Source organism: Acomys minous (genome assembly GCF_964271855.1).
Source record: "Acomys minous genome assembly, chromosome: 5".
Classification (NCBI taxonomy): Eukaryota; Metazoa; Chordata; class Mammalia; order Rodentia; family Muridae; genus Acomys; species Acomys minous.
Window position 1 is genome coordinate 128,999,495 of NC_140494.1, and position 72,089 is coordinate 129,071,583.

Genomic DNA, 72,089 nt, shown 5'->3' on the forward strand with positions numbered 1-72,089 from the left:
ACACACACACACACACACACACACACATCGAGACATGCTGTTAGAAAAGGCGGGTGAGAAGGAGAAAGAACAGACCCTTGCAGTGGTCAGTGCCTCAGAGGCACAGGGTGTCCCACTTCGAGACTCCCAGCATGCACCAGGAATGAAAACTCAGGCCTGCCACCAGAGAAAAGTGCTTCATTCAAAGCCAGTGCTGTGACAGAAGTGTGTGTGTCCTCTACCTATGTCTGAGCTGAAACATGACGACGGCGTTAGGAGGTGGGCCTCCAGGAAGTTGTTAGGTCACGGGGACTTGCCTTTATAAATGAGATTAGTGACCTCATAGAAGAGACCTCAAGAGACCCAGCTCCTTCCCTCCAGGGAGACAAGTTTGGGTGGTTTAGGCTGCAGGTGGGATGGGAGCAGGAAGGCTGGCCTGAGGAAGCAGGCTCTGTCCAGACACAGAGTCTACCAACTTCTGCATCCTGAGCCTTCAGCCTCCACAAGGAGGCTGCGTCAACTTTCAGGCTTATATGTCACCCAGCCTGTGGTGCTTTGTTATAGGAGCCCAAACCAACTCAAACATCTAGGATTTTCAACTTATACCTCATCTCCTTTCCAACTTGTTTATTGTTTGTTAGCTTTTATTGGGGTTTTGAGATAGAATCTTGCTGTGTAGCTCAGGCCAGCCTCAAACTTTCAGTTGTCCTGTCTCAGCCTCCTAAATACTGGGATTACAGGTCTGTGCAGCTACATCTACCTCTTATTAAAGAAACAAAACAAAACAAAACTGACATTTATTTTTCTGTTTGGTATCTGGTTTAAGTTCTGTAAAATTGCATAGAAAAGAAAAACTTGGCCTTTTATAAAAGAAAAAAAATTAACCATAAGATATAACCAAAATATCAGGGGGAAAAAATATAACCTTGATGCCAAGAGGTCAGTATTTCCACCTGTGTCAGCTTGAAATTAATTCTGCTCTGTACTGACTCTTATAGAGAAGTTAGTCAAGCAGAGAGATTTGACAGTTCTAGGGCACACAGAGTGCTAAGCAGGCATCCGAACGGCTCCACATCTCACAGATGTGAGCACACAGAGACACCGAGACTGGAAAACCTGGAGAGGTCGGCAGGACACCAACATGGACCTCTCTAAGCCTAGGGACCCTGGCTCAGACCTCCTGAACTGCACACTGGCTCCCCCTCTTTGCCAAAGCTCCGTGTGCTAGCTGGAGTTTTCTAGAAGTGAGCCTCATGTCTGCGCACCACACAGTGCCCACCTCAATAATTAGAGACACTTCCCCCTCCCCCCCACCCCTGAAGAGCAGAAGAAAAGAAGCCCCACTGTTTCCAAAAAGACTTGCACCGTGGCAGATTATGGCAACATCTTCAAACCTGCTCTGGTCCAGCTAGCATCGCTGGCAGAGCCTGAGAGCCTGACGATTGCTTGGCTCTTGAGGTCGGGTGCTCAGGAGTCCAAACCTGTCACAGAAAACGCATGGAGTTCCTGGGGGAGCCGCTGGTCCTCAGCCAGTGACGGGAGCTGGGAAACACAGGCTCTCATTATCAGTGAAGAAATCAGCAGTGGTGACGGCAACAAGATGAATTAACTCAGAGACAGGAGCCAAGGCCAATCAAGGGCAAGCAAACTTCCTTCCTCCGTGGCCCCTTTGACCATGGATGCCACCAGAAGGTGCCACCCACATTGGAGTGGATCTTCCCACGTCAATCATGGCCAGGAAGACAAACCCTCAAGTGGGGCTCCCTACTCAGGTGGCTCTAATTTGCGGCAAGTTGGCATTAAAACCGACGGCCGTGCTCAGGTCTGGGGACTACGACGATTTCTAAGGACATCCAAAGGTTTCCAATGTCAGGCGACGTAGTCGCATTATTTACTTTCTCTTTCTATTTGTGGGTGCTATCGGCCACACCGGGAGCATTTCTAGAATAAACCCCATTCAGTCTGAGCATAGTTGTGCCACACTACAGGACTGGCTTTGCTGAAAATGTACTTTACATTTTTACATTTAAAACTCCCGGCTGAGAGAGGGCTGTGGGTTGCTATTTTAGGATACTTTTCATTTGATTGAGACATTTAAATTGCGTTATAACCTAAATGAATCCAGGTGCCTGTTGAATTACGGAACAATTAGCTGATCCTCAGGGAGGACGCAGAACTCAGGTGCGATACCCTTTAGATCTTCAGTCATTACTGCTACATTTTCTGTGCTAACCGGTAGGTCGTCAGCCCGGCAGTGGCAGTTCACTCCTTCAGTCCCAGCACTCCGGAAACAGAGGCAGGTGGATCGTCCTGAGTTCAAGGCCAGCCTGGTCTACAGAGAGACCCCCGTCTCAAAAAAAAAAAAAAAAAAAACCAAAAAAAAAAAAAACCAAAAAAAAAAAAAACCAAAAAAAAAAAAACCAACAACAAAAAAAACCAACTGTAGCCCAGCTTGGTCTGGAACTTGCTTTATAGTCAAGGCTGACTCTGAGTTTCTAATTCTCTTGCCTTCAGTTCCTGAGTGATGAGATTACAGGCTTGTGTCACCACAGCCACTCATGCAGAGCTGGGCATAGTATAACACCATGTAACTTTTTGCGTCTAGCACCTTTCCACTAGAGGGGTTTCTCAGATTCACCCATGCTGTGACATAGTTCAGTGTATTCCTCCTTAATGACGAAGCACTGTTCTATTGCATACATGTGCCACAATTTACTGATCCACCCACCCTTTGAAAGGGACTTCCCGCTAAGGATAATTGTATATGCTGTTGCTAATCTGATGCCTTCAGATTTGTGGATATATGTTTGCGTTTCTTTTAAGTACCTTGGAGTAGAATTTCTTGGTTGAGTAGTAAATGTGTTTGGCTAAATAAGAAATTGCAGGTTTGGAGAAATGGCCCAGTGGTTAAGAGCACTTGTCGCTCTTGCAGAAGACCCAGGTTCGAGTCCCAGTACCCACATTAGTGGTTAGTGGCTCACGGCAACTCTGTAACTCTAGTCGCAGGGAACATGATGCCCTCTTTTGGCCTCCTTGAGTACTGCATGTGTCGTGTATACATGGATGCAGGCAAACATAAGATATGTAAATCTTAAAAAACATGTAGTACAGATTACTGTCTTTAAAAAAGAAGGAAGTTACCACATAGAGAAGGACTCATTCAGTGTTTATTGCGGGGCTGGTCTAGAGCTGACAGATTCGCTCGGTTCTTATTTGTCTGGAAACACTACATCACCTTCATTTTTGAGAATTTTTTTTTTGAGTCTAATATTCTTGGTTGACTTTTCCCCCCCTGGTACTTTGAATATAGCATTTCACCCTCCTCTGGTATGCAAGCTTTCTGCTGAGTGGTCTGCTGTAAGCCTAATGGGAAATCCTATGTATGAATTGATAGTCTTTGTTGTTTTTGAGAATTTTTGCCTTCATCTTTTACTTTTTGACATTTTGGCTATTGTCTGTCCTGGTAATGATCTATTTCAGTAGAATCTAGTTGGGAGGCCCTGAGTTTTCCCCCTACACACATCATTTCTTTACTTTCCAGAATTTGCATTATTCAACCCACAAGATAGTGTCGGAGAGCTTGCCCCACTCCTTCGCACCTCCTTTCCGCGGTTTTGTGTTTTCAGATTTTTCAACAACCATTCTGGTAAGTATACTGTGGTGCTTCATGTTTTCCATTTGGATGGATGAGTGGATAGATGGGTGGATGGATGGATGGATGGACGGATAGATGAGTGGATGGATGGATGGACGGATAGATGGATGTATATATGGATGGATGGATGGATGGATGGATGGATGGATGAGTGGATGGATGGATGGATAGATGGATGGATGGATAGATGGATAGATGTATGGATGGATGTATATATGGATGGATGGATGGATGGATGAGTGGATGGATGGATGGATGGATGGATGGATAGATGGATAGATGTATGGATGGATGTATATATGGATGGATGGAGGGATGGATGAGTAGATGGGTGGATGGATGGATGGGTGGATGGATGGATGAAGGGAGCAACAGAGGGAGGAAGGATGGATGATGTGCGTGAATGAGTGTATGCAGGTGAACTCCCACATATGGAAGCCAGAAGTTGATGCTGAAATGTCTCTCCTTAATCATTCTCCACCTTGTGGCTTGTTTCTTTGGTTTGGTTTTTATTTTTTTAAGACATTGTTTCTCATTGACTCCACATCTTACAATTTGGCCTAGACTGGCAGCAATCCCCAGGCTTCGCCTGTCTCACCTCCCAGTGCTGAAGTCACAGTCACTCATCACTGAGCCCGGCTTGTAGGTGGGTTTTGGGGGTGCAACCTCATGCTGGTGCAGCAAGCACCATCCTCACCAAGCCCTGGCCCCTTCTCACTTAGTCATCTTCATTTGCTGTGACATCTTCTTTTTTCATGAAGTCAGTTCAAAATGTTATGAATTTAAAAAGAAACAACACCAGTTTTACTATTGAGTTATGAAAACAGGCCCAGAATATTTGTTTTGTAAATATTTTCCCAATTTTTTTTTATTACTGGGCTTTCGTAAGAACACACATTTTCAACATTATTAAGGCATATTGAGTTTTTTTTTCTTCTTAGTGCGTTTGATGTTAAAACTAAGACATCTTTGCCTTGCCAAGGTCATATGTTTCTTCTAGAAATTTTATAGTTGTGGTTTTTGCATTTATGCCTATGACTCATTGAAAGTTAAGTTTTATATCTAAATCAAGGTTAATTTTTTTTGGCATTCAATCAAATCTAATTGTTTGAGCAAACAGTTCTTTCTCTTTGAATTATCTTGGCACTTCTAGTGGTTACCAATTGACTGTGTCTGTCTATGTGGGCTTTTTCTAGACCGTTCCATTCCACTATTCAGCAGTCTACTCTCTTTGTATTTTTCTTTCCCTGTTGCTGTAATAAAATGTCCTGACAAAAGCAACTTAAGGGAGAAGGGATTTATTTCAGATCACAGTTCAAGGGTCAAGTTTGTTGATGGCTAAGTCAAAACAGGTGCACAAGTGTGTGTGTGCGTGCATGCGTGTGTGTGCATGTGTGCGTGTGTGAGGGTGTATGGAGTGTATGTATGTATGGTGTGTGTGAGTGTGAGTATGTGTGTGTGTGTGTGTGTGTGTGTGTGTGTATGTATGTGTATTTTGAAATTTTGAAGTTGACTGAAAAAGACCTAAAGCAAAGGAGGGAAGAAGCTCCTCACAGTAACAGTAGTTATAATCAGAGCCTGGGCAGCACTCAGAGACCCTCCAGAAAGACTCGAGTTCCCTTGATATATGCTGGTTGTCAGTGTGGGACATCATGCCAGACACTGATGTGTCCTAGAGTCAGCCACCTTTTTCTTCCCACTAAAAGTTCCACAAGGGGGTGGAGGGGAGCAGACTAGAAGACAGCTCAGTGGTGAAAATACCTGCCCTGCAAGAGTGAGAACCAAAGTTCTTATCCCAGAACCCATGTAAATGCCAAGTGGATGCAGTGGTCTGCCTGTGACGTCACCCTGGAACGATGGAGGGAGACAGGGATGTGCAGAGACAGCTGGCTGCCGGGTGACATACCTGCATGCTCTGGGTTTGACTGAGAGACCTTGTGTCATTGACTGTGGTGGGAGAGCAATCTAGGATGACTCCTAACATTAACCTCAGATCTCTACAGACACCCAACACACACACACACACACACACACACACACACACACACACACACACGCACACACGCACACACAAATATACACACACGGCACACATACACGCACACACATGCACACACGCACACACACATGCACACACGCACACACACACACATACCACACACCACACACAAATATACACACACGGCACACATACACACACATTCACACACATACCACATGTACACAGATACCACACACACATACACACATACAAGCACACATCACACACACACATGCATGCATGAACACACACACACAATACACACCACACTCATACATACCACACACACACACACTCAGGCACCACACACATACTGCACAATAAAATCAGCACAGGAAGTACTTGACATCATGTCCCGCCCCCTCCCCATGGTGGCTCTCCATGAGCACACACCTACAGCACCATGGAACCCTCTTTAACACAAAACCTCCTGCTATCCAAGCATTATCCTTTGCTGTGAATCGAGATGGTGGTGGTAAAGCGCCTGTGAAAATATTGCCGCAGATAGTTTTATGATCTCTCTCTTCTTTCAATATCAGAACAATGTTAGGATGAAATAATTACATCAGAGCTGGCTTGTTGCCACGTGGTGGAGAGAACAATGCCTCATACTTAGTCTTTGACAGGGAGAAGCTGCGGTTTTAATGCCTTGATTTCCTTGTGTTCTGCCTCAGAAATGATGAACAAAACATCCAAGTATTAAACTAAGCAGAGCGGGTGTTGTTTCCTCATGATCTCTCCCCATTTTCCTTGCTGGCACTGCAAACAAACTGGTCCTGAAATTATGTATATGTACATGTATGTGTATGTGTATGTGTGTACGCATACGTATACTTAAACCTACATATAGCATAGAGACATTAGCTCCATGCCCATGTGTTCCATGTGGGATTGGTGTGATGGGATAAATACCAAATAAGCATTACTTATCTTTCAGAGTGAAGAAACTTTCTAATGACAGACAGCACACAGTTAAATAAGCAACATCCCAAAAGACATAGCAGTTTGCAGCAGGAGGCAGCTGATGTCCTTGGCTGGGGTTTTTATTTTGTTTTGTTGGGTTTTTTGTTTTGTTTTTTGTTTTTGAGACAGCAGCATTGCTGTTGGACCTGGAGGCAAAGGTGTAGCTTTCCGGGCATGTGTGGCCAGCAAGCAGCTCCACAGCCTGCCTCTGTAATTAAAAGTATAAATGGTTCAAGTCGAATACATCCTATTAGTAAGATTTTTAGGAAACAAAAATTTAATTTATTCACATTCGATATGGTCTGTAAATGCCACCATTATGGGCCTTCCGCTGGCCTTTGATTAGCTATGGATTAATAAAACTTTTATACCTCCTTTGTCAGCCTCGTTGCGAACACTGTTTTTGCATACTGTTACTATTAAATAAATGAATTAGTGTCCAGAAATGTGTCATGCATATTACCTACCAGCAGGAAGCATGATACAGTGGTCAGCTCCCCAGGAGCCTCATAAATCCAGTGTGCTCCGTAACCTGCTCACGTGGACCTATTAAAAGCATGGTGATTTACTGGAGCCGTATTTGTGCTTAACAATGGAATTTTAGTTAATTCAAAACAATGTAAATCACCTCCAATTACAGTATTTGAATATTCACCGTTACTTCAGAGGACAGGGGCTTTACTAAGGCAAGGTTGGGTAACTTGTGTGCAGTGTAACCCAGTCCTGGAGAATCCTGTTTATCTGAGGCAGTTGGTTAACTCTCTGCCAAAGCAATTTAGGGGAAACTCTGGGGGGTGGGGGGTGGGAAGCAGGAAGAAGGCCTCGGGATGCCTTTCCTGTCTGGGGCACCCAGGTGAGTGTGGTAATGGCCCCAGTGCAGCTGTTCACTGAGAAGGGGTGACAGCACTTGCTGTGGTGAAGACCCATGATGGCAGCGTCCAGATAACCATCCCTGAGGAGACAGGGCTGACCAGGGAGCAGCCTTGGGGTTTGAAACGGGCTCTTAATCCCAAAGTCTCAGGGGGCCTTTCTGGGGAAGAAAGATGAGGAGCCATCAGCTGGCTGCAGAGGTTGTGTTTATCCGTGCTGTGCTGGGCCTTCAGAGTGCAGGGTGGGGAGAGGTGGGGGAGAGTGGGGGATGGTGGAGGGGTGGGAGGTAGGGGAGGGGTAGGGGGTAGGGGAGGGTGGGGGGGCAGGTGGGGGGTTGTCTTTGGGTCTTTATCCTCCCCAGGCATAACAGGACTGGAATTAACCTGGGTTAGGGTTCCGTGGCGTTCCTTCTGTCTGTCTGTTGTGGATGCTCAGCTTACTGGACCTTTATCTTCGTCTGAAATGGGCGGATTTGTATTTAGGGAAATGCAAAACCTGGAGGAAATGCACATTTTGGACAAAGCCAACGTGTGTGTGTGTGTGTGTGTGTGTGTGTGTGTGTGTGTGTGTGTGTGTGTGTACACGCATACGTGCACCCACACCAGATTCTATTTAGATCAGATAACAGCCAGAGGCGGGTCCTCACCTCCTACCTTGTTTGAGACATGGTCTCTCATCACCACTGTGTAAACCAGGACAGACAAGTTGTCCCGTTTCCCCCTCCCATCTTCCCACAGTGGTGCTGGAGTCACTAATGCCTGAACTGCTGTACCTGGCTTCTACCGGGTTCTGGGGCTCTGAACTCAGGATGTTGGGCTTGCAGGTAAGTTGTTTGTTGTTGTTGCTGCTGTTGTTGTTTTGTTTTGTTTTTTTATTTTTTAAAGCAGGCATGTATTATTTTTTTCAGTATCACCGCTGGCTCTAGTCAGTGGTCAGAGTGATCAGTGGCTTTGCGTTTGTCTGCCACTGATGCTGCACCTTGCAAATTATGTGCCCCATGGTGAGTGACAATCCCCTAACGGAACCCAAATGTATGCACCTTGTAAGGGAGCAACAGGTTTCTGTCCAGTTTGTGGACCTGTGGTGAAAATGAAAGCAGGCACTTCAAACACAGGGCGGTCACGGCTGTGGCTTCTCTTCTCTCCTGGGACACACAGATGGTATGAGGGATGCCTCTCCTACTAGTGATGGTCAGGAGAGGCTGAGCCAGTTGCCTCTAGCTCCTGGCTCATGTAACATCATGGCCCTCTGTTGGCTTCCTTTGACCTCTATCAGTCATCCATCTGTCAGCCTTTCCTCCAAGGAACGACACACGGGCATAGTTTAAAATATTGAGTTACAAGCAGTTTCTTCCCATCCCGTCCCAGCCCCTTTCTCTGGATGGATTGCACTCACATGCAAGCATGCACTGTGCACTCTGCACTCACATGTAAGCATGTGCCTTGCACTCCGCACTCACATGCAAGCATGTGCCTTGCACTCCGCATTCACATGCAAGCATGCACCATGCACTCCGCACTCACATGTAAGCATGCGCCTTGCATTCCGCGTTCACGTGCAAGCATGCACCGTGCACTCCACACTCACATGTAAGCATGTGCCTTGCACTCCGCACTCACATGTAAGCATGTGCCTTGCACTCCGCATTCACATGCAAGCATGCACCATGCACTCCGCACTCACGTGCAAGCATGCACCGTGCACTCAACAAGCAACAGGATACCAACCATCCAACCTCCATGACCCTAGTTCGAAGGCATTTGTCACCCTCTTCTGACTTCTGTGGGCTCCTGCACACCAGTGGTACACACACACACACACACACACACACACACACACACACACACACACACATGCACACTAAAGCTACCCCAGCCTACACAGTAAGACTCTACTTTTGTTTTAAGCTAAGAATATATCCATATTGTTCCACAACATTACACATAGACATTTCCTGCCTGCTTCTCTCTCTCCTCTCTTCCAACCTTTTTCTCTCTGTGGTGCTGGGTACTGAGCCCCAGGGCTTTTTACACACCTAAGCAAGCACTCCAGCACATTTCTTAGCTCTTCATTTGTTTTTAATACCTGCAGGGAGCATCACGCAGGGTGGGTATGCCTCCCGTCTTTAACCAGTGTCTCCAGTCTCCTGCTGCTGTGAGCCCTCCGCAATCCTATCCAGTGTTGCAGAGAACATCCCTCTATAGTCTTCTTGGTGGACGCACACCAGTGTAGCTGCAGGGTATGACAGCTATGAGCTACATTCGTAGAAATAGATTTCCTGGGTCAAATTGTTATAGGAATTGCAAAACTGTTCTTTGGAAAAAAAAAAAAAGAAGAAGAAGATTGCGCTAATTTACCTGCCTTCTAATAATACGAAAATGCTGTTTACCCTGTACTCTCAGTGTTTTGTCGTGATGTTTTTTTTTTACACGAACGTGTGTTAATTATACAAAGCAAGGGGCTTCGTTATGAGAGTTCCACACACATACTCAGTGCTCTCTGGTCATTAGTGTGCTCTCACCTCCCTCTTCTTGTTGCTTCCTCCCGTGTTGACTTTTAATTTAGGGTCATAACGATGTTTTAAAGCTTCATGTAATAGCCTAAACAAATGAAGTCACTTCTCGCCAAGTTACTGACCTCTTGTGCAGGCTGCTTCAGAACCACAGAGCCGCACAATAACGCACAGAGCTAAGGTGCTGGATTTATTTACTGATTGATGTTTGAGACAGGGTCTCACTGTGTGGCACTGACTGGCCTGGAACTCACTATGTAGACCAGGCTAGCCTCAGTCTCAGCTCTCACACCTGCCTCTGCCTCCTGAGAGCTGGGATTACAGCTGTGCACCACCACGCCCAACTTGATGTTAAAATCTAAATCCAAACACAGCCATAAACCTTTGGGAATGAAGGAGCTTTCCAGATGGCTCAGTTGAGCAGAAGAGAAGCACGCCTCCAGGTGAATCCTCGGAATAGCGTAGCCTCTAAAGAAGGCAGCCTGGTTTCCTCGAATCAGTTCTACAATGCTTGGCTTTAATATCAAAGGGTCACCTAGAAAGATACTTTCAATGAGGGACTGCCTACATTGCATTGTCCTGTGAGCATTGTCTTGATTAATACGGAAAGATTCAGCCCCACTGTGGGCAGCACCATTCCCTAAGCTCCTAACGATCCTAAACAAGTGGGAAAACCGAGCTGAATACAAGAGAGTGAACAATCATGTACAATGTCCATTTCTCTCTGCTCTGGGCCGTGACCGGCTCCTTGACGTTCCTGCCTTGTCTTCCTGGCCACGACCGACTGTAACCTCAAATTCTGAGCTAAAATAAAACCCTTTCTCCCCTAAGTTGCTTTTCGTCAAGAGCTTTTTTTTTTTTTTTTTTTTATCGCAGTAACCAAAACCAAACTAGGGCAGGATCCAGCCTCTGTTTTCCTCACACCTCATGTGTGGACATCTTTACGCAGCCCGAGTCACACGGGAGCAACTCTAACCCACATTGCACTCAAAAGGAAGCTTTGATGAAATGGGATGAGCATCAAACTGAAGCTCACCTCCTAGCCCCATGATGCACTCTCTTTTGGCAATTTAGCTGACCACTTAAAGCCGCAGAATTCTCACCTATGAAACAGTGCCGGGCCACACGCGTTCCGCGGCACTTACATGGGTTTCCTCACGGAGCGTTTGTCACGTGGACCTGGAGAGATGGCTGGGGGTAAAGAGCACTTGTTGCTCTTGCAAAGGCTCGAGTTTGGTGCCCAGCACTCACAGCTGGTGAGTGTTGCAGCTCCAGCCCCAGGAGGTCCAGCATCCTCCTCTGTGGGCACCCGACCACACATATGCCTAAATAAATAATAAAGCATATATATTTTTAAAGTAAGAAATTATGGTGGTAATTTACCAGTATAAGATGAAAAAAATTTAATGAATCTGCATTTTAATTTATAGAAATAGCTCATTCGCTGAACAAAGGTATTCCTAAATGTAATAAACCTGAATTCTAGTTGGTGATTATAACCCTGTCTTTTCTAATCAGAGTATAAATTAGAAAGATGCTTTAAGGTAACATTGTAAAATTAATATGTGTCTTCCCCCAAACACCTGGAAATTTAAAAAATGAATATTAAAGCCACCAATGAGCTCCCTAACCATCTGATGAGAGCTATTGCTAAAGCTATGTGCATATTTATTTATGTAGCCCAAGCTGGCATAGAACCCGCTATGTAACCCAGCTGGCCTCAAACTTGTGACAATCCTCCTGCCTCAGCCTAGTACCGGAATCTTCCACCCTCAGCTATGTTATTTTTCCTACTTTTTTTACTTCTCCATGTATTCATAAGCATCAATCTCAACACTAGAAGCTCAGTTCTTACCTATCAAACACCCCCTCTGGGATTAAAAAAAAAAAGTGTTTCATTCTGTTTCACAACTTAAATTGTAATTGAAAGCACCATGCCTGTGACACTGTGAAGCCTACCCCACTTATAACAGCCGAGCGCCATCATTTTCTGTGAGAAGTCTTTGTTTCTAGGGACCGAGAGCACCACTCCATTCCTGCACCACCGATAAATAATAAATGGAAACATAAAACAGCCAAAAGTATCCTAGCGGGCGGATCTGAGCACTTCCCTGACTTTTCTGCTGAGCCCCGGGTCATCCACAGCTCCGACTCCGTAATGAGACGTGCCAACTTGTCATCTCACTTGTCTCACACTTAACACATCCAAACGGACTCCTTCCTCCCCACCCATTGGCTCCCCCTCCCAGTCAGTGACTGACGTCTCTACCCCGTAGGTGCTTCAAGCAGAAATCCAGGAGTGGTCCCCACGTTCTCCCTCTTTCTCACTTAGAAACCTAACAAGTTCGCTCCTCTCGGCACCACAAATCTCCCAGATTTCTGTGTGACTCCATCCCTGTGACACCAAGTCTAGGGTTAGCTACCAGACAGGGTTGTGGCAACAGGTCACTCACTCAGGAGCCCGCCCGCCTGTTTCCTGCTGAGCTCACCTCAGCCAAGTACCTGGAAAAGGGCATTTCTTTTTCTTCTTCGGTTCTATCTCACTGCTTTTAGAACAGATGTCAAAATCTTCACTTAAGCCTCCTAGGCTGTTTCCTACCCTCTAATTCCCCTTGGACACACCCCTATTCCCCCTCCCTGACCAGCCTCGCTGGCCTCTGTCCGTGTGTTAGACCTGAGGAGTTGTTCAGCCTCTGGAGTCTTAGCAGGCACCGTCCCCTACACTGTTAACTCCCTTGCTCTTGACCTGTGTCACATTTGTTCATGTTTTAGATCTTAGTATTCAAGTCACCTCAGAGTCCTCTCCCGAGCTTTAGGTAAAAACAAACAAACAGAAGCCAAAACCCTTAGCCTTTCTTAGAGAGCCTTAATTTTGCTACACAGTCACTGCAGCAATTTTCTATCCTCTGCTTGTTTCCGGGACTCTTTGTTTCCTGTTACCTCCCGCCAGAATTTAAGCTCCCTGGGGACAACACTGTGTCTGTTTTGCTTATCAATCACTGCAATTGTTACCCTGTGTCTGTTTTGCAACTTGAGGAAGGGGAGAGAATACACCAGTGGGCTCCTGAAAGAGCAATTTTTCCCCCCACCACATAAGCAGAGTCTCAGGGCTCCCAGACAAAGGCTTGGGGGACTTGTTTCTTCCGGCAGTCAGTCCCGAGCTGGGGATGAAACAGGTTTTATAAGCATAAAAACCACAAGCACCTGGGCTAAGTTACAGCTGTAATTCTCACCAATCAGAACTCGGGGATCAGGGGCTTTTCCAAGTGTTCCACCATTGTCAAGTGACATTGAATGTAAGTGTCTTTTACACAACCATTCTAATTCACTTGTTCTTTCTGTTGTTAGGAACGGGCACTATGTTTTGGGGGGAACTATTGTTACTTAAAGAGGGAGTAGGTCAGCTTCTGGAAAGTTCCCAGCTCCCCTAGGGAGCTTGAACTTTGGTTTACTCCATAGGTAAAATGGAGTCTGAAGTCAAAAGTGGCAGTTCTTAAAATTAGTTTCTTTACCTGTTCGTTCCCAACACAACCTCGGGAGCACATGCCTGGTACATAACATTTCGGATATTTGATGATTGATTGGTTGACTGGTTGATGAGTGAGTGGATAGACGAATGAATCTGTGCATCTTTCCTTCCTGTACTGCTTCTCTCTGGACTCAGAGCACGTTTGCACATAACCAGGAAGCAGAGAAAATAAACTTCCAGCAATTTTTCTAGCATTTTCTTCCTAATAGGCCTTGCTCGTCTTCGAGAAGGCACGGTCACTGCATGTGCCCTCTGGCTGACGGTCTTCCTGGGGATGCGGCCACTTTGCCATCCACTGTCCAGACGCAGCTTTGGTTCAGATCCCACTCCCACACTATCTTCTTGAGGTCACAAGGGTTTATTATTTTCGGTTTTGAATTCTTGTGCTCCTTATAATCTGTTCTGTTCGGATGTGGAACTCTCCAGAAGCTCAGGCTTTGACACCCAGCCCCACAGACCAGCCAAGCCTGAATCATTTGGGAACGGTGCACACACTTTACTCCAGAGTAATAGCATGGCAGGATGAACAGGACCAGCCAACCCAAAGTCATGAAAAAAAATAATGTAGCCAGTCAGGCACCGCGTGCACACCTTTAATCCCAGCACTGGGGAGGCAGAGGCAGGTGGATTCTGTGAGTTCAAGGCCAGCCTGGTCTACAGAGTAAGTTCCAGGAAAGTCAGAGCTACAAAGAGAAACTCAGTCTCAAAAAACTCTAAAATAAATAATACTAATACTACTTTGTATGCTTGAAGTAGTACCTCCTTTAAGAACCCAATTAATTTACTGAATCTCTCCTAATGAATATCTACTTAACAGGTGCTGTGCATGAAGAGCTGTGTTCCTGAGCTAAACCTCACAGGTTCTGCTCTCACAGAGTCCTGTGGTCCCAGCAATAAAAGCACAGTCACTGAGGTTCATGGGGGACACTCCCAAGATAGAACCTGAACAAGACCAAAAGCATATTACCAAGGGCCCATACCACCAACGATGCTATTTTTGTTTGCTAGATTCCTGAGTTTGAAGTGTTGGCAATGTGTAGCTGATGTCATCTACCACACACGCCTCCTCGCTTGTCTGGTTTCACACAGCTGCGGTGGACTCATCTATAGCATGGAGTTTCTGCTCTGTTTCTTTTTTTCTAATGTGTCTCAGCTATGCAGAGGAGTGATCCAAGATATTAGACATCTCATATACTATCTGCTAAATAAATATTTGTTGATGGATCCAATAGTAAAGATTTTAAGGAAGTATTTCTTGAATGGTACGCACCATTTCTCAACGACTTTGGGTTGGCTGGTCCTGTCCTTCCCAGCATGTTGTTACTCTGGTCTGCCTTTCAAGGCTTGTGCTTTGGGAACATCTCGTGCCATCTGAGTTGGACAGGACGTGTGTGTGTGTGTGTGTGTGTGTGTGTGTGTGTGGTGTGGTGTGGTGTGTGTGTGTGTGTGGTGTGTGTGTGTGGTGTGTGTGGTGTGTGTGTGTGTGGTGTGTGTGTGTGTGTGGTGTGTGTGTGTGTGTGGTGTGTGTGTGTGTGTGGTGTATCTGTATGTGTGTGTGTGTGTGTGTGTGTAATGGACAACTACTGTTGGGAAATAAACCCTTCAACCATTGTGGATTCTATATCCATGAGTTGATACCCAGCCCACAGTCCAGAGCAGAAGTGGGGTCAAATCCTGTCCAGCCCTAGAAATCTTACCTTGACAGTGGTAGGAGTGGGGACCATTCCCTCCGCTGGCCAAGGCCTGCATGTCCCTGCACACCCCCCTCCCCCCACCCCAATGCCAGAGGAAGTCCTATAGTTGCAGGCAGGTTAAACTTCCTGTCTCCTTATAAGGTCATGTCCAGGAAGCTCCTTGAATCCTCTTCATGCAAATAAGGCATGTCCAGCACCTTAGCCAATGGTGTACAACTCACTCTGACAGCCTCTACCCACTTCGGTTTCCCCCAATTAAGTGAACTGCTCAATGAAGCCTGCCTCCTGAGGTCTCACCTCAGGTGGAGCTCACCTGCCTCCTGAGGTCTCCATCACCCTCAGCTATTTTCAGGTTGACAGCACCAGGGAGCGGGGAGGGTTGAAGCAGAGCCCCAATGGCTCACTCTGTATGGTTCCCAGAGGTCTGCAGTGGCACTGAGCCTAGTTTCCCACGGCTCTGACTAGCATGTAACACAAACTCTGTTGTTAGCTCTTCTCTTTTTAGCTTCTTCTTCCAAACTCTTTGTATCCAAGTCATGGTTACTTAAAGTTACATAAAGAAGCTCACTCTAAGACTCCTCCAAATTCTGGGCTCCTCACACAGAAGAAACTCAGCAAAAATAAGCAGATGTGTCATAATGAATTACCCTTTTGTGTCTGTCTTAGTTGGGGTTTTATTGCTATAATGAAACACCATGGCCACAAAGCAAGTTGGGAAGGAAAAGGTTTATTTGGCTTATAACCCCATATCACTGTTCATCACTGAAGGAAGTCAGGAGAGGAACTCCTGGAGGCCGGCAGCTGCTCGAGGGTAGCCCCACCCACAGTGGGCTGAGCCCACTCACACCAATCACTAATTAAGAAAATGCCCTGCAGGCTTGTTCATAGACTAATCTCATGGAGGAATTTTTCAGCTGAGACTTCCTGATGACTCTAACTTGTATGCGGTTGCCATAAAACTATCCAGGGCAGCATCTAATAGCTTGGTGTCACCAGTCACAAGACAGACAAAACTCAACCAAATTTCTGAGCATCTGCTTGGTTTGAGAAAACTAAGTACAATATGAGCGCAGTTTCTGGCATCAAGGGACAAACAGATTGTCGGAAGAGCCATTTTCCCAAAGTCCAAGTTTCTTTGGTTTTCGTTGTTGTGGTGGTGTGTTTTTGTTTGTTTGTTTTTTGAGACAGAATCTCTCTCTGTTTTTTTTTTTTTTGTTTTGTTTTGTTTTTGTTTTTTTGAGACAGTCTCTCTCTGTTAGCCTTGGCTGCTCTGGACTTGCTTTGTAGACCAGGCTGGCCTCGAACTCACAGTGATCCACCTGCCTCTGCCTCCTGAGCACTAGGATTAAAGGTGAGCACCACCACCACGCCAGGCAAGTTTCTGAACCAGGCAATTTGGTTAAGGGCCTCCATCCATTTCTCACCTTCTCCAACTGACATGTGACCCAATGGGTTGTATAACGATACAAATTGGGCCTGGGGCAAAAAACTAATGTGGGCCTCATAATCAGTGAGCCCCAATACTACAGAAGACAGAAATGCAGTTTAGGCCAGGTTGAGTCAAAAAGGAAGAAAAGGGGAGTCATGGCCAAAGTGCATCTTCTCTTACGTGGCACATGGGAGTGTCCGTGGCTGGAGCACCCAGTAGCACGCTGCCTGCTTCAAAGTGCTGACTTCCCAGCAGCTCGGCCCGTACTTGGGTGTGGCTTGCTCAGCTCCAGACTAGGAAAGCTCAGTTTCTCCCAAAGCCTTGCCAGAGCCCTTGACCCAGAGCCTAAGTACTTTTTAGGCAGGGGGTAGCTACAACCTCAGGCCTATGTCCACTTCTGCTCCGGAGCCTTTTCTGCGATGGCTGCACGGCAGGCAGGAAGGGTTCTGTCCACCCCTGGTCCCAGCCTCTCTCTGTATGCCTTCTCCCCTGCTGGGTGCGATTGCCCTGCCTCATGACTGGTCCAGGTTTTAAGGAATCTGCAGCCACATCCCACAGATTTCAACTTTAGTTTCTTTCTCCACCTTCCTTTCCTCTTTAGCGTGTAATTAGCCATTTTTATTCTTCCCCCGCCCCTCCCCGCCCCCCTCTCCTCTCCCCCGCCCCTCCCCGCCCCCCCCCCCCCCCCCCGTACCCCGAGCTTCGCAGGTTTAAAGGGCTGCTTATTTGAGATTCATCAGTGAGTGACTCCCGTGGGAATCGCCCTTGATTACAAATTGAAGACTAATTGTATTGTGATGGCCATGGCTGGGAGACGCCTCGACAGTGATCACGTCTAAATTAGCTCTTGCTTCTGACTAAACACTAAGTTAAGGCTTTAAAATGGGCCCTGATTCACAGCAGTGAATGCAGCGGTTGGTGCCTTTGGGAATCATACTTACACAGTTTTTTTTTTTTTTAATTTCTTTTGAACTCTGGACTACTTTTAAAATTCACCTATTGGAAAAAGCACAAGCTTTTACCATAAAAGCTTGCCACATAAAATTTTTTTCCTGTGATTACTGCCATATTTAGTTCTTAAAATGAAATTTCTGAAAAGCTTAATGCACCAGTCTCGCATGGACATGCAGTATTTTTAAATGGTATTTTTACAATTTTTTTTGAGACTTTCATGCGTACATACAATGTATTTTGATCAGGTTCACGCCCCATGTCTGCCTGTTAACTCCCCCTGGGTCTGCCCTCCACTCCCTCTCCTACCTTGATGCCCACATATGTACATATATTCATATGTATATACGTATGCACATATGCCACTGAGTCCAGTTTTTGCTGCCCATATACCTGGGTCCCCACGCCAGCAAGGCAAACACTTTACCAACTGAGTCCGCTCCTCAGCCTGAGCTCCTATCTTTTTGCATTTCTACACAGCCGTTGCCACAGTGAGCAGTGGATGACAAGCTACAAGCTTTGGAGAGCTATATAGAAGTGAGCTTGGGACAGCAACAGAAAGACACAACCATTGTGTTCCCAGAGGAGGGAGGCCCGGCCTGAGTAGAGGCTGGGGTGCAGTATAACAGGAGGCAGCCACTATCTCCTGGACACCCCTCAAAAGAGTTGAAGCAGAGATTTCTATGTTTGACAGATATTCAAGGAGAATTCAGATCTGGCATTAGAAATACAGTTTAAAAAAAAAATCTTCTATCTAGATAGAAAGGCAAACTCCTCTTGAGCCAAGCATGGTGGCGCACGCCTTTAGTCCCAGCACTTGGGAGGCAGAGGCAAGTGGATCTCTGTGAGTTCAGGGTCAGCCTGGTTTACATAGCAATCTCCAGGGCAGCCAGGACTATATAGAAAAAAATCTGTCTCAAAAAGCAGAGAGGGAGAGCGAGGGAGGGAGGGAGGGGGGATGGAAGGGGGAGGGAGGGAGAGGGAGGGAGGGAGGGCGAGCTGTGATTTTAAGTATAAACTGAAAAGGGTTTCTTAGGATCTTCTTTTGACCTTTCCCAAGTGCTGAAGAAAGGAAGCCATAAACTGGGTCTTCCCTGTTGGTCTTCCCCACTTGGTCTACTGTTTCTATCACTGTGCTGAAAGGCAAGGACATTCCTGTCCTGTCTGGGCCTTCTGGTTATAACAACAGGCTGGCCTTAAAGACAGAGCAGGTGCCAAGGACAAACCAAGAAGGAGATAAGCAGGAGACATTAAGAAACAAATCCTTTACCTTGTCAAGTTCACATTTAGGTCTGGAAACAGGTCCCCAATCTCAGGGCTCTCTGGTCCCCTGCTTGTCCTTCCTCTGCCCATCCATCAGGGCCATCTTCCTAGGTCCTGTCACTGCAGAGTGACCCCTGAAGACAGGGAAGGGAAAGGGGAGTTAGCCGAGATGGAAGTGGAGGTCCAACCCCAGTCTTGGAAGGGCTGTGGCTCACACAGAGCGGCCAAATAGTAAGCCAGAACCTCTCCCGCGTGCAAGCCAAACACCCTCACATATTTATTCCCCAGGTGGGTACACAGAAGGGTAGAGGGGCATCCACCCAGAGCTCCACACAGCCGTGAAGACTGTTTAAAACACTGATAAGTCTATTTCCCATCTGTCCTTTCCCTTTTTGTATTTATTTTGCACGGAGCCCAGGCTTGACTCAAGCTGTCTGTGTAGCTCAGGATGAGTTTGAACTCCCAGTCTTCCTTGTCTACAGCTCCAGGGTGCAGGAAACACAGGCGTGTACCACCACACACCTTTCCTTTTCTTTAAAATATATTTTATTAATTTATTCATATTCCATCTAAATTGTTATCCCATCCCTTGTATCCTCCCATTCCTCCCTCCCTCCCATTTTCCCCTTACTCCCCTCCTCTACGACTGTGACTGAGGGGGACCTCCTCCCCCTGTATATGATCATAGGGTATCAAGTCTCTTCTTGGTAGCCTGCTATCCTTCCTCTGAGTGCCACCAGGCCTCCCCATCCAGGGGACGTGGTCAAATATGGGGCACCAGAGTTCATGTGAAAGTCAGACCCCACTCTCCACTCAACTGTGGAGGATGTCTTGTCCATTGGCTAGATCTGAGTAGGGGTTTGAAGTTTACTGCAAGTATTGTCCTTGACTGGTGCCATAGTTTGAGCAGAACCCCTGGGCCCAGATCTGCCCATCATAATGTTATTCTTGTAGGTTTCTAGGACCCTCTGGATCCTTCTATTTCCCCATTCTCCCATGCTTCTCTCACCTAGAGTCCCAATAGGATGTCCTCCCCTCTGTCCCACTTTCCTGGTAAGTAAAGACTTTCATGGGACATGCCCCTTGGGCTTACCTTTCCTTTTCTTAAGCTATATTTTCTCAAAGCATATTAAAGCCTGAAGATGTAGTTTAAACTTAATAGTATAATATATTCTTCTTGTGTTTATGTAAATTTGTATATATTTAATGTAACTACATAATTTAATATAATGATATTAATAATTATGTGCATATTTATTTGTATTTTATAACTATATCAAGTGGCTGCGTGATAAGTCTCTTGATAGATAGTTTTTCAATTAGCGTAACTCATGTTACTACCAATGTTACACTAATAATGCATCAATAAATACGTTTTCGGTGTGTAGGCTAATCTCTTTACAGTAAACTCCCAGAAGTGGGGACAACTACTTCAAAGAGTATAAAACTTGTGAGTGTGTGAGCACACATAACCACATGAGTGCATGTTTGTGTGTGCATGTGTGAGTGTGTGATTGTGTGTGTGTGTCTGTATGCCAGAGTTCAGCCTCAAGTGTCACTCCTCAGTTTCTCAGGAGCCATCTATTCACATTGTTTTTTAAAGACAAGGTCTTGCACTCGGCTGGAGACAGAGTCCCAGAGACTTCAGAGTCCCAGGTCTCTCCCTCCTGGGCAGTGGGATTACCCATAATGCCATATCAGTTGTTTTTGTTTGTTTGTCTTTAATGTGGGTTCTGGAGATTCAAACTCAAGTCATCACACTTCTATGGCAAGCACTCCTAAGCCTCTAGTCTACACCTAAGCCTTCTTGTGCCCAGTGCTAGAGTTCCCCCAAGGGATCAAGGGAGGCACAGAGGCCAGAGCATCTTCCTCCTACAGATGATTTCCTGGGAGACAGAAAACTGTTGTGGGACTCATGAGCTTCTTGCTGATTTCAAGGGGGAGGTTTTCTCTCTCCACTGGGTTGAGAGCAAATAGATGTAAACATTTCCACACGCTGAAAATGACTCACTCATGAGCAACCTTCCTGCAGAAATGCAGCCTGCTTTGTGCATTCTTCAAGGCAAATTAACATCCAGCCACTCGCCAAGGATTTGCTTGTGCGACAAGATTCCTCTAGAGCTGCCTTCCAAATGTCAGATATGGTAATTTTAAAATTTTAGCCCATGTACATTAAAGAAAAAAATTTTGTCAACTGTCCTAGATAACTAGAAATGGGCCTTTTATGAAAGGCCATTTATATTCATGCACATTTACCATGTATGTGTGCAATATAATTATGTACACACAGCTACTTGTCCATCTTAGATGAAGGACATTTAATAGCTCTCCTCTACACACGCACACACAAGCACACACACACACACAGACACACACATACACACAGACACACACACATAGACACACACATAGACACACACACACACCACACACAGACACACACAGACACACAGACACACACACATAGACACACACACACCACACACAGACACAGACAGACACACACATACACACAGACACACACACATACACACACACATACACACACACATAGACACACACACACCACACACAGACACACACACACACACACACCACACACACAGATACACACATAAACACAGACACACAGACACACCACACACACAGACACACAGACAAACACATACACACAGACACACAGAGACACACACACAGAGACACACACACACACACCATTTTCAGTCACATTCCCTTCAAACAGTTGCAGTCACCTGCTGTTATTGTAGAAACAAAGCTGGCTTGGTGCACATTCACAGGGCATTCTCACCTCACTAAGTGCCCACTGGGTAGTTTGTATCCCTGTTAAGAAGAGACCAGTGGCAACAGAAAGGGAGTCTGACGTGCTACAATGCTGTAATCAGATTCCTGGGACAACTAGAGATGTCTCCTCTGCATCTAGAAGAGTTATTTACCCAGAAACATTCCAGTAAAAAAATACTGTACCAGAAGACAAAGGGGTTACAGACACGTGCATAGCTGTTCCCGAAGTGTGCAAATGTTTCTGCGCATCCTGACTTACGTGTCCCCAAGTACAACAACACATCACATGGATAGCCTCCAAGACATGTCAGGGAGAAGAACAGAGAGCGATGCCCCTCCCTGATCCATGCAAGGAAACGGAGGTCAGAAACCCCTGAGGACACTTAGCTTGGGTCCTGGTCATACGCATAAGCAGGCCTTTCATAAGTGGGTGACTAATTCATTCATCTGGATTGATAATTAGAGCCCACAAAGACCAGATCAACACGAATCAGAGCACAAACATCTGAGACACCTTTTAATGAGATACCCAAAAAGCACTTTAGTGGTAATTGCACAGCGAGCACCAAGTAGCTTTCACAGTTGTCCTTGCACATGATACAAATTAGCACCCAAGGTCTGAAAAATGTAGCCACTGTAGGAATTGGTGGGGGAGTTTCCCAGGCCCCTGAGTAACTTGGCCAAATATATGTATTAACCTAGATACATGCTGGCATATTGTTTAGGGACTGCGTAGAGGAAGAAAAAAGTTAAGACTCTAAATCTTACTGCTGTTTGCACTTGGGACTCCCAGGTGAGTCAGTTCGACTGTGAGGCAGTTTCCCCCTTCTCCAGAGAATCCCTTACCAATTCCACACAATTGCCATGAGAATTTTTAAATATCCAAGATGCTTAAAATCTGCAGTTTAAATCCTTTTCTTCATTAGAAAATGTAGAGAGCGCAGAGACAACCGGAAGGCTATGTGGGTCTTTGGCTATACCTACAATGTCCGCTGTCAGGGAGGTGTGTACCCATCATCGCTTCCTGGATCCAAGCACTTCCGGGATGAGACAGTGAGAGGGGACTTTTCCAAAGCAGACAGCGCAGATTGTGTTTTGTTTCTTTCTTCTGCTACTTCCGCCCGTGTCCAAAGCAATGTCAGAAAGGGCTTTACTGTTCAGGCAAGTGAAATCTGCCAGGCAGCAGCAAGAAGACTTCATTTTTAAAAGTCACCAAATGTGGATGGATGAGGAGGGACCAACGGCCTTCTCGGAATCTGAAGCCCCCCCCAGTTGGCCCTTCTTCAGGGTATTTCGGCACACCACGGAGGACCTAGTGACCATGAAAGAGTGATTATCCGTGGAAGGGTGAGGGTTCTGGCTCTGTTTTATGTGTGTGGTACACGTGTTAGTGCATGCACATGTTTAAGCCAGAAGCTACAGTCAGCTCCCCTGTTGCTCTCCACTTAATTTTAAAAAAGATTCTATTTTAGTCCTGCTTAAACTATGGCACCAGCCAAGGACAATACGTGCAGTAAACCTCGAACCCCTACCCAGCTCTAGCCAATGGACAGGGCATCCTCCACAGTTGAGTGGAGAGTGGGGTCTGACTTTCACACGATCTCTGGTGCCCCATATTTGACCACGTCCCCTGGATGGGGAGGCCTGGTGGCACTCAGAGGAAGGATAGCAGGCTACCAAGAAGAGACTTGATACCCTATGATCATATACAGGGGGAGGAGGTCCCCCTCAGTCACAGTCATAGGGGAGGGGAGTAAGGGGAAAGCAGGAGGGAGGAATAGGAGGATACAAGGAATGGGATAGCAACTGAGATGTAATATGAATAAATTAATAAAAAAATATATTTTTAAAGATTCCATTTTAGGCTCACTAATACGTAGTGTGTGTGTGTGTGCATGCGCGTGTGTGCAGGTGTGCATGTGTGCATATGTGTGTGTGCGCTTGCATGTGTGTGTGTGTGTGTGTGTGTGTGTGTGTGTGTGTGTGTCAGTGTCCATGGAGGCCAAAAGGGGGATCAAACTCCCCAGAAGTGTAGTTACAGGTGGTTGTGAGTCACATGATGTGGGTATTGAGGATAAGACTCTGATCTCCTGGGAGAGCTGCAAGTGCTCCTAACCACCCCGCCACCACTCCATTCTCCCCCACCTGACTTTCTGAAACACGGTCTCCCTGTGAATCTGAGTCTCTCTGTCTAGACTAAACTGACCAGCCTGGGAGCCTCCCCTCTGCCCAGCACTGCCAATATGGACGTGAGCTTCAGTGCCTTCCTGGCAAGCACTTACTGACCGGGCGTCTCCCCATCCCTCTTAACAGCATCACTGCTTGCATTACCCTGGCAGTTTGCCTCTTCTGCTTCGTTCATGTCTGCTCCTTCCTAGCCACAGAAACTCCCTAGCATGCACGTGTTAAAAGAGCCCCTGTGTTCAGCGTACGCTTTTCCATACAGCATTTCTGCACACGGGAACAGCGCAGTCATCAGGGCACATGTCTCGAGCCCAATTTACAGAAACGATGTGCTCAGAGACGTTGCAGGACGCACCCCACCAGCAAGCTGCCCCAGATTCTGGAAACAAGCTAGATTATCTTAAAACCAACAGTAATTACATTTACGGGGGAGAGGGGGGATTTACTTCCTACTTTCTGGAATTCTCCAGAATGCTAACAGACCAATTTGATGATGAGTACGTTTTGGGTGCCTTATCTTCTACCTATGGGGAATTCGTACCAAATTAAGAGCTTGTTGAAGCTAATTTCTAAAATGTATTTCTGCCTCCTTCCTCGCCATAGCAACTAGCTAGTGCACCTTGTCGCACACGATGGAAAGAGCAGCGTCACACAGTGTGTGCCCGCAGAACCCTTTAGAAGAGATCTGGGGCCAAAGGATCATCTCTGTGAAACGCGACCAAGCCCTAGCGAGCACTGGACTGTGGGCTCAACAAAGCAAAACAAACCAACTCCCTCCCTACCCTCAAGTCAGGAAGAGGCAAATCTTGTGATGTCTCCACAAACCATTTCCCCTCTCCTAAAAAAAAAAAAATAGTATTTCACTTCAACAGAAATTAAATAATGAATACCACAGGCATTTCTTATGAGTCCCACGGATCACACTCATGTGGTCAGGCTTACCCCACGGAGCCATCATGTCAGCCCCTGGAGACTCTCAGAGGCGAGTGTGGCCTCTCACATTTGCATTGTCTTCCATGACCTTTAGACAGGGTCTCGATACTTGGCCTAGAGTGGCCTCAAACTCTCGATTTGGGACAGAGAATACATGAACTGGAAGGAAATACACCACGGAGGTTGTGGATCTGATGGTTGTGTGCTAAGGGGAGGGGACTCAGTACTGAACAGGGAACAGGAAAGCATGCTGTCCTTTTCTAAGCTGAGAAATTGGTTGATGTTGTTTGTGGCCATCAACAAAGCATAGGCTCATGGGTATTGCTTGCACACCCTTGTCCCCAAGCTGTGTTTCAAAGGTTACTTCGCTGTAGAAATTATAGGTGGTTCAGCTTGACTATTTAGTCATTTAGTTACCCACTGTTTTTTGCTTTTTTTTTTTTTTTTTTAGATTTTCTTATTTTGTGTATGTAGGGGAGACAGGGTAAATGCCCCATGGTGCATGTGGGAAGTCAGAGGAAAATTTGCAGGAGTCAGTTCGCTCCTGCTTCTGTGTGGATCCTGGGGTTTGAACTCAGGCCTCTGGGCTTGACGGCAGTGTCTTTGTCCCCCCCCCCCCCATCCATGCCAGCAGCTCATTTTCTGCTTCCTTAATAACTGTCTGATAAGGCATTTGAAGCACTAAACTCGATTCAGTCAGCAGCACAATTCAAGAAATCTCAAAGCATCCAAATAATGATATTTAAAAAGACATCAAGCAAGGGTGTAGAAAATTCTAAGATGATAACACAAAGTGGCTAAGATGAAATCTGAGGGAAGAGGCCATGCAGGACCCCGCCTGGCTAGCGTTCGGCTCACTCATACAGGATCCCGCCTGGCTAACGTTCCACTCATCTCTACGATGCCAGGGAGACGCTCTCAACTGAAAGGGTTTTTATTCTACAGAAAATCAATGGAATTTACCGTGTACAGTGAATCCATATGGGGCAAGCTCTAAAAGGAATTTTTTACCTTGTTAAATTCATTGTGTCTAAAAACCTAGTTTAAAAAAAAAAAGAGTCCTCTGCATTGTAGGAGCTGTGCCTGCTTAATTTGCATAGACAAATGTCTTCAAAAATTCTATGATACTAGTAAGATTTCGTCCCAGGAAAGGTGTTTTTAAGGAAATCCTTTGATGAGCAAGACTCGAAATATCAAAAATAGCGTTAAATTCAAATCTGAATTTGATCTACAGTCGAGCTCTTTGACGCCAGATCAGTTGGAAAGGGAAATGACAGTTATTTTCAGAACCTCAAAACATAAACGCGGTGAAGTGCCAGAGGTGGCTGAGACAGTGTCACAGTGAGAGTGGCGGCTCCCCCGACATTCAGCATCCATGGACCCCTGCCTTGAAAAACTCCGTTGTCTTCCAGGGCAAACTCCTGCATGTGTGGATTTGTTATTAACTCTAGGTTTGAATTAGAATTCCCTATCTTACAGCTTGGAGCCAAACTCTGTTTACAAAACAGTATTTACACTTGACTAATTTTGCAGATCAAACTAATTAAATCAATTAAACTGGTGATTAACCAAATGAAGGCTGATTGCAAAAATTAGTGGGTTTATTTTGGAGGACTGGAAGTCGGCTAATTACTGCAGTGATTGCTTGAACCTGGAGTCCTCTAAACGTGGTATAAATGGGAGCCTCAGAGTGAATTAGACTGGGAATTCATTACAGTTTAAAGCGCTGTTAATATGATCAGTCTGCTCCTCCTTGGGGAAAATTGCCTCTCCCTGTGTGTTGTATATTGTTAAACAGCCGCTTGGGCTGTAGATGCCTTTTTGCGACAGCCCAACAAAATGGACAATGAAATAAAGCTATTTTTACAACAATGAGTACCAGAACTTTCCCACTGTTAATACCCAAAAACACCGATGAGCTTGTTAAAAGGTGAGTTATGAGTCAGTGTGCTGAGTCACACTGGAAGGACAGGGGCGGGGACATGGTGAGATGGGGGGGGGGGGGCATGAAGGCTCGTGCGCGCACCTGTGTGTACATAGAATTATGCATTAAGATTCTGCCCGTCTTCCAAGCTCATAGGTCATGTCGTCGCTGCTGGTCCCTGGTCCTTATTTTGAGCAACAACACATGCAGGACCGTGGCTAAACTATCAGAACCAGAGTTTACCACACTTGGGGACAGGATACGGAAGTCACACTGTCATCACAGTACCAGGTTTTTGCCTGAGCCTGTTTCCCGTAATGGCGGCTAGTGGTGGGCCCTCACTGGATGCCTTCTTCTCCATCTTCCCAGACAGGTGTGTTAGTAATGGAGTACTTATACCCATACATAATATGTTCTACTAATTGGCTCTTAAAGCACATCATTTTAACAAAATGTGAGCTCAGCTGAGCATGCGGTCCATGTTTTCACCGATATAAAGATCGCTGACCTTTTGGTGTTCTGTCTTGGCTTTGTATTAGATTTATGAGATGGTATTTACAGTAATAAAAGAAAGATTTCGTATTCCACTCAAATATATGGGGAAGTCTAGGAGTGACATGATGGCTTTATGCAAAAATTTTTAAGGAAAGCAACAACCTCCTCCTGCAGACACATCTTTCTATCTTTAGCACTGCATCCTCTTTAAAGATGGGAGGGGGAGCTAATTTTCCCAGTTAATCAATGAATGCATCTTGACATTTGCTTTCTTGCATGTTGCAAGTTCATAACAAGAAACACCTTTTCCCTACAGGAAACCCCACAACCTTTAGCAATGACTATTCATTGCCATTTGATAAGTGGTACCCCCCTGTGCGCCGGGGGCTAGAGAGTGCACATTTGAACAAATTAAGACCACAGACTGAGTTTTAATAAGGACGGAGCTTGCAGGAAGAAGAAGAAGGCACATCTGAAGAGATCGCGTCTGGAGGAAGAATGCCACGTGCACGGTTACCAGAAGCAGCATGACCCAAGGGCCAGAGGGCTCAGGGCTTGGCGGAGACCCTGAAGCTAACCAGAAACGCCCTGTGCTGCCATTCCTGTTGCAAGGCTCCTGAGATGGCTCCTACGTGCTGCGGGAGGTTCTGAAAAGCCGCACACAGACTGCTTAAGAACAAATGTGTTCAAGCCACCATCCAGACCAGCTGACATATGAGAGTCCGGCATCCTGGGAGACTCTGGGAGGTTTGTGGATCAGATGGATCAGACTTAGACTGCACATCTTACGGGTCCCGGATAAGCCACTGACTTATGATAGTTATGACCAAAAAGGGGGGAAAAAAAGGACTCCAAAATGTTATTCCTGTGGAACTGTGATGGCAATGAAACTGCTGAGGGGTGTGAACCAAGTCGAGGACAGTGTTTGAGCTCTTAGACAAGCTTAGACTGCAAGCTTGTTTACTTCTGAGTGTCAGGTCTGTAAAGATGTTTGCTGCAAGCATGCATCGTCATCGGTCCATCTGAAACCCGTGCAGTACCCCAGCGCATTTATCTGAACACTTATTCTCCGAGTTGTAGCCCCACCACTCTCAACAAGTAAGCCTTTTGGCTTAGACACTCATGGCAGCTGCCTGATGACGGACTATTGGTGAGGGGTGCAGCTTTTAAAGACAAAACTAGAAACGTCATGATCACTTTGCTTGACTCTGTGTCTGTCTTAATCTCAACATTGGAAAACACCAGAATCCTTGGAGGAAGGGTGAAACGCTGGCTCAGAACAGGGGAGACGTGGGCTCACTTCTGGTCAGGAACATCACATCACCGCTGGCAGTCGCTCAGTTTTTCTGCACTTTTGTGAGGTGTAGAAATATCTGGGAATGTACAGGGCTAGTTATCATCAAAGATGGCTCCCCTGACTTTTTAGTGATTTCTAATGTATTAAACTATGTCCCACATGCCAACTCTTCAATGCTTAACACTCCTCTGCCAGAGATGTCTAATAAAAACATTCATGGAGTTTTAGCATCCGGAACATAAATACCATCTTGTACTTGTTCGTTGTAAAAACCTGATATGCTTGTGGTGATGACACTGCCAGTTGGGTGAAGATATTGGGGTAAGGACATAGCAAAGAACTAGTCCAAAACTCCTGCATGGTGCAAGTCAGGACAAAGACCCAGGCCCAATATCAGAACTCCTCCACCTCTCTCTCTCTCTCTCTCTCTCTCTCTCTCTCTCTCTCTCTCTCTCTCCACACACACACACACACACACACACACACACACACACACACACACACACCTCCACTTCACCCTGACATGCTCCAGTTAGTTTATCTTTGAAAAGACTTTAAAAGAGAACTTTCACAAAGACATTACCACTCCCTTGGGATTGGAGATACAAAGACTGTCTCCTTTAATCTTTTTTTATTCTGAAGTATTCTTATATTTATAGAAAATTTGCTAAGAGATTCCTTGGATACCTCTCACTCAGCTTCTCGGTGTTTATCCACATGTCATAGTTTGCTTTCTCTTGATGTAATCAAACACCATGACCAAAAGCAACATAGGAAAGAAAGGGTTCCTTGCACTTTACAGGTTACAGTCCGCCGTGAAGGAAAGGAAGTCAAGGCTCTCAAGGCAGGAACCTGGATGCAGAAACCAACACAGAACCATGGGGCGGTGCAGCTTACTGGCTTGCTCCCCGAGGCTCGCTCAGTCTGCTTCCCTGATACCCTCCATGGCCACCTGTCTACGGTGGCTATGCTCACAGGGGTTTGGGTCCTTCCACATCAACCACCAAGCAAGCAAATACCCAACAGAGCTGGTTGCAGGCCAATCTGGTGGAGTCTTTTTCTCAATTAAGGTTTCCTCTTCCAACTAGCCTGTGTCAAGCTGACAATAAACCAGCCAGAACACTACGGTACATTTGTCAAGGTGGAGAGAAATTGACATTGGTTCAATGTTATTAATTGGCTTACATTCTTGATTTGGATTTCACAGTTCAGGTGTTTAGTGAACAAACTAGAGTTAGTTAATGAGTGGAATATTATGAGACCCGAGATCTTTTGGTGATCCATTGAGTGACACATTGAGGCAGTGTGCGTGACAGGGGCTGCTTTCTTCTCACGCCAGCTCCTCCCTGACCTGGACAACAAAGTCAAGGTCACAGGAGATCCAGTGATGAAAACTCTAGTGGTCCCAGGGAGCAAGTAACCCAAAATCCAAATGCTTTGGCTCATGAGCCTGACACCAGGTGGCCGACAACACACTCCAGATCCTGTTATTTTGGGACAAGCGGGCCACAATCATCATCCGTCATCTCCAAGTGCATCCTTTTCTGGAAGATATTGCAGTATTATTCAAAATGTGCCAATGTGGGCAGGATATCCCAAGAGTAATTGTGAGTTATGAGGTCATGAGGACCTCATTGCAAACTATTTGCAAAACTTAATTGGGGTAATAAATAAACTAAGTATGTAAATTAGATTGAAGACTACAGTGTGAATTAGATGGAGGCCGTTAGCCTGCTGGCTCAAAATGTCTTCCTCCAGTTCTGTAATGCTCGCAGAGTTCCCTGCTAATTGAGAGGGTATGGACTCCAGATAGCCCAAAGCTTCACCAAACAAAACCAAACAAAACAAAAACAAACAAAAACATCTCAGAAATAAAGCCACTTAGTGAGATCCCTCTGATTAGCCATGTGTGATTATTTTCTATCACTGGGCACTTGGTGATTTGTCAGAGTGCGGTCTGGCATTCACAGTCAAGTCCACCTGCCCTTTAAAGTGTGAACTCATGTTAGTCAATATGCTGAGAGGCAAATGCAGACCGAAGAAAGAAAGAAAAGAAAAGAAGGGAAGAAAGGAAGGAAGGAGGGAAGGAGGGAAAGACTGGCCATTTCCAACCAGTGAAAACAAATGCATTGACATGCTGTGGTGTGTGTGTGTGTGTGTGTGCTTGTCCATGTGTATGGGTTTACATGTGTGCAGGTACACATGCTCAACTGTCTGTGTGGGTGTGGGGGCCAGGGGTCAACCTTGAATGTCATTTCTCAGATCACTGATCATCTTGTTTTTGAAGACACAATTTTTCATTGGTCTAGAGCTAATTAAACAAGCTAGACTGGCGAGCAAGGACCAGGAATCCACCTATATTGGCTTCCCCAGCGCTGGAATTGCAAGCACACCCCCCATGCCTGGCTTTTGTATATTGGTTCTAAGGTCAAACACATCCTCACGCTTGAAAAGAAAGTACTTTGCCCATTCCTCCTCCTCCTCCTCTTCCTCCTCCTCTTCCTTTTCCTCCTCCTCCTTTTTCCTCCTGTTCTTCCTCCTCCTTCTCCTCCTCTTCCTCATCCTCCCCTTCTTCTTACTTTTCTTTCTTTCTTTTTAAATTAGGTGAGTCAAAATAACTTCAGGCCTCACTATTCTTGTTCAGACAGTTGAAGAATGAGTGAAGAGTTCTCCTGCAGGTAAATATAAATATACGGAAGACCAGAGAAGCCACATACTCAACCATCAAATCTTGTCGCCCAAATCAGGTCTTACAGCAGCTTCCTAAAACAATAACACCACCGCCACAGTTGATTGAAGGACTACAAATGCCTCTCTGTGGTGACTCAAGATGCCACTTGATATAGCCCATTTTCTAGGCTCTAATTATTCCATTTGTAGACATGAATGCCATTTAGATGTGAGCTAATTCTGCATGCTAACTCAATTAAATCCGTACTGACTTGGATTTATGAAACATCAATGGGTTCTTGGTGAGACCAATGGGACCAGGGGTGATTCATCCCCAAGTCTCCCCGACACGGCCTCTCAAGAGCTCAATTAAACATGCCATCCATAAGGATGTTTTTTAGCTAGAGTGGTTTACAATTAAAATGGGGGGAAAAAAAGAATTCTGTGTTCCTGCATGCACACAGAAAAGAAAACCCTGCGACAGCCAGTGCAGATCGAAGAGGGCCTTTAGGTTGTGTGTTGTCTGTGTGCACAGAGGGAACGCTTTAGTCCCTAGGCCCCAGAGCATCTGTATGGCCTGAGTCAGTCACTGAGTCATGTGGCGGAGGCCACAGAACATCACAATGTGCCTTTCCCATGAGACACTCAATAAATGTTGGTTGAACTAAATTGCTCAAGTCAGCTTGGAGTCCGAGTCCATTTCTTGGCTCTGAAAGCTGCAAGGAAGATACTGAATACTAAGAACATTGTAACAATATTAGAAATCTCTACGCGTTGAAACCTACACTGGTTACATCTTCAGCCTAAAATTGCAAGCCATGGTGAGGAAATGGGATCCTTGCAGCAAGACATCATCCCCTCATCACAGAGCTTCCCAAAACTAGCCTTTTTAAAGAAATTATACTTCTGTTCCATTTGGAGTCAGATTGGAAAGGCAGCCGTACTCCTGGCAGTTGGAATGTCTGTTCCTGGAAGACCTTCGCCTCACACTCCCTCTTCCTCACTAAGGGGGGCATTTAATGACTCTAGGATTCACTGGCACAGGGGACTTACGCACACAGGTGACCATATGTGCTCGCACCCGTGTGTACGCATAGAGCTGTGTGATAAGCTTGACCTCACTTTGTCATTGATGAAGCATCCTAGTTATGTCTATTTTCTATTTTCATTCTCCTGAGTCAAGCCTTAGGAAGGAGAGATACTACATTTGTTTTTCCAAGACCCACAAAGGGGACAGAGAGGCAGTGGTGGTGAGCCTCTTCATCCACCTCTCTCTTAGTTTAGTGCCCTAGTACACATAGTTGGTAGTAAGGGTGGTATTAACTCTAAATCTGAGACGCAAGCCCTCCCCCACCCCTGGGCTCAGGGTTTCGAATGCTCCACCCCAGAGCTGGTGAGAGACGCAAGTGCCCCCCCCCCCCCGTGGCACCTGGGATGGGGTTTCGAATGCTCCATCCCCCCCCCCCCCCCCGCTGGTGATACTGTTTTGAAGGCTGTGGAGTCTTCAAGTGGTGGAACCCAGCCCACAGAAGTAGATCCTTGAGGTAAGCCTTTGAAGGTGAGACCCAGTCCCCGGTCTGGTCTAGCCTCTGCTCCCTGCCATCATCACCAGATGCTTCCTCAGCCTGCGTCTTTCCACCCTGCCTTCCCCAACAAGTGGCTGAAATCCTTCTCGAACCATAACCAAACCGAACCTTTCCTACTGGGATTTGTTTCTTACAGTGACAAGAAAAGAGCCAATGCCTGAAGTACTCTGCAAGTACTCAGGTGTAATCGGGGGCCTGGTGAGATCTCTCAGTGGTTAAGAACACCTGCTGCCCTCGCAAAGGAGGGAGGTTTGGTTCCCAGTACTCGCATGATGGTCCATAGCCTCTTCTGATTTTGGAACATACTAGGCACACACATGGTATGTGTGTGTACATGCAGGCAAACATGCATACACACACAAATAAAATAAATTAGCCTTTTAAAAAAAGTAGTAGTAGGTATACAAGTAAGACTTACTGTAAAGCATGTTTCCCCATATGTTATGTTTTGAATGCTGTTCACATAGCTCGTGTCACTTCGTTCCACAACGCTCTCCTTCAAAACGGACATCTCTTCCAACATTTATGTGTGTGTGTGTGTGTGTGTGTGTGTGTGTGTGTGTGTGTGTGTGTATACACTTGAATGTAGGTGCCCACAGACATCACAGGTATCAGATCCCCTCAAAGCTAGATTTCCAGGTAGTCTCAGTTGTGAGCCTCCCAGTGAACGCTCTGGGACCTGAACTTTGGTCCCCTGCGAGATCAGTACATTCTGTTAAACACTAAGCCATCTCCCCAGTCCCAGGCTAGACATCTTTCCTTCATTTTGCAGCTAAGGAAACTGGGAGAGAGAGAGAGAGAGAGGTCTTTACCTTACCTAGGGCCGCATAGCCAGATGCCACTGTGGAAGACTCTGGAAGACAATGGGATTTAAGTTGGTCTTCTTTTATAATTTTATCATCTGACCCCTAGAGGTGATGAAACCAAGAGCTGTTCTTAAATTTGATTTAGATATAGGTTCTCAAGTGTGATGCTTAAAACCTTTCCCCAAGGCTGGCTACCCTTGAGAGAACCTCTGAAGGCCTGAGGCATAGGCTGGGTTGATGCTATCCAGTGAGAGAAGCAGCTCCAAGTCTGTGCACCTGCCTGCCTGGGCATTGCCTGCCTGGGTGCCTCCCTGCCTGGGTGCCTCCCTGCCTGGGTGCCTCCCTGCCTGGGCGCCTCCCTGCCTGGGCGCCTCCCTGCCTGGGAACCTGCCTGCCTGGGCACCTGCCTGCCTGGGCACCTGCCTGCCTGGGCATCTGCCTGCCTGGGCACCTGCCTGTCTGTGCACCTGCCTGCCTGGGCACCTGCCTGCCTGAGCACCTACCTGCCTGGGCATCTGTCTGCCTGGGCACCTGCCTTCCTGTGCACCTGCCTGCCTGGGCACCTGCCTGCCTGAGCACCTGCCTTCCTGTGCACCTGCCTGCCTGGGCTCCTGCCTGCCTGGGCACCTGCCTGCCTGGTCACTTACCTGCCTGGGCACCTGCCTGCCTGGGCACCCGCCTGCCTGGGCACCCACCTGCCTGGGCACCCACCTGCCTGGGCACCCACCTGCCTGGGCACCCACCTGCCTGGGCACCTACCTGCCTGGGCACCTACCTGCCTGGGCACCTGCCTGCCTGGGCACCTACCTGCCTGGGCGCCTACCTGCCTGGGCACCTACCTGCCTGGGCACCTACCTGCCAGGGTGCCTGCCTGCCTGGGCATCTGTCTGCCTGAGCACCTACCTGCCTGGGCATCTGTCTGCCTGGGCACCTGCCTGCCTGGTCACTTACCTGCCTGGGCACCTACCTGCCTGGGCACCTACCTGCCTGGGCACCTACCTGCCAGGGTGCCTGCATTTCTTGAGTGTCCTGGGAGTGTTGGCTGAAACTGTGAACTCAAATTAGGAATGCTTTTGTTTTCAGAGCAGGCCCTTTCTGGCTTCTAATTTTAGTGACAGAAGGGCAGGGGAAGAGGGGCAGAGGGAAGGGCAGGAGGAGGGGGAGAGAGTGGGAGAGGGTTGTCCTGATCTATCCTTGAAACAGCTTGGAGCTAGGCTGGCAGCCAGCAAGTCTTGCGGTCTCTGAGACCCTGCAGACACTGGTGCAGCCATGCTTGGCATTTTATACAGGTGCTAGGGATTTGAACTCGGGCCCTCGTGCCTATACAGCAAGGGCTCTTACCCACTGAGCCACCTCCCCAGCCACTGCAAGGGCTCTTACCCACTGAGCCACCTCCCCAGCCACTGCAAATAAACTTTAATTTTTAAAACCACCAGAAAGAAACAGGCCCTGAGTTTACTTTGCTGTGTCAATTCACATTTCGTTTTTTCCCTTGCAGTCTTGCTAGGCCCTCAGAGAGCAAATGACTTACCCTGATTCATCTTTGTTCCATGAAACACCACGTGGGCTGTCAGAGGAGACTGTGGAAGAGAACGCAGTGGGTGCTGGAGTCAGCAGCTGCTCTGTTCCCGTTCTCCTGAGCCAGGGGCTCCAGTTCTGCTGTGGCAGGGCACCTGGGGCAACTCACCCTATCCCTTCACCTGAGCCACAGTGCCATCCTCAGAAACTGCTGGAAGCATTCAATAAAATAATACATATGGGAACCCGTGTGCCATCTGACTGTGCTTCCTAAGGTTTATCTAAGGGACACTATCCCAGGCTTAACAACTGCACTGTGGCTTGGCTGTACCTTATTGCACTTTGCAGAATACAATGGCGAATTAAGAACTTTGAGAAGTGGTCTGTGGGCATCCATTTAATGCAGTGCTTCACAAACTAGGTGACCCTTACCCATCTTTCATCTAGAACTTCAAAGCTAAGTCAGCAGTATTCATCTCTTGTTGTTGTCACTGGGCAGGATGTGTCCCCACCCCCACCCACACCCTGCCCTATGCCCCCAGGCTGCCAGCACTCTCTTTCCTCTCAGCAAGTTTTATCACATGTTAGCAAAGATGACCAAAGCATCGCAGGACTTGTATTCCCTAACTCTCTTTCCATCAATTTTAGAAATAATACTATACATTTGATCATGTTTCCAGACTTCAAACAGGAAGAATGAGACCCTGTCATTGGTCAGGTCTGGCCACATATTTACTTCTCATAGGGAAGGTTCAGCTGTGGCTAAGCCCTCTGGACTGGATATAAAACAGCGAGCTGGGATGTAGCTCAGTGGGCACTGCACTTGCCTTGTGTGGACCAAGCCTTGGATTCCATCCCTAGCACCACACAAACTGTGAGCGACCATGTGCTTGTCCCAGCATTTGGGAGATGGAGGGAGGGGGTCAGAACGTCAAGTTCACCCGCAGCTACACATATGTTCAAGGCTAGCCTGGGCTACATGAGAAAGTAGGGGTCAGTTCCAAACTGGAACTGTCAGAGTGGAGGGATTATTTCTCCTAAGTTAGAGGTTTGTAAACTGCAGGATATTTGAGACACACACACACACACACACACACACACACACACACACACACACACATCTCTATACATACTCAAAGAATAAAATATTTTTCTTTTTTTAAAGTGACTGTATTAGGGCAAGAGTTAGGGTAGCAGTCAGTCACCACTACCCGAGCAAGAGCGGACAGGACTCTGACAAGGGTCGGCCTAGACCACCTGTAATTGAAGCAGCTTGGTGCCCCCCCCCACATTTCCACGTATAGCCGTTCCCCTCTGGCGCCCAGAGAGCTGACATCTCCAGCTACCTGGGTAGTCTAGGCCACACACCAACCCCCTCACCCAGGGCTTCTTTTCATCATTTAAAAAGTGCAAGATGGTGCTATCTGCCCTGCCAGACCTGGGGACTCTTGTGGGAACTAGGTGAGGTCACGGCTGTGCAAAGGGCACAGCGATCCTAGCAGGAGCCCCCTCCCTCACAGGCAGCTGTGCACTGTGGCCTAAACACAACGCAGGTGGGGCAGCAGCTGGGCAGTGTCCATGTGGAGCAGCCTTCTGGTCCTCGAGATGATGAGACTGCAGCTGTGTGCTCTCTTGGGTTCAGGTGACCCTTGTCATCACAGCAATGTAACTGGGCAAGCCCACAGGTTTGCACCAATGGAACTGTGAAACAAGTGGCTCTTTTCAGTTGGATTCGGGGGAGGAATTTTAGATCTGTAACAGAACAGCCAACGATACCGGCCACGAATAGTTCATCAAACCTAGTCCCACGAGGCTTACCTACTTGCTTCTTTATTTTTAGATTTATCCTTATTTTCATGTGTATGTGCATGCGTGCACATGCACCTGTGGAGGCCAGAAGAAGGCCCCCTGCAGCTGGTGTGACAGGAGGCTGTGAGCCTCTGCCACATAGGTGCTAGGATCAAAACAGAGGTCTCCCACAAGAGCAACCGCGCTTGTTACTGCCAAGTCATATCTTTAGCCTTCTGGTTGTTTCCTGGTTAAAAGAAAGAAGAAAGAGCTCTGCTCCCGACTGTAGTAGCGTGAGGTACATACCGTGGTCCTGATGTTTGGCTTCACAGATGTAGTCACCGGATGGTCATTTGCTGCACGAATTGGCTTTGCTTTCTGCAAGTATTTAGTAAGGAGGAGCATCGATACGGGAGACGACACATTGGGAAGTGTGGGATGAGGCCATGCAGTCGCCTCCCCCTGCAGACGTGTAAGCATGTCACCTCTGTGTGACGTGCAGAGGTCACGGTGGGAAAAACATAGGAAAGGCAAATGCCAAGAGACATGGGGGGAGGTTTTCTGGAGGAATTTGATTGGGTTCTAAAGGGTAAATAAGAGCCTGACAGACAGTCATAAGGAGAAAAATGTCCATAAGGAGAGAGAGAGAGGTCCACCTTTTGGTGGCGACAGTAAGCAGGAGCTGAGGAAGATGGTGCGGGGGTGAGAATGGCGTTCGGAGGTGAGACTCTCACCCTGAGGATGTGGCTGAGGGTGTACAGTTATTTATGTTTCAGTAAGTCAGACTTTTCTGTTTTCTGAGACTAAGTAATTTAACCCGAACAAATTTATTCTGGAGAGTAAGAGTGGATCTGTAAGTTCCCAGGTGAGACCAAGGATGTAGCTCAGTTGGTAAGGTGCCTTTATACTGTGCATAAAGCCCCGGGTGACAAGGAGGTATATGCCTGGAACCCCATCACTTGCAAGTGGAGGCAGGAGGATCAGCAGTTCAAGGAAAGCCTCAGCCTGGGCTATGTGAGACACCATCTCAGTAAACCAAGAAAAAAAAAAAGGCCTCAGATGATTGGTTCAAGAACATTGAAATGGAACCTGGTTTGAAAGCAATCTACCCTCCTTCCCGAAGGAGATCAGGGCCAGAGGGACAGCCCTGTCCACCCTCTGTCCACCTGAGCCTTTCTTGTTCCCACAGGTTCCTCTCCACCTCATCCTGGGCTGGGCATCCAGCCTCTTGTTCTACAAGACGTTCTGAAAGGTCAGAGTAGCCGCCACATCCTACTCCAGGGCCAGGGAGGTGAAGGACCTGGAGTCTGTCCAACCCTGAATCTGAGACTCTCCATCCATCTCTCCCTATGGATGGGCCAGGGAGCAGCAGGCACCACAGTTCTCCTCCACAGGAGGGGTGTGGATCAGTTATCATGACACCGAGACGCAGTGACAGGAAGGGCTGTGTAGTTAGTACATAAGGCAGATGCTTAACCATTTGGCGGTGTTTGCTAAAAGCTGAGGACAGAACGCTCTTCCTCTGTGGCATCCCATCGCATAGATGGGTGACAATTATGGCCATCACCTCCTACCTTTGGCCGCTTCTGACAACCACCCAATGCCTGACAGATACAGGGCAGGGACATTGAAGTTAGGCTCCTCTAGAAAAATCAAGGACCATCTTTGCTTTAATAGTTCTCGTCTGATAGGATTGGAGCTTAAGAATTTAGAAAAGCACACGGATTCTTAGAGGTCCCCGTATTGTGTGTGCGTGGCATTCCCTCACCAACTTCAGCTTCTGTAGGACCTCCCTTCTCCTCTTCCCTTGAAATCTCTCTCTCTCTCTCTCTCTCTCTCTCTCTCTCTCTCTCTCTCTCTCTCTCTCTCTCTCTCCTCCTCTTCCCTGTTCTCCCTTCCTGGCCCCTTCTTCCCCCCCCCAGGCTCATCTCCCCCCTACCCCCTCCACCTCTTCATCATATTCTCCTACCAGGACAAAATTGGTACATAAACTCATACTACGTTTAGATCTCATTACAAGGCGTGCGGTTTTCACTTACCTAATTCTGAGTCCCCCGGGTCCTGGAATAAACAGGCGTGCCCAGCCACGTGCAGTTTATGTGCTGCGGTGGGCGGTACCCACGTCCTCACACATGCTGGGCAAGCATGCTACCAAATCCCACATCCTAATTTGCACTTTTAAAGAGAGCCCTTGAAACTGAGCACAGCAGTACATGCCTGTAATCCCAACACCCAGCAGGCTGAGGCAGGAGCATTACTCAAGGTAATGTCGGACCCCCTCACCCCTCAAGCCTGGTAGACTCTGAGCCCCCTCCTTGAGAAACTCACCTGGATCTGAATTGCGGTGGTTGATGCTAATCTCAGGTGTGATGGGCATAATTTGAGTGCCGAGATCTTCAAAAAGCCTGGGATCAGTCCCAGTCAGAAAGGGGAGCGACAGTTCAGAGACTGAAAAAGCTAGGTTAGCTTTTCTAGAGTCAAGGAAGGGGGGAGTTTAGATTCAATCCTAACATCTCAGGTTGTTTCTCTGAAGGGGACTCTGTGTGTTCCGGCCAGCATTTCAGTCCTGTGGTCGCAGGATATGCTGCTGGAGAGACATTTTCCTTCACTTCCTCTTCCTGGGGGCGTATATGCTTGAAGATCTTCTGGAACAAGTATGCCAGGAGCTGTGGTCAGCCTCCTCAGGTTTGTGTTGTTTGCTTTGCCCTGGTGGTGGTGGTGGTGTGGTGTGGTGGTGGTGGTGTGGTGGTGTGGTGGTGTGGTGTGGTGTGGTGATGGTGGTGATGGTGGTGTGGTGTGGTGGTGTGATGGTGTGGTGGTGGTGGTGGTGGTGATGGTGGTGTGGTGTGGTGGTGTGGTGGTGTGATGGTGGTGGTGGTGGTGTGGTGTGGTGTGGTGTGGTGTGGTGTGGTGATGGTGGTGTGGTGTGGTGTGGTGGTGGTGGTGTGGTGTGGTGGTGGTGGTGGTGTGGTGTGGTGTGGTGTGGTGTGGTGGTGGTGTGGTGTGGTGGTGGTGTGGTGTGGTGTGGTGTGGTGTGGTGTGGTGGTGGTGTGGTGGTGTGGTGGTGGTGTGGTGGTGTGGTGGTGGTGTGGTGTGGTGGTGGTGGTGGTGTGGTGGTGTGGTGGTGGTGTGGTGTGGTGTGGTGTGGTGTGGTGTGGTGGTGGTGGTGGTGTGGTGGTGTGGTGGTGGTGTGGTGTGGTGTGGTGTGGTGTGGTGTGGTGGTGGTGGTGGTGTGGTGGTGTGGTGGTGGTGTGGTGTGGTGTGGTGTGGTGTGGTGTGGTGGTGTGGTGGTGGTGGTGTGGTGTGGTGTGGTGTGGTGTGGTGTGGTGTGGTGTGGTGGTGTGGTGTGGTGTGGTGTGGTGTGGTGTGGTGATGGTGTGGTGTGGTGTGGTGGTGTGGTGGTGGTGTGGTGTGGTGTGGTGTGGTGTGGTGTGGTGGTGTGGTGGTGGTGTGGTGTGGTGTGGTGTGGTGTGGTGTGGTGTGGTGGTGTGGTGGTGGTGTGGTGTGGTGTGGTGTGGTGTGGTGATGGTGTGGTGTGGTGGTGTGGTGTGGTGGTGTGGTGGTGGTGTGGTGGTGGTGGTGGTGTGGTGTGGTATGGTGTGGTGTGGTGTGGTGTGGTGGTGTGGTGGTGGTGTGGTGTGGTGTGGTGTGGTGTGGTGATGGTGTGGTGTGGTGGTGTGGTGTGGTGTGGTGGTGGTGTGGTGTGGTGGTGGTGTGGTGTGGTGATGGTGGTGGTGATGGTGATGGTGGTGGTGGTGGTGATGGTGATGGTGGTGGTGGTGGTGATGGCGGCTTTCTGCTTCCAGATGAACTAAACAAAGGAAGCAAGAGGCACAGACCTGCGCCAGTAAATTAGCTGTACGTGAGGGATCCTTACAAATTGCCTTCAGATGTTAGTTTAAGGGTGTAGATTTTTAAAAAGATAAGTTTAAAAGATTTTTAAAGATTCAGTACAAAGGGAAAGGGGAAACGGTAATCAGAATGATATTGTATGAAAACATCTATTTTCAATAAGAGAAAAATATTTAATAAAAGGAGGTAAGGGATAACCATCAGGCTTAATAACAAAACTTGTCAGTTTCCAGCAAAGTGATGGGATACAGCGCAGGGGAGTCTCACGAGACACAGCTGAAGGAAGTTCTAGTCCTGTGCTTTACAGCCTGGTTCACTCTGATGAATCAAGTAGTTGGAATTTGAGGGAGAAGTTTTGAGCGTTTGTCCTGGTTGAGCTTTCTAAAGCCCCATAAACTGCAGGATTAAAAAAAAAATCCCTTTTCTGAGTTGATTTGGTTTTATAATGGGCACAATGGTCTTCATAAAACATTTTGTCCTGAGTGCATCGGGGCTAGACACAAGCGCCATGATGTATTCTAGCCGTTTCCAGGCTGGGTGTGCCGTCTCATCTGCTCCGAGCTTGCCTCCAGACGAGGACTAGCTTGTTCTCAACGCCACATAGAACGTGGAAGGAGAGAAAACTGAGTGTCTGCAATTAAATATCATAACCAACGAGGCCCTCATCATGGTAATTTCTCTGGTGATGTCCTGTTTGTTTGCGGGGTTTCGTAGGGAGATGGCCGCCCTGAGAGGGTGCGGCTTTGCCTCCGTCCCCTTGTCACATGGGAAAGTTGTTACCAATGGAGAAGATGGCTTCTTCGCCCAAGAGACCTCCGTCTTCCTAGCAAGATGTGGAGAGTCCGCACCTATACACGCTGTTTGTCCACGTTCTAAGGGGGTGCTCATAAAGTATCTGGGGGGAAAAACCCACACATTAATATTGCTTATTTTCTAGCGGGAGTAAGTGAGGGTCTCCGAGCCCTCTTCAGAGCAGGCTGCAGCTAAATAACATTGCATGGTTTTCATTTTACTGTGATGAATGCATAGCTATTAAATAACCTTTTAAAGGGTTGGTGTAATTATCTGTAAACAGTAATGTTATATAAAAAAAAAAGGTCAAGTTGTCCTGCCATTAGGTGTTTATGGATATAAACCAGATTTATGTTTTCATAAAACAGGAGCTGACTAACTAGATTAACTCTCCACAAACTAAACCAACTGTAGTAATATTTAGACACAATAAAATGCTACCAATTAAAACAATTTTTTTTTTTGTGTCATATTGATTCATAGCACACTCAAATGAACCAGAGACCTTAAACTCGGAATGGTTGGCAAAAAAGACATCCACGGCTCAACATTATTACCAACAAGAAGAGCAGTTAAGTGAGATGGCTGTGCAATAGTATGAATATTTAATTAATAATTAGTCATGTAATTTCTCCTCAGGAATTATTATCCCTCAAACTGGTTTGTGAATTTAATTATTAGCAGGCTTTTTGTTTCCATGTCCCCCTCATTACTGTCAGGATTGATGTAACACAAACTTCATTAAAAATTAAAGCGAGAGTCTTAATTACAAGGCTACCCTGACTGAAGTTAGAATTAGCCAAGCCAGTGATGTGCAAATGAGCGCATTATTTAAGAAACATGCTGCAAGTAGTTATGCTAATGTAGAAGGTTCCAGTAGCAGACCTTTTCGCTGGCAGTTGCATATTCATTAAATGCACTATGCAAATTTAATGTAGCAGTCTTAGTAATGCGTTGTTAATTTATTCAGATTTATTGAGTACGACTTGTAAAAAAAAGTACAAATTTAATTACTCTATCTAGTAGGGATGATATTAGGAGCTAGCCGGGGTTTAAGATGTTGTGAACTGGACTGCTGCAGTCTGATGGAAGACGTGGTACCAAAGGACACAATTTTGATAACTGGGCTTGAAAGAATATTTGATTTACTTATGGAATGATCTAAGAAATCACTGAAATTGCACGTGTTCGTTCCCAATAGGGGAGTAAAAAAAGTCTCGGCTGTATTAACTTTAGAGCGAAAGCGGAGCTGAGTCCACAGCTTAATGGTCCTAATGACTCTATGGAGACCAGTAAAGGTTACGGATTGAGAGCGGCAGGGAGTAAACTGTCTTTGTGGGAAGTTCATTGGTGGCCACCTGGGCGATGAGCGACAGGAAGCCTGGCATCGCTGTCCCACTAACGCGAGGGAAGCACTGGGGGTCCCTGCAGGCCCCCCCCTTCACTTACCGCGGGTGGAGGGTGGACGCTCCTGCCCGGCGCCCCGTCCATGCTGCCAGAGCGGGCGCCTGGGGGGCCAGCTTTTCACACACCTTTCACCTCAGTTTCTGGAAACCTTGCAAGGTGGGATTGTCTTATTCCCACTGTACAGGTGAGGAAACTGAGGCCAAGGTGAGGAAAAGAACGCGTGAAGAAAAAGAAAAGCCCAGACTCAAGCGCGGCCCAGCCCATGTTCCCACCAAACCTAATTCTGCTTTTCCTTCCTCACTTCTTCCCTGCCGCCCTCCCCCATCCTTCCCCGACTCCTTGCCTCTTCCTCATCCTTCTTCCTCTCCCCTGCTTTTACCTCTTCATGCCCCTCCCTATCTTTCCTCCATTTCTTCCAGCAAATTCTTCTTCCCAACTCCCGGCTGCTGTTTCTCCCCGCCCCCACTTCCCTTTCCCCATCTTCCCCTCTCTTTTCTGTTACAACCCTTGCCCCCATCCCTGGCTCCCTTCTGTAGACACAGATGTGCACACCCCGAATTTGAAAACGTAAGCAGCTTGACTTAAAAAAAAAAAAAAAAAAAAAAAAACCTCTGGAGCGACTGCTGCAAACAAGCACACAGGTTAAATCGGAACAAAGCTGTTGTGTTTGACAAAGCTGTCCATGACCACCTCACCCCCTGGGACTGGTAGGAAGGAAGGAAACTGGGAACAGGCTCCTCAGGCAAGTCTCAGAGAGCCGCATGCAAGCAGCTGCTGACGGTGTTCAGCTTGGAATGCTCTGTGCCCAGTTGTTAAGAATTTTACCCTTTGCATCACATAAACTAGTTCTGAGTATTTTTAAATGCAGTTAACATTTGTTTGGTGGGGCACTGCCTCAAACTGGTTAATATTTTTTGGAAGCAAGTCAGTGCATCGATGCTGCGCGCCTAGCCCTCAGCACCCATCTTTGGAGGTATTGCAAGCTCTGATATAAGCAGGCTGTCCGATCCACACAGGCTCGCCTCCAGCCTCATCTGCTGAGTGGATAAGCCCAGCAATGTACCACAAGGTAAGACTCTGAACTGACCCTATTGAAAGGTAAGGCCTATTAAAAAAAAACAAAACAAGTCTTTCTACATAATTGATTTTTTAAAAAAAGTCAGTAGGGCTCTGTATTCTTTTACCTCAGGCTCCAGGAAGGGCATCACCTCCTTCCAGGCTGCTGCTTATCGATCTGTCAATGCACAGCCTTTGACTTGAGAGGACGCATGACACGCATACCATCTCCATGTCTGCACGTGTGCATGCGTCACACACGTCTGGAAGTCCCTTGTCTCTAGGCAGGAGGAGTGGTGTGCTCGCAAACGGCTTAGCAGTAGGCTCTCTTTAAAATAGTCTCTAGAGCTACAGAGGGGGCTTAGTAAACTGCTGGCCGGGGAAGCACGAAAGCCTATCCATTTGATATCCATTTGATCCTCAGAATGGATATCAAAAAGCTAGGCTTGGGGGCACACACTTTTAATCCCAGCACTGGAGAGGCAGAGAGAAGCAAATCTTTCGGGGCTCACTGGACAGCCACTCTAGTCAGGCTGGCAAGTTCCGGGCCAATAAGAGACCCCGACAGACCCTCTGGAGTGTAGTTCCGGGCCAATAAGAGACGCCGACGGACCCTCTGGAGTGTAGCTCCGGGCCAATAAGAGACGCCAACAGACCCTCTGGCGTTCACATAACACTGCAGTCAATTGGAGGGAAAATGATCAAGAGATAGAAACATTGGAATAACAAACCAAACAGAAATGTTTTAAATGGAGTAAATGATCAATCAAATAAAAGCCACACCAGACATCATGACTAGATGAGAAGAATGAATTTTAAAGGCAGAGGATGAGGCCTAGACAACGACACAAACAGGCATATGCAAGAGGAGAACAAAAACCAAGAGCACGGTATTTCCAAAAAGCCTGGGATACACATAAGAGGCCAAACATGATCATGCAGGGTGTAGAAAGGTGGACTGTCAAGGGAAGTTAGAGAAGAAAAATTCCCCAAGTTTACAGAAGGAGGTAGGTGTTCAAATCCAAGAGGTACACAGAACTCCAAACACACACGGATAGAAAAGACATTTTCCACAACGCAGTACAACGGCCAGGATGTCCAAAACACAGTGTAAAGAAATGAGGCTCCCGTCCCTGCATCCCATAAACCAGATGCGTGGCTGTAATCCTACCAGGATAGCCTCAGCTACATAATGTGCTCGATGCAGCCTGGGTACATGAGACACTGTAGCAAAACAAAACCATCTACGGAGCTAGCCTTACTCCTTGTGGGAGCGGTGCTCGCGTGGGCATGCCCAGATGGGGCCTGAGGATGTGGGTTCGCAACCACATTTCCCAGAGAGTGACTCGGTTTGCAGCTTAGAGCTCAGGCAGGCACCACCACGTTTCCCCTGTCCTTGGATGGAAGGTGTGAATTCTGGGACGCTTGAAGATTCCTGGGCTTTTTGTTCAGCCCTTCAGTCTGTGAGTAACAGAATCATGGAGCGTGAAACTTCCCAGGCCAAGGGAAATTGTAGCAACAGTCAATCCCTGGCTGTACAGTAGGCCTCTGTGTCAAGAACTCTAAATGTTTCATCTTACACCTCCTCAGAACAATACCGTGAGGTTAAAAACACCATTATCCCCTCCTACAGAGAACACTGAGGTACCGGAGCTGCACAACTCAAGCTGAGGCTTTACAACTGATAAAAAACAAAAACAAAAACAAAACAGAGACCTAACAGAGTACTTCTGACATAAAGCCCAAATGTTCAAAGCTGGCTCTGTCTGGCACGATGTGGCCGTTGATTTAGGGAACGGGGCTATGTTGCTTAGGGAACAAAATGGCTGTGCTAGTCTTCATCAACTTGTTAAATCAGAGTCATCTGGGAAGAGGGAACCTCAGTTGAGAAAATGTTTCTATCACATGGGCCCATAGGGAATCTTCTTGATTAACTGATTGATGTGGAAATGCTCAGGCCACGCTGGGTGGTGGCACCCATGGGCAGGTCCCTGGGTTGTATGAGAAGGCAGGCTGAGCAGACCCTGGGGACCAAGCCAGCTAGCAGCGTCCCATCATTGTCATCACTGTCTCTCTCTGGCTCCTGACCCTGGGTTTCTGGCTTTGCTCCGTTCTGGATCTCCCTCCGTGATGGAGTGCGACCTGCTTTTGAGCAGTGCTTTATCCCTGCGACAGAAAACAAACTAACTAACTAACTAAATAAATAAATAATGGACCATTTCCAAACCTGTGAGGAAAGGACTTCTCAGATGGGCCCTTGTTAACTGTGCCACTCCCCAAGACCATCCAGTTGTTTTAGAGCTCTGGAAGACTGGGGCAGGGCACCAGATTGTTTGTATTTAATGAGTTCACTGTTCTCAGTGGGAAGCTCCCAAGAGCCGAAGTGGACATGGAAGATGCTGGCGTTAGTGTCGTCTATTCTCACCACAGCGGAGGACCTGGTTTTATTCTACCCAGGAACAGCCAATCAAAGAGGAAACCAGAAAAATAATAAGTCAAAGCCACATGTGCAAGCCGACACTTAGGGAGGTGTCATGGCTTGCACCCCAAATGGCCCCCATAGACAGAGAAACGGACTGTTTTTGTCCTCAGCTGGTAGTGCTATTTGGAGAGTGACTGGAGGTGGGGCTTACTTGGAGGACATAGGTCAGAGTAGCCTGCCTTTGATGGTTATGTGTGGTCACCACTCTCTGATTCCTGTCCACTATAAAGTGAAGAGCTCCCCCTCCCATGTTCCCACCACCACGGTGTTCTTCCTCATAGCCTACATCAACAGGAGCCTTGGAAACCTTCCCTTGGGGGCATTTCTGTTGGGCGCCTTGTCTCAGCCATGATAAAAGGAGCCAATATAGGAGATGAAAGGGCTTCAGAAGTTCAGGGCCCTCATGAGTTGGGGCCAGTAAGAGTCCCTGCAGGATGGCCACAGCATTGAATCTTGAATTGGTCCTTCCAACTTTCTCTAACCTCAAATGGCGAGATGTAGGGGAAAAAAATAAGTAAGACCTCTAACCTGGTGGAGCATAGTGATGACCATCTCTGGCCCCACACAGCCTGGTCCACATGTTAGCCACTTGCTGTCCACGTGGCCTTAAAGTAAGTTGTTCAACCTCTTGGGGCCTCTGCTGCCTCTTATGTGAATATAAGAGCAGGGCCTGCCCTCCAGAGTAGTCATGCGGATTTACTGTTGAGCACTTAGCACAGTGCTAGTGGACCGTCACTGTGCCGGTAAGTTGGCATCTGGGAAATTCTAATGCATGTGGTTCCCTGTACCATGACCCCCCCAATACACACACACACACACACACACACACACACACACACACACACACACACGGAGAATAGAATGGGACCTAAAAGCTGGGTTCTTGCCTGTGATCATGTGAGACTGTTGTTTTGTGTTTCAGCAAGAGGGACAAAGCAGTGGCCACCACAAAAGGGTTTTTTCAACCTTCGACCCCCATTGCTGTGGATACTGATGTGGAGAGCATGCCCCACTCCAACTCCAAAGAGGGAAGTGTGCATGACTCATTTGTCCTCCGGGAGCCTAGCTCCGTCAATGACAAAAGGTTCCATCTCTGAAAGCATCCAATTCAATTAAAAAAAAAAACTTTTTAACCTCACCTTCAAATGTCGGTCACTTCGCTAGGAATTCTGAGAGAAGGACAAATCCACCGGGAGACAAGCCACTGCGACTTTTCATTCGGTAACTAACCTTTCCGCTTAAGACCTCTCAGTCATATAGATATCCCAGTGTCCGTGGTTTTGCCTAGCTCATCCTCCTGAAATGATGGCCCTAATCATAAATTCTAATTGGAACAGGATCCCCCGCAATTTATTCCTAATGCCTCAGAAAAGCAGACATGTTTCTAGGAATAAATTGAGATGGATTCTATTCCAATTAACAGTTTGACTCAGTTAAAGTGTGGTTAACCCACTGTTGTCCTCAGATCACCGCCAAGCTGGTGGACGGAAAGCTGGTGGGCGTTGTCTAAACATGGCCACCCTTGAAGTACCAGGGACCAGAGTTGCCGTCTCCGCCCCAATCTTGTCTCTCGTTGGCCTTTTGAGACGCACTGCCAGCTTGTTTCCATCTTCAAATGGATTGCACTAGTTAATCAGAAGTATGGGCAGGTTTTACCCCGTTCAGATGGAGTCTACATCATGATTTTTTTTTTTAAATAAACTGACAGAGCTGAAAAACCCAAGATTCATAACACAGGTTGGCAGGCTAGAAGCACAGGACCTCTGTGTCACATTGTTTATTTGAATATGTATTTATGAATTTATTTATTTGTGTGTGTGTGTGTGTGTGTGTGTGTGTGTGTGTGTGTGTGTGTGTAGGATATGGGGGTTAGGGATTGGGATCAGACTCAGTGGCCAGGCTTGTGTAGCAAACGCCTTTACCACTGAGTCATTTCATGGGCCCTGTGTCACAGTCTTGGTGCAGAATTTCCTCTTCAGTTTTTTGCTCCTCGGTCCCCCACTTGATGAGATGGGGCCCACCCACATTATTGAGGTCAGGCACTTTTTTGTACAAAGCCCTGTTTATGGCCTCAGTGTTAAGAACAACTATATAGCAACATCTAGAAGAGAGCTCGACTAAACAACTGGGCATCGTGTGATTGCCAATCTCATGGTCACAGAATATTAAATTTAGTGCCCAGAAGGACCTTGTCTAGACTCGAGACCTATAAAGAAAGTAGCTGACACGACGCACGGCTCAGGGTTACCCAGTGCTATTTGTCAGTAGGTCAAAATGCCTACCATATAGCACCCCACATCTCGGGGCCCCAGGTAACATCTTCCCTAAGTCAGGAATGGATATATGTTGTACCAAGCAAAGATGGTGCCTTCTTTTTGACAGTGTAGTTACACCACGAAAATTCCTAAGCCTGCAGATGTCAACGCCGTAGGTCCCTGTAAAGCAGAAGGTAAATATTTAGGATGGGTTGGGTACGCTCAGGAGACTCTGACCTAAATAAAGCTGTGGGCGTTCCATTTCCTCTGGGCAAACAGGAGAAGGAGATGATATGAAATTGATGTGTGTGGCAAGCGGGATGACGGGACATTTACATCTATTTAATTAAGGAACGCGTTGTAACCTCTATTTACTTCTCTTTAATTAAGGAATTGCTCATTTTAGAGGAGGTGTCATGCTGGGCCTTCTACTACTTTTGTGATTCAAAGCTCATATAAAGATGTGCGGGAAATAGTTTGGTGGTCTTAGCTTGGTCTCTAATGGTGAGAGCTTCGTATTATAAAGCCCATAAACTACGTTGCCAGACCTGTAGAAAGAGGATCAGGGGACTTATCAAGGAAATGATCTCTTCAGGCACAGGAGGTCATCCATGTGAAGGTATGTTACTCTGCAGCAATTTTGACCAAAATTCAGAAGCACAATAGATTCCTTGCGGAATAACCAGCCATATTTGAAGAGAAATAAAAGGACTCAAGGAAAATTAATGGAGTGCTATAGGCTCTTAAGAGAGAGAGGATTTATTTAGCACATTAAGTAAGCTAAAAATGTCCCCTAACACAGACAATTAACCATGCCCACACACAGGCAGGAAGTTAAAGCGAAAAGAAACAAAGAGCCCGGTTTTCACATGTGTATGTTAAATACATTCATGTATGTGGCAGCGTATACCTTACTGATGTTGATTCAATATTCTTATCATCAGTTACAGCATTTCAGACTTCATTACTTCATCTGACATCTCAGCCATTTTGACACTATCCTGGGAAATGACCCTTATGCTCTGCGAGTCACAGCTAAGCATAGCAGGACAATGGATAAAGAGAAGGTGACAGCAGAGGACGCGGCTGATGAAGCCTGGGGAGCATCCAGTGGTGAGTGAGGAGTTCAGGACTTCCGTCCAACTTGCTGGCTACAGTCGGTCATCCAACCAGACCCTCCCCCTCTGTGGCACATCGCTGTTCAGTGGTGCAAGGCCTTGGCTGGCTAACTGAGTAAAGTAACTATCTGGATTATTCCAGCATTTTCTATGGAGGAGTTTATTCCTATAAACTCTCTCCCCAATAGTGAAGGCAGCAGCAGACCAAAGAAAGGAGTCCCATCAAGCTGTTCTTGGTGAACCGGGAGATTCGGGGACTTAACACACAGGAGCATGGAATTCCTGAAAATCCCTCACACAGCACGTGCCAGAGCCCAGAAAAGCTGTATCACTGGGTCACGTTGCCAGGGACCAAAAGGCCTGAGGCCGACTCCCACCCATTCAGTATTTGCAGCAAACATCCTGCTGGGCCACTCATTAGGTATGCAAGGCATCCGGCTTAGTCCTGAGAAGACAGCGATCTGATCCTAAGATATTCACAGAGACATCCTGCTTTGTCTCACCTGAAAGACCCCTCCCCTTGCTAATGTTCCCGGGGCTCAACCCAGAAGATTTTGTACTTTTCCACTACTCTCCTTGCGTACCCCGCCCGCCCTAAAGCAGGTTTTAAAAAAGCCTGCCCTTACCTTTAATAAATGAGCTCTTGACAAGCAATTGTTCGCTTGAGCTACTGTCTCTCTCCCGCCCATGTCTTTATGTACAGGTTGCGACCCCCCTCGATCCCCCAATAACTGACCAGCTGGACTGGTTGGTGGACTAATTATCGTTACATGGACTAATTTCATCACGTGAACAAGTTGCAGGCAGCAGCTCTCCCCAAGCAGTGTGCCACCTGGGGGAGGCTCCAGGAGCCTCCGTGTGTCTTCTGAGCATCTTCTCTTCTGCCTTTCTTGAGGTTTGTGATTTGCCTGCCCCGTCCCCTGCAGGTAGGGTTAAATTTTGGAGGCGATGTACAGCACAGCCTCCTCTCCAGTGCCGTCCCTCCACCCCCAGAGAGCATAAACACAGTTTAAGATAGGGGTCCGTCACGTGTAAGGTCAAATCAGAGAGTAGAGCAACGCCCGTGCTCAGAATATGGTCCTGCTTGCTAGATCTTTATGTGTGGGGGTCTAGACGTTAACGACTCTACAGCAGGGGCCATACCTGCTCCCTGTGTGAGCACCTCCTAAAGTCTTCCCCGTAGTTGTCCCGCCGTGGGCTAGGATGGGACTAACGTGACAGGCGTGTGGGTGGATAGTTTTCTCCTTACACTTGGTTTCCCCCATCTCTTGAGCGCTCCATATATCCCCTCACTTCCTGACCCCCCATATAATCCCCTCACTTCCTGACCCCCCATATATCCCCTCACTTCCTGACCGCGCCCCTTTCTCTCTGCCTCCCTACCTGACCCCCCCCATGTATCCCAGACCCAGATCTTTACCAAGGCTGACAGAAAATTCACTCCATTGCTCAAGAGGCCTGACAGATTTACGTTAGCATTTGCTAACAATCCTTCCTCTGAAGGCTTGTACCTTCTGTGACTGGTTTTCTTGATGGTAAGAAGTGTGTGGCCCTATATACCTGTCTTTCACAACTATGTTGTTGTTGTTGTTGTTGTTTAAACAAGATGCTAACTGCTCTGTGTGGCTCACCTGTCAACGTTTTCCTTTTGCGGCCCCAGCAGAGGCACAGCCCCACATGCATGCCAACTGCCCCATAATAGACTCTCGGTGTCGGTGCTTGGTGACAGCTGGGATGCTGGGATGTAACAGACATGTAAGGGAGTTTCTAGATTGGGTTAGTTGCAGTCAGAAGACCCTACCCTACCCGTGGGATGAGCGCAAAGGAGAAAGCCAGCTGAGCACCAGCATTCTTCCTGACTGCAGATTCAATGTGAGCAGCTGCCTCCTGTTCCTACCACAGTAATGATAGGATTCCCGGTGCTACCAAAGATCTGTTGAACGTACACTTGATGATTTGATGTTTGGAAGGCAATGCTTTATTGTGCGGTCTAACTCACACCATAAAATGCACATTAGCATTTCTGACCACACAGGTGTTTACAGAAATGCATCGTTGAGGAGGGCTTGAGTTTGAACATGCTTATTATCTCAAGACTAATGAGTAGAAAATCTCTGTTTTTTTCTTCCCCCAGTACCTGTTACCTTGAGATACAAGAACAGACACAGAAAGAATAAAGAGCTAACTGAGACTTGGTTCCCAGCCAAGAAGAATTTCAAGTCCAGCAGTGGAGCTTCAGTGAGGACGCAAGCCCGGACACAGTTGCAGACTGTGGTGTGCCATCAGGGAGCGAAGGCGAGCAGCCGTGAAGAACGAAGCACATGTGGCTGGGGGCGTCCAGAAACCTTTGACAGGGGTCATCGTGGGAAGAGAAAGAGGCTAGCTGCCTCACATTTCTGAAGCCACGACTTCCTCGCTGCCCTGTGTCCTCTTGAGCTAAACCAAAATATTCCCTTCCCTCCTTAAGTGACCTTTTTTTTGTCAGGTGTCTGGCCACAGCAGCCAGAAAAGTAACTAAAACATCTTTGGTCTCTGCCCCGCTCCCCCTTTCCCCTTTTCTCCTAGCACGCTGGTCACAGTTAGGAAAAGCTTCTTTCAAGGTCTATTTCACTTAATGGCTGGTGCTAGGCCAACCAGGAGTGACCGAAAGTCAGGGCAAGATCATCTTCACCTCCACCATGGTGGTGCTCACACCTGCCATGGAGCCGTGGTCCAGCTGGGCGGGGGGTGGGGTGGCCGTGGTGGCAGTCCCTCCTCCGGCTAATTATCTCTCTGCGGTGAATAATGGGGCTTCGGCTCCACGTCTGATTCTTTGATGAAGATGAAACTATTTAATCAGGTTTGGTTGCTCATCTCATCATCTCCTCACATCACACCCTTCCTGACGAGTTCATTAGCTGGAAGAAAAATTGATGACCTCGTTAGTTCTGCACGTTGGTTCACTTAGGACAAATTGGAGTTTGAGGATGTTGCTTGCCTCTGCCCATGGGGTGGGTGGGTGGGGGGCGCCAAGCACTCACTCTCTGCACTGTTTGGATAAACCGTGCCCTTGGTGCTTTATGTAGCAAGGTTGCCTAGCAAGTGTGTCTGTTCGATAGTCTTTCCCAACGTAAACAACTCGTGCTGGTGCCGAGGGCAGATTTTTGCCTTCCTTCCAGCCTCTCCCCCAATTCCTTGCCCCCATCACCTTCTGCTACCCGTTGGGTTTGTCACGCTCCAAGGCCCTGATTTCTGTCCTTATCTTTGTTCTTTGTTCCCACCCAAGCCACCTGCTGGGATACCAACGCAAGGTCCAGGGGCAGAGGAACAGATCAGTCCCATGGACAGTGCCTTGAGCAGCTCAAGGTATGCCAGTTGGGGCTGGAGAGATGGCTCAGTGGTTAAGAGCGCCGCGTGTTCATCCAAAGGTCCTGAGTTCGATTCCCAGCAACCACATGGTGGCTCACAACCATCTGTAATGTGATGTGGCGCCCTCTTCTGGCTTGCAGGAGTACATGCAGGCAGAGCACTATATACATAATAATAAACAAATCTTTTTTTTTTTTTTAAAGTATGCCTTGTAAGCTTGGATCCACAAAAAAGGTGTGGTGAATTCTGGCACCGTTGGGGTGGCCTATATGATTGTGGGAGGATGGATGACAGCAATTGCAGGAATAGGGCACAGGGGTAGACAGATCATAGTGTTGAGAAAGGCCCCACTGTCTCTTCTTCAACTATTCGCTTTTGGGTCCCCTCTAGAGTCACCCTATTCTCCGGACAAAGCCATAAAGGCTTCTGCTAAAACACCTTTCTGGTCCTCATCCTGCTACCATTCCCTCGCCTCCGTCTCAGCTTCTTTCTCAAATGCATCACCCGTGTTGTACTCGACACAGCACGGCGATTTCCGACATGTAGAATTCTCCTTTCTAGAGAGCAGCTGGGGGGGGGGGGGGATAGGATCTGGCCTTTCTGTTCTGTAAGAGCCAAACATGAGCCTGAGATCCAATAGATTATAAATAATTACCTGTCAAATGAGCATCAGCCTGTGGTAGCAGGGTGTGGCCACAGAAGGAGCTACCAAGAGCTCAGCAAGCCTCAAGGCTGCACAGTGAGTAGGCTGGTGGCCATGTTTCAACTCTGGCATTACTGGCAGAGTGGAGTGTACTTCAGAGACTCCGAAGAAGAAGGCCTATCCCCTGGCCCGGAACAGCACTGAACCTTGGGCCTTAAGTGAGTAGTTGTTTCATTTGATGCTGAAGGAAGCAAGGGCCTTGGACAGGTAAATGACAGGACTCAGAACTTCAGGAACGTAGTGAAGTGGTCATCTGGTGCTCTACTAAGAACCAGCTTTAAAGGCGAAGAAAGGTCAGGCTGGGAGATACCTTAGTCGGTGAAGCTCTCGCCTTTCCAGCATGAGGACCTGAGTTCAAAGCCCAGAACCCATCTGAGAAAGACAGGTGTGGTTGCCTGTGTCTGATAAGAGTAGCCCTGGGGCAGTTTTGGCTAGTCAGTCTAGTCAATTAGTGAGCTCCAGATGAAAATGAGAAATTCCTTCCAAAAAAGCAGGGTGGGCCTTGGTATGGTAGCATATGCCTTTAATCCCAGCACTCAGAGGAGGCAAAACCAGGCGGATCTCTGAGTTTGGAGGCAGCTAGGTCTACATAGCAAGTTCTAGACCACCTAGAGAGCTATATAGTGAGGCCCTGTCTTAAAACAGATAAACAAAGCAAAACAAAAAAACAAAAAAAAACCCCAAAAACAAACAAACAAACAAAAAAAAACATGACAGCAATAAGAATTGAGAGTGACTGAAGAAGCTACCCAAAGTTGACCTCTGACCTCCACGTGCATGTCCATCGTCATGCACACATGTACATGACATATACACAAGTAAAGATCAGGAGATGTGAGGCAGTGCATGTTGAACACTGATCACTTTGATGGATATTACGGTTTTAATAAGATGCTCATTGGCTTCGCGCCAACATTCATTCGGTAGGTTTACAATGCGAATCATAACCCTTGCTGCTGTTTCCTGTGTGGGGGTGTCCTGGTGTACCCGCAGAGGGAGGTCAGGGGCATGGTTTCCTGAAAACAGAGCTGCAGCTTCTGCTATGCTTGTTACAGAGGCAGCCCCCACCTTTAACACTTAGTACACAAGCCTGACATCTGGTCACATAGCTTCCTGGGGAATTTCAAGGGCTTTATTCATAGCCAATTAAGTCCACCTGTTCTATCTCCCCCGCAGGAGCAGGTTATGACAAAAGGGTTACTGCCCTTTCCTACAGCAGCGCCTCCCCCAGTGCCCATTCCACACAGTGTCCACCCTGCCCAGCTTCCATCTGTAAACATTATGCGGCCATGAAAGGCTTGGCCAGTCATGACTCCGTTTCTGATAAGCTGACCAGTGGAGAAGGTTTTCCTGACACACATCTGGGAGCTGCACCTCACGCCCTGATGTGTTATAGCAGTTCCTGTTCATAGCACCCCCAACCCCAAAGCATGTCTGTATTCTAGGCAAAGATGGTAGACCTACTCTCCTGTGAATCCGTGTGTGTGTGTGTGTGTGTGTGTGTGTGTGTGTGTGTGTGTGTGTAATTGTATACATGCACATTCCTGTATTGCTCCAGCATGTGCACATGTGTGTATCTCAGAGGCCCAGGGACAACTTGGCTGTCATTCCTCAGAAGCCACAGATCCTTGCTTTTTTGAGGCAGGAGCTCCCCCGGCCTGGGACTCACCCACCACGCAGGCTGGCTGGCTGACTGGCCAGTGAGCCTCAGAAACACACCCGCCTGTTCCCACCTCCCCAGCTTCTCACTGAGTTCAAATAGCACAGGACAGTGGACACTTTGACACTTTGCCAAGCAGGGAAAACCCAACCCCAGAAGAGCATTTGTAAGACTTGAAGCGGATACATTTTTGGAGTCAGGCAAAACAGACCTGCAAGAACCTTACCAAAAAATACAAAATTACAGATACAAAATAGCAACACAAACACACATATACTTATTTATAATTATGATAGAAATACAAATAAATAATAAATTTCACTTTAGCAAATGCTACAAGGATCACAAAGCCTGGAAAAAACACTTAAGCCAATTATTAATTATCTGATTGATATAATCCTATAAGACATACTCTATAGCACACACCCCCAAAAGTTTTCTAGTTGCAAACAATAGCTACCTTTTAAAATATTATTTTACTTTTGTGTATTTTTATGTGCAGTTTTCCCACAAATTTATGTGCACCGTGCATGTGCAGATGCCTAAGGAGGTCAGAGGGCACCAGACTTTCTGTAACTGGAGGTCCAGGCAGTTGTGAGCTGCCTGATGTACTCCCAGACCAGAACACAGCACTCTTTCATCTGCTCTGAGAGCATCAGATAGATTTATCTTCCTCTTTATTATTTTGTTGGTTCAAGTGAATTTGTATATTGCAAATCCAAATCTCTTCCTTTTAGTATTAATTCTGCTCCCAGGTTTGAGTTCTTCAACAAAGAGTTTCCCAGAACACATCTTGAGTGTTGTTTTTTTGGGGGGTGGCTGTTTTGGGGGGGCGGGTTATTCTGCTGGGGCTTGGAAGAACTGGCTACTCACACTCAGAGATGTTGTCTGCACTGATCCCTTAAAGTTACCATTTGCCTAGTTCAACCTGTCTGTGAATGAACGATGAAATAATCAAGACTCTGTCAATTGCAATGGACGGACAGACGCCACCGCTCCTGGGTAAGCTGCACAGAATAAGGGGGGAATGCCTGTGGATCGTGCAGCTGTGATGCCCAGGTGAACTTCTGAGCTCAAACACGGTTGATCCAAGGGCTTAGAAGGTGCTGTTGGTCCTTTCCTCTTCTTCCATAGAGGAGCTGTAAGGAATACAGCAGGCAGCCATTCCAAAACTATGCTGTCATTGCTGCAATGTAAGAGGAAGGCATGACCCGCCTTACCTGATGTGTTCTGCTAAGTATATTGGAGTGAAAGGGTCACAGACCCTTGGCTCACGTCCTTCTCCTGAACTAATCGTTATGCTAAATCACCATGGGGGGGTGGGCAGGGAGTTGGGTATCATCCTCTGCATCTGCTCCTCAGCGCCCCAAACAGAAAACATACGGGGAGGTATCCTACGTAAATAAAACAACATGCCTCTCCTACAGAGGTGGAGCTGAACATCATTAAAGGATAGAAATAGTCTTCGCTGGCCTCACATTCTTCCTGGCTCCTCAAGTTCACAGTAATTACCCCCCCCCCCCCAGCGCAGAAGCCACTGCAGTTAGCCTGCACCCAGCATCTTTGATACCACATGGTACCCCTATGTTTCACAGTACCCCTATATTTCAGCTAGGCTCTTGTTGTAGGTCATTTTCCCATGACACACTGTCCGAGGCTGGGACTTATGTACAGCATGGTCAGAGGTCCTCAGCAAAGGAGCGAGCTGAATGGCTGTGGTGTGACCGCGTGGAGCATTGCAACATGGGTGGCCCTTCAAAGCTGTCCCACTGAGGTGAGGGGATCTAGACCCCTCTCTGGGTTACCTGTTGAAGAAAGGATATCCTAAGGAGTGGCTCTCTGGCTGACACAGGTCCAGGCTGTGAGCCATTGAGAGCCAGTGGTCCCAGCAGCTGGGAAAAAATGGATTGCTAGGTCCTGAAAGGAAATCCAAGTAGCACCACACCCATTGGTAGCGTCCAGTCAGGTCAGCTCCCTAGCACCACACTGTGTCTGCTCAAGGCTGGTTCCCAAATAGCAGAAACAAGACTCACGCAATTCCAGGACTCAAATACCAAGACCAACGTGGAGCACGTAGAATCTTCCACATGTTACCACTTGATACTACTTTGTCGTGTGCCATCATATGTACATATATGCACATAAATGCAATCGAGAGCCCCCCACCCCTTCCACCCCACCCCTGCCTGTCTCTGCCTCTCCAGGGCTAGAATCCTAGGCAAGCATCACCACACCTGACTTCCCTCACGCTGGGGCAGCAAGCACTTAAGTGAGTCACCTCCCCAGCTCCACTGTTTTCTTATATCAACCTTAAACCTCAGGTCTCGGTGCCTCAAACTCTTCTTTCTAGAAGAGTAACCAGAATGTCCTTGGCTCTTTCGCAATCCACAAGCGGACTATGGAGTGAGATAATGATGCAGAGATTCCGAAGCCACAAGTCAGGCCGAGGGTGAGGCCTTCGGGTCATGTTTCTGCCTGGTACATGGACTGAGAGACGTGCTGCAGCACACGTGCTAACTGCCCAGGAGTCCCTACAGTCTCAGGCTCTCGGGTAAGAGATGACCAGAGGACAGCACACGAAACACCACTGTCCTTACCATTTCCCCTCCCAGCCTCCTGACTTTCAGACCATGGGCTCTCTGCACCCATAGTTTCCTTCCTTGGCCTGTTCACATCACCTACTTTTAGATTGCTTTGGCACTAATTATTATGGTCTATCTTTTAGAACAAGAGGCCTCCAAGCCTGCTCTCTAACATAAAGGCTTGGGACTGGCTCCATCCGTAGGCTTGTGTAGACACTCAGGCTGTATTTTTTTTTTCCTCACCAGCCCCTCAACCTCCTCCCTACATTCTAATGAACCAGGTGACTTCCCACCCTGGCTGACCACTCATGTATTTAAAAAGCAGAGAAGGCAACTGGTTTCCCAAGAGTTGACACAGAAAGCTGGCTGAGTTTTGTTTGGCTACTATTGTTTTAAATTTTTTATTAACTTATTTTTTTTTTATATACATGGATGTTTTGCCTGTTTTGTCTGTGTACCATGTGTGTGCCTGCCTGTGAAGACCAGAAAAGGGTGGCATATCCTTTGAGACTGGAGTTACAGACAGTTGTGAGCCCACCGTGTGGGTGCTGGGAATCAAATGAGCAAATGGCGCTCATCACTGAGCCATCTCTCCAGGCCCTGCTAGTTTTAAAAACTTAGAGCCAAGGAGCTGCTGTTGCAAAGGACCCAGATGCAGTTCCCAGCACCCACACGGCAGCTCACAACCGTTTATAGCTCCAGTCCCAGGGGACTCAATGGCCTCCTGAGGCACCATGCACACAGGTGGTGCACATGCATACATGAAGACAAAGACCCCTATACAAAATATATATACATATAAATATATATTGTGAGCCAATACTGGCTGTTAGCTGTGGGCAACACCAGTCTCCAGGTAGGGAGTCCTGAATGGTGTACGCATGGTAGCCAAACTGGGGATTTTTCCCATAATCAAATCTGAATTTCTCCCTTCTCACAAAAAACAAACAATAAACAAATAAGACAAAAAAACGAAACAAGGAAATAGATGCCATGTCTTTACCTGTTCCTGTCTGGCCCAGCTCTGCTCACACTGCGCATCAGCTGCCTCCAGCTCCTCCCTCCTCCCTGCTCCACACCGCCACCTGCACTCGTCTGTTTCCTGCCTGCATCTGGTGGTTTATAACTCCAGTTTAAATCAGCTTTCCTGTCAGCAGGGACCGGGTAGCCAGTGCAAGCTGTCGGCAGTAAGGAAGAGTTAAAGGCGGGCTGTGTTTAAGAGCGGAGCGAAAAGGAAACTCAAGCCCAAGGTTTCCAGCAGCGACAGGTTTCCGTGCTGCAGAGACTCCAAGCTTCGTCCGGCCTTGGTCAGCTTCGCAGCAGCCTGACACCTGCAGACGGGAGCCCTGGTTCCATTTTCTGTTGCTCTTGTGAAATGACAAGAAGCAGCTTGAGAGAGAGAAGCTGACAGTTCCGGGTTATCGTGCATCACCGAGTGGAGGTCGAGGCAAGAACCCAAGCAGTTGGTCATGTGTCTACAACTGAGGACAGAGAGAAAAATGAACGTATCCTTGCTTTCTTCCTTGAGTTAAGCTACCATGCGTACACCATTCAGGACTCCCTACCTGGAGACTGGCGTTGCCCACAGCTAACAGCTAAGACAATCCCCAAAGGCCAAACCTATTCTAAACAATTCCTCATTAAGGCTCTGTTCCCAGATAATTCTCAGTTGTGTCAAGTCAAACGTCAGCACAAACCATCGCGAACACGTTATTGTTTGGCTGAGACGGTCCAGAGGGAAAGCCACCTTTTCCTGTTGTTACACATCTGTTGCCAAGGAGGAGGGGCAGAAGAACACTGAATACCCCTTCCTCAGGGGCTGGGGGTGCTGCTGGGTAGAAATGTAAGGTGGACCACTTAGAGCCTTCTGTCTGAATCAGGCAATAACACCACAGTTTGGAACATGCTGGTGGAAGTGCATGGCAGCCCAGCTATGACAGAAACTTGCTTCAGACTCACAGCAGATAAAAAGAACACAAAAGAGAAAGAACAAGAGCCGGCCTCTCGGCCAGTCAGTGGTGGTGCGCGCCTTTAGTCCCAGCACTCAGGAGGCAGAGGCAGGTGGGTCTCTGTGAGTTCAAGGCCAGCCTGGTCTATGGAGTAAGTTCTAGGACAGCCACGGCTACACAGAGAAACTGGATTGGCCTCTCCAGAGCAGCAGAAGACCCGTGGAGATAGACAGGAAACAGCGAACAGATTCTCTCAGTTAAAATACGACAGCTCCTGCTTGGTTTACATTCAGTTCTCTGAGTGTGTGTGTGTGTGTGTGTTTCACTGACAAGTTCACTGGCATCACTGACTAGGATGGCTTGCTGCCTCTCAGTCCTGAGGTTCCATGTGTGATCCCTACACATGACAGACTTTTAAAAACACGGGTACTGGGGCTAGAACTCAGGTCCTTATGTTTGCAAGGTAAGAACTTTACTGACTGAGCCATCTCCCCAGCCAGTCTTACTGATTTCAAAACCCCCAAAAGCCTCCATCCTGATTGCTAATTTAATCATGCTTGCTAATCAATTGTGCTTTCTGGCTTCAATAAATAATAGGCTTAAACTAAAGAACCGTACTCCTGTGTGGGAGGCACCTTCCTGGCTGACGGGCCGACGAAGCAGCCGAGCCTTCCACAGACTTCATTATACTGAGTACTCACCCTGCCCCACAGAGGGTTGGATCTCTGCCCCGCCCCGCCCCCAACACCCCATGCCTCCTCTTGGCACATTACTTCCGGTAACTTATACATATCTTAATGTAATGGGTTCATTAGTCTGTTATAGCTTTTCCATAGCTAGAACAGACCTCAGCAGTGATGGATGGTTTGTCACAAAAGTAGCTCAAGGGTAGGTCTTCGTAGATGGCAGCCGCACCGCACCTTAATCAGGAAGGCTGGAGGGCTGTCAGTGGGGAGGGAGAGGGAAGGACACTGGGCTCACCAGAGACTTTCTTCCCCTGGGTCTCCTGACTCAGAAACATTAAAAAATCTAATGCGGCTTTATTCTCCATCCTCCTTTAAGCCTTAAACGTCTGTCTTTGGGGCATGGAGTGTAATAGACTAGGGCTTTAGGACCAGTTTCTCTGAGAAGCAGCCGGTGCTCAAGGAGGGCCCTTGACACCGTTCTGACTTAATGCTAGACACATCTGCAGCTACTTGGACAAAATTGACATTGTCTGGAGTGCAAAGCAATCGGCTAGCACAGCATTAGGGAGCATTTACTCTTGAGCTGTGCTACCAGACAGCAAATCTTGACCTTTAGGAGTTCAGAGATTAGATTTTGCGGCTGCAGGCGTTGAAGATGGTGTTAGGAATTTGTTGCTATTCAAAGCAGATTTCCAGGGTTACCTATGGGTTTAATTCATCACATCAATCATTTTTTGGAAGGTTCTTTTAAAGCCAAGATAGCTTCAAATAAAAACTGGGATTACCTTCACATCGATTGTCAGTAGTTGGTGAGGAGCACAGAGGGCGCCCTTGAGATGCTGTTAAAGTTTTTTTGTGTTGGTTCCGTCTCTGGCCCGCGGTCTGTGGAACCGGAGAGAAAAGGTGTGTTTCTACAACTGGCATTCAAAGCAGCTGCTGAAAGATGGGCAGAAGACAAGGCTGAGGACTTGGCTGCTCTCCAGTGTGGGTTTCTCAAGCCTGGTAACACATTCCGTGCCCAGAGGGCTCACGGGTTATCTACCTGAAAGTGCATCATTTAAAGCGAGGCCTGGTTAAGCCAACAGAGGTTAAATGGGTGGGTGGGGAGGGGGGGGCTTATTTCACTGAGTTGCTCTGCCAGGCAGCTGGTGTGTGTGTATGTGTGTGTGTGTGTGTGCGTGCGTGTGTGTGTGTGTGTGTGTGTGTGTGTGTGTGTAGGTTTGATTCTCCAGAGATCAGTTTCTCAGCTTGGCCAGCCTTCTTGATGCCAGGGCTGTCTGGAGGCCTCTCAGGGAGTCTGGAAAGGAAGGTCTCGTGCAGTAGGTAGACTCACACAGTGGATTTCTCATCTGACATCAGACCTTCACGTTCATCTTAGTGAGGGCTTCCTTCCCAGGCAGTTACTATGAAGCTCCCGCAACACAATCCTTTAATTCATAGTTGAAGGCTCATCTCTACCATATCTTCTTAACTCCCCAAATCTGCTGATTGAAGAGGGGGTGCTAGATAATTCTCCCAGCACTGACTTTTTTAAAATTTATTTTGCAGCTCCAAGATGATTGAGAAGCATCATCAAGACAGGAGGACAATAGAAGGGGGGAGCACCTACAACCTAGGGACGTGCTATAGAGGCGGAGATGCTAGCTCACGATGAAGCAGGGAAGCAACAAAGCAGCGAGACAGGATGAACATGTAGGCCAGTATTGTTGAAACAGAGTTCCAATAACAGAAAATGTAGTTACCATAAAGTACGCTTTAGAAAGATCTTCAGCGTTTAAAAGCTCTGTTGCTGTAAAGACACTTGGTTATGAAGAGAGAGGGGGATAAAAGCAGAACAAAACGTAGCTTCAGGGAAAGCAACGCTCAGTTCTGCTGATGAAAAGAGGTTTCTTTGTGGCAATTGCGCGCTGAGTCAGGCGGCATGCCTTCTTACCCATGATACTTTGATGCTAAGACACTGGTGCTCTGTAGAACTCCGGTGAGGAAATGCAAACGACTCAAATTCTCTTCTTTTCCATCCAAGTAGAAGGCATGCTCCCCGGGCATTCTCCCTAGCATCTCATGAGCCCATGAGGTAGGCATGACTGCCCCGCCCCCCACCTCCCTGGCAGAGAGAAAAGCCTGCTTTCCCCAGGTCCACAGGAATTTGATCAGGCTTATACAACCACCAAAGTGCATAGCTGGGAGTCTGCCTCAGCTCGGTCTGATTTAAAGGTTTATGCAAGCACCGGCAGGCCAGAACATGTCTCTAACGTGGGTGTGCAAACTGAGGCACAAGCAGCTAACTCATCTTGAAAGAGTTGCCGAGGAAGGCCTGAACAGATAGCTTGCCCTCGGCCCACTGGCCTCTACAAAACCTCGCTCTTACTGCTCTCGGGGACGGTGTCTGTATGAATAACCACCGCGAACCTGTAACTTATCTCATATAAATACATAAACATGCACAAATATGTACACTGTAAAGAATGATTGCCGATCGCCTTTGCTCTTGTAGAAATATATCCGCGAGCGCATTGTGAAAGCGCCGGAGCGCTCCTATCAGGCTTCGGAGCCTGCGTGGTGTGCGCTCCTGGCATCTCTCCCTCAGGGCAGCCTTTGACTGGGCCGCGGTGCTGCTCAGGGGAGCCGGGTCGACAACAGAATAGCAGAGACGGTGGTTGAAGCTCTCAGAAGTCAGGGCAAGAACGCTGTCTTTTCGCAAGAAATGCAACCCTGCAGCATGAGAAAACTGGAAGTGGGAAACGGACCGAGCCTGGGGCTTTGCCCACGAGGTGTTAGTTGAATGGCCTGTGCAGGGCTCACTTGAATTATGTAGATTTTAAAAACGCGTTTTAATTACAAAGGCATAGCGTCTCTATGGCAGCAAATTGGGGGAGGGGGGAGGCGCAGCAAATATAAAGAAGTAACATCCTGGGCCTGGAGAGGTGGCTCAGCAGATAAGAGTACTGCCTGCTCTTCCAGAGGTCCTGAGTTCAATTCCCAGCAACCACACAACCGTCTATACCTGGAACTTGACGCCCTCTTCTGGCCTGCACATGTACATGCAGATAGTTCATTCATACATAAAATAAATAAATAAAATCTTTAAAAAGAAGAAGAGGAGGAGGAGGAGGAGGAGGAGAAACATCCTTCCGTGGACGCAACTAACTAAAGATAATAAGAAATAAATGGAGATAGAGCCTTTCCCACAGGGAAGTCTGTGAAAGGGTTCTGCTGTAGATTCCACTGTCTAAGTGGCTTGTTACCCTATGAAGGCAGAGTGCCCCTGAGGACTGTGATGAAGGGACAGACCAGTAAGGTCCCATTCCTTAACTCTGGGCCAGGCTTGTAGACCACACAGACGATGTATGACGTCATGCAGAGACAGTCTCAGCTAACTCCCTGGCCATGGAGAGTCCTGTTGCCTACTCAGGTGTAAAGTGAGTTAAGTAGCGCATACACACACACACACACACACACACACACACACACACACACACACACACAAACCATAGTATCTGCTGCCAAGAGGAACACCCTTTAGTCATGGCCCCTGCTTGCTCTTCTTTATTTCCTTTTTTTAAAGGGTATGTGCCACGGGCTTGGGGTCCTCTCTCTCTCTCTCTCTCTGTCTCTCTCTCTCTCTCTCTCCCTCCTTCCCTCCCTTTCTCTCTCGTTCTCTCTCCTCATTCTCCCTCCCTCCCTCCCCCCCCCCCTTCTCTCTGTCTTAGTGTTAGCCTGCATGCACGCACCACTTGAATGCAATACCCACAAAGGCCATAAGGGGGCATCACACTCCACCTTGGGGCTGGAGTTACAGAGCCTGGTGAGTGTCCATGTGGAAGCTGGAACTAGGGTCTGGATCCTCTGGAAGGGCAGCCAGCGCTCTTACCTGCTCTAGCTCCTGCTATACTCATTCTAATGCTTCTCACAGAATCTGAGGTGGCCAAGGCTCTGAAACCATCGTGACCGAAGCCCTGGCTTGCACCTCACACCTTCACTGGCTCTGTGGTTCTAGGAAAGGAGCGGGCAGGAAATAACAGCAAAGTAAGAACAAAAGCAGCTGCAGACCATAAACGACAGCCATTTGTGCTTCCGGCAGCCTCTGCAGCAGGCAGGCAGTGGTAGGTGGCGTCCTCTGCTCTGTGCAGACCTGTGGCTTCTCTGTAATCCCATGCTCCCCTCAAGAGCTAATAGGCAGAGCCAGGCGATTTTTCAGGCATGAGCCTCAGACCCAGAGAGCTCAAGAGACCAAGCCATTTCTCTGTGTGCTTTTGGAAGCACTAAAACCTCAACTGCATATTTGGAGGATGTGTGTTTCTCTTGAGATCCCACCCCACCCTGCCTCGTATCTCCCATGCAGAAACCTGCAACCAGCCTTGACCTGTATTTTGGTGAATTTGGTCAAGGAGAGGTGACAGCTAAGAATGGAGGGACAGGTGCCTTGCCCATCGATAGGAAGCTAGCCTGCCACTCAAGCCAACCTCCCAGAGCTGGCTGCGAATGCCCTACCCACAGAGAGAAACAGGGAGCTGGAAGGACCCATATCCCTGAACAAAGAGGCAAGGTTGGCAGTCTGTGCAACACGGTCTGTTTTCACTTGGCACTCACACCGTTCTGTGCTTCCTCATCTCCATCGGGTGGCGTGTGTTTATGGAGCACAGTTTAGCTGGAGTCAGCTGGAGGCACCTTTGCCCACTGTGGTGGTCCTGCTGGGAAACGATTGGACCGTCGTGAGAGGAAAGCCTGGTTCTCTTGGCCATGGTGACAGGGCCCTGGGTGCCTGCTGGGCATGACCTCATAAGACTCTAGACTTTAGCAAAATAACTCTTAAAAAAAAATAAGTAAGCCAAGCTTATGATCCTGAACTCACTAGTCCTCCCCGCCAAGCTCGCTTTATGTGCTAACATCTGAGGCTGTTCTGTTACCCAGAGCTAAAGCGACTTGGCACTTTCCTCTTTCTCTGTCTCCTCCCAAGCTCTAATTCCCTCTTGAAACCTCTGTTTTTACCATTTCTACTCAGTATTTCACTCTTGTGTAAAGCTGGTCACGGCGAAGCAGGCAATTCCACCTGCAAACATGACCGCCAGTGTCGGGGTCTCCCTTGGGAGAGGCTGGCACGCCCCAAGGGTTGTGACGTGGGGAAAGGAAAGGAGGAGGGGACGGGACTGACGCTCACCGAAGCCTCTACCTAGTCAAGGTCAAGGTCTTGATGAACGTGACGTCGGTGTCAGTCACAGCTCCAGATGCCCTGCCTGGGAAGTGAGACAAACCAAGATTCTTTTGAAGTTTTCAGCAAACTCGCTGGGTGGCAAACCAGACCTGAGTTGACATATATTTATTTATAGCTTCCCATTTATCTTGCTTTATATGAATATTTATACATTTCATTAAAGAAATATTAATACATCTAACCCCAGATGCCAACACACACCCTGTTCGGGTGTTATGTAATTTATGGAAAATGCCCCAGAATACCTTTCTAAAATTCAAACATTCTGAATTCTTAAGCAGAAAATGGTCTCAGATTTCTTTTACCAGGGTGGGTGTGATAGGCACAGTTCTTTCCCCTCCCCCACTTGTCTTATGATCTGACCTTAGTTATCATTCACAGAAATTCTTTATCCTTCATTTTTCTGAAGAATCCAAATCAGGTGATTTTTCTAAATTTCTTTTCTCCTGTTAACTTACATATGCTTTAGCTCCTAACACACAGAATTAGCTCTTATCTGTAATGTACACTGCGTCCAACACCTTGAGTATTTCTGTAATCAAAAGATGTTGCTAGGATATTCTTCTTAAATGTTATGCTTTTCGTCTTTTTAATAAAACAGCTTTACTGAGATATAATTTGCATAGCCTAACGTTCATTTGTTTTGAGTATGTAAGTCTATGATTTCTCAGTAAATTTAGAGAGTTGCGTGGCCTCCGCTGTACTCTAACCATTACACACCTCTTTTTCTCCCCCCAGTGAAGCCTCAGGTGACTCAGTGGCCTCTCATTCCCAGCAATGCCCATCACCACTCGGCTGACACGCCGCGCATTGTGCACTCAGCAGGCCCCACGGGGAAACTGAGGCGAGCATAACACGTAAAAGAGGAAGCTGAGATTTGGCCCAGGACCTTCTGGAGCCCAGACTTCACCATCTTTCTGAAGCTGGCTGCGGAGATCAAGAGTGGCCTTTCCCGGGGAAGGTACGGAAAGCCTGGGCCACAAAGGCGTCCTGGTGACCTTTAGGCTCCAGGCAGCTGAGAGTTCCTAGGGGGTCAACAAATCCATGAAATGCCTCCAGCTAAGCCAGGGACTTACTTTAATGACTGGATGAGAATGGTGTGTCATGAACAGACTAATTGCATATAAAAGGAGAGCCTCTGAAGTGGGCAGTGTGTTCCCGTAAGCACTTTAGCCGACCATTTGCATTATCAATGAAGAGGTTCTCTGCTGTTCAGGGAGGGTGCAGAAGCCCGGCCCTCGCTCAAATCTCCACACATTCCGACATACCGGTGGCTAAATTAATGAACCCCTTTCATAGGTTAATTTCTCTGCTCTTGAAATGTGGAGCTGGTCCTCTGGATGTGACTGTCCTGGTGTAGCGATGTCACCAAGACCCAAGGACGGATGCTGGAGTGGAGCCCACAAAATATACCAACGTCCTCCATGACTATTCAGAGGAGCCCATTTTCACAGCCATCCTTTCTGCCTCACGCTCCTCCAAGATCCAGTGTCACCTGCCTTTCCTGCCCGCCTCATCTTTCTGGAGTGCATTTTCTTTTTATACCATTTTGGCTGAGCTAAAAATAACCTTGGGAACAGATCTCCCACCTGTCATTCATGCCTTGGTGTGACATTGAAATAGCCCAAATGCCAAATACAGAGATTTAGGTTGATGGGTTATGAGCCCTGTAGAAATCTTGCAGTAACCTAATCTGGGCTCCGTAGAGAGGGCTCAACACTCCAGAGACAGCAATGCACCGTGCTGTGTGTGAGACTGGACGCTGGGTGAGCACAGAGCAGAGCCAATGGCCCTATTCCGGGTACACCGAGGGGTGATGGAATTATGGGAAGAAAAACTGTCTCAGGAAATGGCTTAGTTGGTAAAGCACCTGCACTGCACATGGGAGGACCTGAATTCTGATGCCCTGAACCCACAGGGCTGGCGTTTCACAAACCTGAAATCTCAGCACTGGGGAGGCAGAGACAGGCGGATGCCTGGGTCTCTCTCAGACTAGCCAGTTTAGCTAAAGCAGCAAGCTCAGGCTTACAGAGAGACCCTGTCTCCAAAACTAAAGCAGAGAGAAACAAAGGAACATGCGCACACGGCATAGGGGCGGTATTAGCAGGCACGCATGCGCACATGGCGTAGGGGAAGGTAGATGAGACTTTTCAATTTTTCTGCTCCCTCGGAATTTAAATAACATGGACTCGTCCATGTCCGAGCGAAGAAGCCAGAGTCTAGATAACTGAATTTAACAACTTCTTTCTGTAGGTTCTAGGCCTTATTAAAACTTCAAACTCTGCTCCTACTTTTGACAGATTTATGAACCAAAGATCAAACAGAAGGCTTGCACTTGAAAAACAGGGTCCTAGGTCATGGGGTTCTTCACCTTGAACTCTGAGGAACAACAGTTTCCATCCTGCAAAGGGCGACTAAGCCTATAGATTTAGACTATAGATTTAGAACAGCAGTTCTCAACCTTCCTAATGCTGCAACTCTTAAACACAGTTTCCACTGTTGTGGTGACTCCCAGCCATAACTGCAATTTTGCTGCTGTTATAAATTGTAAATATCTGATATACAGAATATCTAATATGTGACCCCTGTTGGGGTCTTGACCCACAGGCTGAGAACCACTTAGAAGCTTATGCTCTTGAGTAGTTTTGCTAGGTATGTTTTCCCGCTGAAATGGAAGGGGAATTTCTGCATTGTGTGTGCAACTCAGTGAGCTGTGTCCCACTAGATCCTTCCGAGGACAAATTCACCCTGCCACAGCTTTGTCATCTTGACCCTTAGCTGTGAAGCAGAGTGTTTAGATAAATATCAGGCTTACCAACATGTTTTATTTGATTCATAAGGTTTTTTTTTTTAAGTCTAATAGTGGCGAAATCTAAAATATATTAAGAGATTCTGAAGGAGAGATAAACTGTTTTTTAGGATCCCAAGTGTGGGATCGGAATGGTCTCGTGAGAGAACAGGTGATGTTAATCCACTTGAAGACCAGCCACCTCGTGCGGGAGCTTGATTGTTGCCAGCTGAATAGATCCAGTGAACAGACTCTGGGAGGAGATCTCTAAATGAGCCCAGAACGGGAGACAGGGCTTTTTGGAGACTTGGGATAGTTTTGGCTGTTCATCGCTGGACTTCAAGATGCTCCTAGAGAGAACTGCTCAGGGAAGGCTTCGGGGCTCCGGCTCCTGCTGAGGTTCCGGGTTCTGGTTACTCCAGGTTCCAGCAGAGGAAATCCTGCTGATTACACCAGGAGAATAGCTCCTCAGAACTGATATCCTTACAGTTTTGTTGTTGTGTTCCTTAATCCTCTTTTCCTATTGGTTTGGTTAGTCGGGTTATAAGTGACATACGCTCGGTTAATAAGTTTATTATAAAATATATTGGTTAAGAAAACTGAGCCTACAAGATTCCATATTAAAACCATCTTTATTTCTGCTATGTTTTCGTAATTCAAAGTTCTTCATACAGGACCTATCTTTGCTGATAATGACACGACTCTCTGGTTCTACTTTATTGTCCTTTTAGAAGGGACATGCCACCTCCAGGCTGCCCCTGTTTCAGCTCTTCCTGAGTTCCTAAGCCAGTCTTAGCCATAGAACTTGGTTCATTGTCTCTTGCCGCAAACAAGCAAGCAAAAAACAACTGGCACTCTTGGAGATTTATTATAAGAATGCAGTAGAGCAGGGCTTGGTGGCACGCCTTTAATCCCAGCACTCGGGAGGCAGAGGCAGGTGGATTGCTGTGAGTTTGAGGCCAGCCTGGTCTACAAAGCAAGTCTAGGACAGTCAAGGCTATACACAGAGAAACCTTGCCCCCCCCCAAAAAAATGCAGTAGAGCCGTGGTACTTAAGAAAAGAGCACAGGGGTCAGCAGACCCTGGCATGTGTGCTCACAGGGTTAGCTCAGAAGTGAGCTACCTCCGTGCACTTTCTCCTCTTCCTCAGCCCTAGAGCAGACAGAAGTCTGGACGCACACACTTCCTGGGCATCCATCAGCCCAGTGTCCTCTATACGCTGAGCATTCTGTGGGGATTAGATCAACAAATGCATGCTTGCACAGCTAACACACATCACCGCCCGGCTGGTTCATTATAATAGTCAACTTGACAAGACCCAGAATCACCACAGAGACAAGCCTCTGGGCACGGCTGTGATGGAGTTTCTGGATGGCATTATGTAGGCTGGAAGACCCACTCTTAAAGCAGGCAGGGCCAATTCCCTATGTGGGCTTGGCTCCTGGGTTGGGTACATACAAAGGAAAGAGGAAGTCGAAGCAGGAGCATCCGTCTCTCTTGTCTTCCTGACCACTGACAAAAAGTGGCCACTGACAAAAATTAACCACTGACAAAAAGTGTCTTTCTGCCACCATTCTTTCCCCATCAGGATGGGCTGTGTGCCCTCAATCCATGAGCCAAGATGACTCCTCTTTGTGTCAGTGGCTTTTCTTGGGTGTTTTGTCAGCAACGAGAAAGGCTACTGTGCACCACCCAGCACATGACCGCTGGTTCTGTTCCTCCCTTGTCACATCAACAGTTAGACTGAACCTGCAAATTCCCCCAAATTGGTTTAAAAAAAAAAAAGCATACGAATCCTCCATGTTGGAGACCAGTGGGACGTGGAGCTCTCTGACAGACCTTTCTGTTGCATCCTGGGCCTTCTGAAAGGGTCCCTCAAGGTGCCGTGCCCCCTCAGGACGGACCTGAGCACCCGTTGTCATAGTTCCCACTGAGCTGAGCTGAACTGTGATGACTTTGAGAAGAAGGTCTGTGAATGTGAGATCTGGATTTCAGCTTGGAGCCCAAGGCTTCCAGTGAAGTGTGAACAATAGGGGGTGAGATATGCTAAGAGTGTTGCACATGAATTTACATTCAATAAAAAACCCTCACAGCTATAATTATCACATTTTTGCTAATATTGAGATTCTAGATGTCAGATTTAATATTTGAGTAAACCAATTAAGGAATGTTTCTTCCTCAGCTTTGACAAACAATCTTGCTGAAAGTTTCAAATGGGCTTTTTTGGTTGACTTTTTCTTTCTTTCTTTCTTTCTTCCTTCCTTCTTTCCTTTTTCTTTGTTTTTTTGTTTTTGTTGTTGTTGTCATCATTTTGTTTTTGAGACAGTGTCCTCTAGTCCAGGCTGTCCCCAGACTCACTGTGTAACCTTGAACTTTTGACCCTCCTGCCTCTACCTCCGGGGGGCTGGAATTAGAGGCACACATTTATTTAGCGAGGTGCTGGGACTGAAACCTGGGGCCTCCTGAACGCTAGGCGCGCATTCTGCCAAGCGAGCCACATCCCCTGTCCCTGAATGTGCTTAAAAACTAAAAGCACTGAGTCAGGGGACGATGCCGAAACTGACCTGCAGGACTACTTGGCGTTGTCTGCGATGGAACTGGCCGACTTCCACACCTTCAGCTCCGACTTCACCAGCCTTTCCACAGCCCCCATCTTTGGCTATGCTCGCTTTCTTCTAAGCCTTAGAATCTCAGGGTACAGTCCTTAGATGCTGTTGGTGTCTCTTTTGAGCATGCACCAACGGTTCTAGGTAAGAATCACCTCTTCAGATCTCTTCTTTGGCAGTGGTGCATCCAGACTCAAATGGCCCCATTCAGTAGGGCCACTGTCACATGAAAATAAAAACTGCTTCACCGAGTGTTACAGAACAAGATGGAATCTTCTCTAAGAAGCTTGGGGATCAGAGTGCAGGAGAAAGATTAATTTTTATGCACCAAGTCATTATGGCGGGAGAAGGAGGCTAAGATTGCTGGAGAGGCTTTCTCATCCAATATCAACACAGAGCCTGTGTGCGGAGGACCACAGGCTCAGAGCTCAGATTTGTTTTTACCTTTAGAGTGTTCATATCTAGGCCGTAAGCCTGTTTACACATATTTCAGGTTTCCGAAAGAGCCTCCTTTTCAAAAAGATATCATTTTCCCAGGATTTAGGCACATCTGAAAATATTTTGATTGTTCCTACTCTATAAAAATGCACAGCCACATTTCAGACTGTATTGAAATAAGAGGGAAAATAAGCACCGCTCTCTCCCCCTCCTCTCCTAATCCAGCGCGGCTCTGTAATGCTTCTTCTTCATCTTGACAATGAACC

General features: G+C 47.4%; 1 long non-coding RNA gene across 1 annotated transcript; it reads left to right on the top strand.

The window, feature by feature from the left end:
• The first annotated feature begins 3,602 nt into the window (after positions 1-3,602).
• LOC311597473 lies at positions 3,603-28,748 on the top strand. The gene is made up of 3 exons (XR_014779251.1): positions 3,603-3,625; positions 26,879-27,102; positions 27,541-28,748. It is a non-coding gene; the product is annotated as an uncharacterized lncRNA (long non-coding RNA).
• Positions 28,749-72,089: the final 43,341 nt, after the last annotated feature.